Raw genomic sequence first — 60948 nt, 5'->3', positions numbered from 1 at the left:
GTGGCTGAAAACATGGATTCTTGGAAAAATGACCAGTGGCAACTGGCAAAGCTTCTAGAGCATGCCTTTTCCATGGCGTAGCTCCTGGCCATTCAGTGTGCCAGGCACGCAGCTCCGTGCTGCTGAAGAGGCCATTCTCGAACTCCTGCGTGTCTGCACGCCTGCACATGCAGGAAATATTTCAACCAAATAAAGCACCCAAGACTTGTAACTGCTCTTGGTCACAATCTCTTCTTTGTCTGATCCTTTCATAATGTAACAAGATTTGTATGAAAGGACTGAATGCTTCATAAATACTTGAAAATCTTAATGTCATTATGGTGAGAGGAAAAACTTAAGAAAAACCAAGAAATACTTTCAGCCATCTTCTATGAACCTTTAAAAATGAAGAAACTGACTGAGGAGATCTGTGAACTCAGTCGCTTTAAGTGAATGTCTTAGCCAACAAGGTGAAGACATTTTGCGTTACATTAAATGTCATCACGGAGACTATGCACCATGACGTAGGCTTGTATGTAGCTGTATGTGGGCATAAATTTGTGCTCCTAACCATGAACATAGTGGAAAAATAACTAATAAAATTAACTCTTAATATAGTACTATGTACTAGGTGCTATTCAGATAATAAGTAATTCAGTCACTTAAGTGACCCTATGAGGTCGGAACCATGATTATCCCCATTTTACAAGTGAGGAAAAGTGCAGCTGAGGCTTACCTGCCCGAGGTCACTGCTAATAAGTGGCAAAGCCAGAATTTGGACCCAGGTGATCGGGCTCTAGATGACAGTGCTGCATTATATTGCCACATTATAATGGGCAGATTAGCCATTATTAACCACGTTCATTATTCAAGTCATAATATTTTAGGAGGTTCTGTTCGTAGTAGGCAAATGTTTGCAGTCAGAAATGCGTTAGGGAAAGAATACTCAAAGTGCCTAATCCTGATTTGGAAAAATTGTGCCTTTTAAATGTTTGTTATCTACCATCCCAAAGCCTTAAACTAACTTTCAAGAGTGACTCAGTTTGTGCTTAATCAAAATATTGCTAATGATGAAACAGCAAAACCTCAGAAGTTTTAATTACCAATCACCTAATGGAAGGCACACCCTGCTAATTAAATCTCTTAACGTGGAGCTAGGAGTGTAGGCTATGGCACATTACTTTGCAGGGCATAGAGATTCAAGGTGGTGTGAGCTCCATGCTCTTCTGGACCCAGAATTTAAATGTTGAATGGTATCACTTCGAAGAAACTTGCTTAATACTTTCTAGTGAGGGGACTTTATCAGTATAAACCTTCAAGAAGAGTTGATGTGATTTTTAAAATCAACTTAGATGCTTGCACTTTGGATTGCTTCACTCTTACTCTTCGGCACAGCAACAGGTAAGACTCATGATTTATTAGTTCCTTAAAAATAGGGGGTATAGTCACATCCAAAATGTGATTGACATGGGCTTTGAAATACTGTCACTGTTTGTACTTTGATTTACTTGTCATAAAAGTATCTAAGGAAAATGCATCAACTTAATAATACTAAATCCGATGAGTATATAAGCATCTATTTCTAATAATATAAAAGTTGCTGGATGGTCTTGTCCTGGGCTCCCAGCTCTGTACTTCTTAGCCTTATGGACTTGGTCAAGTAATTTATCTGTTACAGTCTTAATTTCTTTATTTCTAAGATAGGTATGTGGCAGTAAATGAAAAAATACATTCATATTTCTGATTTCAGTACCTGATTCACTGTAGATGCTGAATGAATGAATGAATGGATGGATGAACGAATGAATGCATAATTCATGCTGATTGGAACTTCCAAGTTGATTTTTTCTATTTGGATCATGATTTGGGGAAGGGATTTTGGTCTGTGAACATTTCTTACACACTAACTCAAAACTCATTGAATTGTGCTCTTCACATCCTTATACTCCTCCAAAGTAGTAGTTGGTTTTCTCTGTTTTTGCCTCCTTTTTTTTTTTAGTTTTTTGTTTTGTTTTTACCTCCTAAAGCACAACAAAAGTTAGTTGATATGTTTTAACCAAAACAGAATCAAAGAATTTCAGTGTTTTTAGTCCCTGCCCTTCAGCTTTTTACTATGGGATAAAAGTGGATGGAGCTATTGTTTGCTGTAGTATATTCCAGGAAGGGGCACAAAACAGGCCTGATGTGAATGCTGGAAGCTGTTAGACTGATGAGCTCCAAAGCGGAATTGAGTGAAAGAAGTCCACCCTGGTCTCTTCTCCTTTATCTGCCACCTTCTTTTCTCAGGTGGTCTCTCCTCCTTCCAGAGTTCAGTGCCTCTTTGCCATTTCTATGCACAGCCCACCCCTCAAAATTCCAAAAAAGGATGCTAATCTGTCTTATTTCCATCAACAAATACAATCACCTACTATGTTCCGGACATTGTGTTAAGCGCCCGAGACACAGTTGTGATTGGCCAGGCTTCCCTACGGCCATCGGAAATGTTTGCTTTTTGGTAGGGAGTGATTTCTGTTTGGAGGCTTATCGAATTAAACAGAAATTGTGAAATGGCAGCTACAAGAGAACTGAACCCAAATGGGCCTTGTTACAAATTTAATAGATGCCAGTATAGGTAGTAATACAAATATGATGGAGACTCAAATTTTTAATTATAGCAGCTCTGTAATGAATGTATGTGTGCCATAGAAATATAGATACATGTATATGTGTTACATATAAATAATCTAAATTTCATATTGCTACCTATTTTTTTTAATTTATTTGGCAGCTAACTCTCTTCTCAGTTCCCTCCTTATGTAGTTTAAATCCCATGGTCCATCATACTCACACCTTAGCTTACAAATTGGACTTCTTTCTGCCTGCTCTTACTTCACTTGGCTTAACCACAACCCTGGTTAAATCCAACACTTCATCTCCTTTATGCAGCTGAATGGGCAGTGAATGTGCCTGGAGAAAACCACATACCATGCTGATTGTCCCACTGCGAATTCATGGTTACCAAGCTGAAGCAGACCCCAAAGCTGCCGAGCCCTCTTACTCCTCTTCCCTCATCCATTCCTGGGTTGTTTCATTCTTCTCCCCTCCACTCAAACCTCCAACCCCTCCCTGCTCATGCCCACTTGGCTGATGGCCTGGATTCCTATTTCAGTAAGAAAACGGAAACAAAGAGAAGAAGCCTTCCCAGAGTTCCCAGTACCACATCTGTCCAGCTATGTGCATGCACCTGCCCATACATTCTGCCTTCTCTCTCTCCCACAAGAGATAAGCTGTTCTTGCCCCAACAAAGGCCAGCCCTTCCCCCATGTATGTATATGACACTCTATCTCCTCTCACCTGCTCAAGGATTCGACTCAACAATGCTTTCTTCTATTTCTCCTGCCTCACCAGTTTTCTTCCTCTCTTCTGGGACATTCCCAGCAGCACACAAACGTGTTATTTCACCCATCTTTAAGACTCCCACTTCTGAGTTGTGTACATGGGGTTTCTTATTTCTCCCCCCCTTCTTTCTTGAACTCACTCCGATCAGGCTTTCACCCCAGAAACTACACTTGTTACGGTCAGCAGTCACTCCCATGGTGACAAGCCCATGGTCAATTCTCCATCCTCATCCGTTTAGACTTAGCAGTATTTAGTACTTTTGATAGCCCCCTCCCCTGGCAGCAGGTCCTTCTAAGTTGGCTTCTAGGATGCCATGCTCTTCTGAATTTCTTCCTACTTCTTCGACGACTTCTTGGCAGTCTTATTTGCTCATCCCCATTCATCTTCCTGATGTTTTAATGATGGACTGTCCTAGGACTCCATCCTTAGGTCATCCCTCTTCTTTAACTGTCATCACCCTTGGTGATCCTATCCGTATTCATGACGTCAAACACCAACTTTATGTTTAAGATTTCTGAGTTCCTATCTCCAGCTGAACTTCTCCCTGGAAGTCCAATCTCATTATCATGCTGTTTCTGTGGCATCTCCACCATGTGTCTTATTTGTATAAAAGCTACATATCGAGAGCTGAGCTCTTGATCCTACTCCCAAATCTGTCCCTTCTAGAGTTTCTCCAGCCCAATCAATGGCAACTCCAGTCTTCCAGGAACTTCATCTAAAAACCTCAACGTCGTCCTTGACTTTTCTATCACACCTCCCTGCCAGTAAATCAATAAATTCTTTTGGATCCTCCTTCTCAATTTATCCAGAACTTGACCACTTCTCACCACCCACCCTGCTATCATCTTTACCTTTTGGACACTGTTGTCTCTTGTCCTGTTGACCACAGTAGCCTCGCAACTGGTCTCTCTGTCTCTTCCCTTCTCCTGCTTCAATCTATTCTCAAAATAAAAGCCAACCTAAGTCAGTCTGCATCACTGTTCTGTTCAAGGCCCTCCAATGGCTCTCTCCCTCACCGCAGAGGAAATGCCGAAGTCCTTCCAGTGATCTGCCAAGTGCTGCAAGCTTTAGTCCTCTGTAACCTCTCTAAACACCATCCCCTGCTAGTTGTCTACCATCACTTATTCAACCCCCATGGGGCCACATGTATTCCAGAATTCCTATTTTATTTTATTTTATTTTATTTTATTTTATTTTATTTTATTTTATTTTATTTTATTTTATTTTATTTTAGAAAGGGACTATGTTAAGTACACTGTAAAATAACAAAACCCCAAGAGGAATTCTGGTTCAGCACCCTGTACACAACCACACGGATATTTTGTAATAAAATCTATGAATACTCCTATTAAGTGGGATAACGATGTGTGTGTGTGTGTGTGTGTGTGTGTGTGTGTAGCCTTAGGTCAGTTTTTGCTGCCAAATGAGTCTGCTGCAAATTGAAAAACAGATGAATGAAAAAGTTGACACCCCACTTCCTTTCCCCAAAGATTTTTAGATTTTGAAACTGCAGAATCAGTTGTTGTGGACCTGTCTCTCCCCACTGTTCCCTCAGCTCTGGTCAGGGTGGCCTCCTCGTAATTCCTCTGTCGCACTAAGCACGCTCCTTCGCCCAGAGGCTGGTACATTCCCTTCCCTCTCCCTAGAATGCTGCCCTCCACCAGAAATCCCCACGGTTTGCTCCCCACCCCCTTTAGCTGTGGATTCAAATGCCTCTTATTTTAGGCGTGTGTGGGTGGCTCAGTTGTTAAGTGTCTGACTCTTGATCTCAGCTCAGGTCTTGATCTCAAGGTCATGAGTTCAAGCCCCATGCTGAGCTCCATACTGGGTGTGGAGCCTACTTAAGAAACAAAAAAAAAAAAAAATGCTTTCTACTTCAGTGAGATTTTCCCTGGCCACCCTATTTGAATAGTAAACCCCTCCTCGCCTAAACACATGTGCACCTTCATTTTATTTACTTATTCATTGTCCCTGCAACCCCACTAGACCACTCCCTGAGGGCTAGGATTAGTTCTCCCACTGTTGAATCCCCAGTGCTGAGAACAATATCTGGCCCCTAATAGGTGCTCAAATACATATTTCTTGAATAAATTAATGAATCTATTTTCAAGATTTTTTTTGTCTTTGGAAAAGGCTGCTCACAGTAAGATAGAGAAACAACTCATTAAGAAAGTGGAAATTAAGAAAATATGAACTGGTATGTCAACTTATATGATTTCTTAACCAATTAAACCTAGTTTCATGTAATGTGCTATATTTCAAATGCTCTTTTAAAGAACTTTTAGGTCAAAGAGGAAATAAAACACTTCAATTGCAGAATATATCAAAATATAATGACTCAAGAACTGAAGAAATTAGAAAAAGAACAAGTAACATTGAAGGAAGAATTTCATTAATAAAAATAAGCGTAGAGGTTAACACATTAGAAAAACAGGAGAAAGGCAATATAATTGATAAATATGTGTGGTGGTTGCTTAATAAAACTTAAAAAATAGAAAACCATGCTGACAGATTTAAATAAACCAGGGGAAATAACCAAAGGTATGGAAGAAATTAAAATGATTATACTTTGTATAAATTCAGGCCAAGAGAATTGAAATTCTAGATGAAAATCTTACTCTTCACTCCAAAATAAATCTCAGAAAGATGAACTTAAATTTAAAGTAAAAGAGTGAAACAAGAAAAGTGTAAAAGAAAACAGAGTGAAATTGTTAATTATCTTGAAGTAAGGAAGGCTTTTCTAAATAAGATGAAATTCCAAAACTATAAAGGAAAAGATTGATCATTTTATTGAATAAAATGTTAAGCTTCTATAAAACAAAAATATAAACAGCAAACTAAAATATCTTTTCTCAATATCTGAGTGGAAAGGGGCAAAACTCCACTATTCGAAGAGTTTTTACAAAGAAAAAAGCAAAAAGCAAACTTTAGAGAAATGTGCATAGGGCACAAAGATCTCACCCACAGATGTGCAAAGGGCCAGAAATGCACAGATATTCAAGTGTGTGGGTAATTCAAGAAATGCAAATTTAAATGACGAAAGGTTTTCCTTCTGGTGGCACCTATAAAAATGTCAACCCATGTCCCTTTCCATGGCAGACTTTATTAGTGTCCCCCACTATTTACTCCCAGTTCCCGGAAGAGGACTCTACAGCCCTACCTTTGGCCACAGGAAGTGCAGAGAGCAGTCCAAGTCTGAATGCCTGTGTGAAGAGCCTTTGCAGGGTTCAGCCATCACCCCCTTTCCCTCTGCCCCAAGAGCAACATGATCTGAACAAGGGTCTCTTTTAGCTTAGATCCTGGAATGAAGAGGACCGGATAATCAGAGCCACAATGAACCTAAAACTATTGTAGCCAAAATATAACATGAATGAGAAGTAAACCTTAATTTTGGTAAGCCAAGGAGATTTGGAGTCTCTTGGTTACCACAGCATAACCTAGCAAAAGCTAATTAATTAATGTACCTCCAATTCTACTTAGTGATAGAATGAGCTGCCTGATGGTTCATTTTTTTTCCCCACTACCACTTGATAACAATGACACGTTGGGCAAGAGTGATCTCTTTTCTTAAGTCTCCACGTCCTCACATATGTGACATTTAGGGCTCAGTCTGTTTTTGCTGTTTTAATTATTATTAATTAGACAAAGAAGCCACACTGGACATGATTTGGAGAAGAAGTACTCTTTTTTTTTTCTGTTGTAACTTTTTTTATTATAAAAGTAATCGTTATTTATCATTGAAAATTTAAGACCATAGATAAGGGGAAAGAAAATAAAAACCATGCATTGTCACCATTGTTAATATTTTGATGCACTTCCTTAAAATTTTATTTTTCCCCATGCATTTTGAATAAAACCATACATAGTTCTGCTACCTGCCTTTTCCCCTAACACTGTTATCATTCTCACTTCCATTACAAATTGCATTACAAATCTCTGTAAACACTTTCAATGGCTGCATATTATCTTCAAGGCTACCATTTTAAAACTATATTCTTTGTTATATTGGTCATTTAAGTTATTGGCCCAATATCAACTTACTGATTTTATAGCAAACATGTTATTTTCAGAGAACTATTAATCTTTCAATTTTTTTTCTAAATGGCTTTATTACCTTATGATGTTGATCAGTCTCCTTCATCACATGTAGTTTCTTCTAACTTTGTGCTCTTTCAATGGATATTTCCTTATGAAAAAGGGCATAGTGACCAATAACCCTGGTAACTTACAAACATAGAGAATAGACACTATTTACAACAATCTTCATTTCAAAATCCAAACTACTTCCATAGACTGAATGATGTAGTTAAGAATTTGTGTGTGTGGGGGGGGGGGGTAAGCCATGCAGTGCAGCTGGACATTCTAGAAAAAAACAGAAGGTTGTATTAGAAAGGCATGATCCAGGGGCATCTGGGTGGCTCAGTCAGTTAAGCATCCAACTCTTGATTTCGGCTCAGGTCGTGATCTCAGGGTCGTGAGATGGAGCCCGGCATGGAGCCCCACATGGAGCCCTGTGTCAGGCTCATGCTCAGCGTGGAGTCTGCTTGAGATTCTCTCTATCCGTCTCTCTCTACCTCTCCCCACCCTGTCCTTTCTCCGTCTCAAACAAATACATCTTAAAAAAAAAGGCACAATCCAAATGTAAACTCATTGGCTCAAATCAGAACTGGATATATGTGTGCTTCAACAGAAAACACAGAATAGATTCCAGGCAGGAGAAATATTGATTGAGGAGCTGCACTATACTAGAGATATATTGAAGAGGGCACATGTTTACTCTTGCAACAAGAGAAAACAAAGGCAACCAGAGAATCCAGGAAAATGAAAATGGCACAAGAAAAGGATAATCCAAATATGGAAGAAACAAAAATGACACTGATCTTGAGCAATTCATGTCTATGAAAAGATAATTCATTTGAATATTCTCCTTTGAAGGGAATGGGTAACCGAATAATGACATGCAGATAAGGAAATATAATTATAGCACGGTAGCTGGCTCTGAAAGGAAAAATATTCATCTAGTCACAATAATATGTTTCTGTTTATTGACATTCAATTTTTCGGAGCCAGCCTACAGACAAAACATGAAAGACTTAATTAGGATTATAGAACAAAGTCTGAATGTTATCAACTTTGACGGTATGAAAGTCAAAGTGCGGCTAGCAGGCCTTGGAAGATGGAAGGGAAGAAGACAGGCAACATGGCTCAAAACTTGTCTTGCAAAGGTAGGGAGTCAAGTTATGAGGAGTAGGAGGTATGGATCAAAAAATAAAAGATTACTGGGGCGCCTGGTGTGACTCACTCGGTTAAGCATCCCACTCTTGATTTCAGCTCAGGTCATGATCTCAGGGTCATGAGATCCAGCCCCGTGTTGGGCTTCCTGCTGGGCACTGGAGCCTGCTTAAGTTTCTCTCTCTCCCTCTCCCTCTGCCCTTCTCACTCCCATGCTCTCGCTCTCTTTCTCTCAAAAAAAAAAAAATTAAAGATTATTATTTAAGTTTACAATGGAAGCCGATAAAGGAGCTTAAAACAGTGTTATTGCCTGTAGAGGAAGAGGACTTGAGAAAATCTGGAAAGTGGGACCTGTAGGAACTGTTGTCCCCCTGCTTCAGGTCAGCCCGTGCCTGGCCAGTGCGGGGATACTCAACCATGGTTCACCCTGTTCAGCCACTCCCAGAGAAGTACTGTCAGTAGGGACACTAGAGGGACGTTGAGGCTCCAAGAGGGAAATGGGAGGTGTTCCTTCCTGCTGGCTCCTGGTTCTTGTCAGTGTTTTTCCAGCAACGGCTTTTCACCCGTGCATGAACAATCATCCAGTAGCAGCAGGTGGCTCCGGCTTGCAGTTGTTCTAAAACTCCCAGAACCAGGCGCATGGTGCCCACTCAACGACGCCAGCACTAGCCAGCTAGCACCCCTCTTCAGGGACCGAACCCCAGCTCTCTCCAGCACCCCTCCCCGGGTCTAGCAGCCCTTCCTCCAAGTTTCCTCATTTGGATAACTGAACCTCTTCTGCCTTCCACCAGGCCCCTGCTGGCAGCTGCTCCCCGCAGTTGTCACCTGGGAGCTACTACATGGTCCCCTTCTTGCCTTCAGTTCTCCAACATCTGACTGATGACAATTCATTGTATTAAACGCTCACAGTTAAAATAATCAGTGTGATTTGTTTCTTGCACTGATCCTGGCTGATCCCAAGAATAGGTGGGCTAAATCCTCACTCATTATTGCAACAAGTTAATAGATCATGTGTGACTATAGTTAATAAATCAAAACTTGGCAGTGTAAGCTCGTTATAGATAGATATGGGGATAACCACCAGAAAACCTGTCGCCTCTGGGGAGAGGGCTGGGTTTGGGGGTGACCAGGGGATGTTGCTCATCGGCACAGTTTCTTTTTAATGTATAAACATTGATTTAAAAAATTAATTCCCTGTCCTCTTATTTTATATTTATTGTGGAACCTCATTGTTAGGGAATGGAGAAAATGCAAAATCTCCTAAAATTTTGAAGTAAAATCTGGTGGACTTGAAAGTCAAAGATTTATTCAGCATTTTTTGATAAGTGATAAAAGAAAACCCTCAAATTCACATCTTCAAACAGCTCCAGTCAATACTAACGAATAATCCCAAAATGAGTAAATGAAAACCAATTTAAGAAATACTAATAAATTGAGTACATAATTCAATAAAATTGAATAAATAATTATAATTGAATAAGTTAAATTATTCCTCCATAAAACAGCAAGAATTTTTCCATTATTAAATGAAAAAGAAAGGCCGTAGTTGAAAAGATAAATTAGAGTGGATGTCAGAAACATTAAGACTCAGTTTCCCCAAAGCTTCTCATTGTAGAGATGAGTGAGGTGCGTTCCAGAAAGACAAGACTTGGTTACAACTGAATGAAATTTTGCTGTCATCTATACTTTCAGGAGACCTATGTTGGACTCCTACTGCATGTCAGGCATAGTGCTAGCTGCTAGGGACTCCAAGGTCCCTTTCATTAAAAACTTCAAGTCTCATAAGGAAAGGCAGGAATTCAGGGAACACACGGTATCCTTCTTATGTCCAGGCCCATTCACAAGGGCTGTCCTGTGTAATAGTTCATTTAGTCTTCCTATCAAGGCTGTAAGGTAAGTGGGATTAATTCCACTTGGCAAAGGAGGAAACAGAGACTCATAAAAGGTAAAAGAATTGCCGAAAGCCAGATATGTCTGATTCCAAAGCCCCTATGCTCTCCTCTGCAACAATATGATCGACAAAGTCATGGTCATAAATAATATGAGGAGGTTGGTGGAGAAAGGGGAGAGGAGAGCATTTTTTAAAGAGAGTCTCCCTGAGCCAGACATGCTCAACTTAAAGACCTATTTCAGTGAACCCTCATGGTGGGAAACACAACTTCTCTCTGGTCCTGGTTCCTACAATACTGACACTCCATCTTTTTGCTGCAGGAAAAGAAGTTTGCTATGAAAGGGTGGGGTGCTTTAAAGACGGTTTACCATGGACCGGGACTTTGTCAAGACAGTTGGCAGGTTTGCCCTGGTCTCCAGAGGAGATAAACACTCGCTTTCTGCTCTACACACGACATAATCCCACAGCCTATCAGGTAAGCTAACTTGCTGCCTTCACACATAGGTGATTCAGAAATAGAAGATGTAGCTATAGATACAGAAGACCTAAGTTCAGTAACTTATTCTGGCATAAACTACTGACTTAAAGGCCAATATTTCTTTTTAGTATTGTGAGCCAGATTTTCTTGTCTTATTATTTGTCCTAGTACTTAAATATAAAGACTGCTCTGAATCTGTTTTTTCATCTGAGGTTAATTTGATACTTCATTTGATTAATATATTAATTGAGAGCCTTCCACATGTAAGACTGTGAACAAGCAACAGTACCTATTATGTATTAAATTGAATAAACAAGACAGTATCCTTAGTTTATTATATTAGGGAAAACGGGGTATGTAAACAATTAACCTCTGTGGCAGCACAAATTAGATCTGTTACGTAAGACACAAACCAAAGAATGTGGGAGCATGGTAAGAAAGGGCTTACCTTCCCCTTGGGGGTGGGACGGGAGCCAGGAAAGGCTTTGAGGAAGACACCTGTTTGAGGTGTGTCCCGCAGGTGGGCAGGGTTTGCGTAAGCAGAGACACACGGGGAAGTGACAAATGAAGTGGCGTGGACAAATACACACAGGAGGGAGCCTGCAGAGTACATCTGATGATTACAACATGTGAGTTAGACTGGGACAGAGAGGAAGTACTCAAATGCAGAGTCAACTGAGGGACAAATTCTATAACTCCTTCCTGGGGACTTTGGACTTGATCCTGTGAGCCATGAGGCCCCATGGGAGTTTTTAAAGAGGCTTTAGGATATTTACCTTGGATGCAGTGACCGGAGCCTGGAGAGCCGGCGGGTGATTGCCAGACCGTTTAGTATGAGGCTGCCCAACACACTAACCATGAGCTACCTGGCCATTAAAACTAAATAAAACTTAAAATTCAGTGTTTGAACTGCACCAACCACATATCAAGTGCTCAGTAGCCCCATGTGGCTAGTGGCTACCATTTTGAACAGTGCAGATATAGGATATTTCCACCATCACAGAAAGTTCTATTTGAGAGTGCTAGAAAACCATAGTGCAGTTGGGATCAGACTCCAGGAACTAGCCTGAGCATGAGCATGAGTGTGATAATAGAAAATTGACATGGTAAACATCACAAACTGTCCTGAGATCTTATACGCAAGTCACAGGAAGAATAATGACCCTCTCGTCAAGAAAACTTGATTGGGGATGCTGGAGAATGAGTTACATTTTGGACCAGTGAAGTTCGGGCAGGCTATGGGAGATTTGCTTCTTGTAGCTCAGTGGGCAGTCTAGAGCTAGAGGAAGAGATTCTAAAGTCTTTTACCCCGAGGTTAGAGTTGAAACGCAAAGAGTGATGTGATCCCAGGGACAGAGCAAAAAAGCATGATACTAGACCTAAGTGGAACAAGGGCCAGAGAAAAAGCAACCCCCCAGTGCAAGATCATTTCTGGTCTCTACCTGCAACTCTATAACCCGGAGACTCTTTCCGTCAGACCCAGCCAAGACAGCCTCTGCTCTGCCCTTGCACCACACAAACAGAATCTGATTTGTAGCTGTCTACTTACCAGACGCACACACACACGTATGGGCACACGGCTCTTCGCTGAAATATGCCATTTGCTCCATGGATGACAGCTCTAGCTAAAACAAAGAAGAAAAACCCTTATTTGGGGTACAGAGAAACTTACAAAGCAAGTGTACTCAAAAGTGTGATTTCCATCACTATCAAAAAGCAAAGAGAGGAATATTGCTCAGCTTTAAAAAGAAATGACATTGTAGTAGATGCCACAACATGAGTGAACCTTGAAAACATTTTGCAAAGTTAAATAAGCTAGACACGAAAGGACAAGCATTGTATAATTCCTGTTATATGAAACACCTAGAATAGTCACATTCATAGAGATGAAAAAGTAGATAATAGTTACCTGGGGCTGGGGGAGGGGACAATGAAGAGTTACGATTTAAGGGTACAGGATTTCAGTTTGGGATGACAAAAATCCCTCGAGAAGGATTGTGCTGATGGTTGCACAACGATGCCAGTGATGTAATGTTACTAAATTGTATACTTAAAAATGGTTAAGGTGGTAATTTTTATGTTATATGTATTTTGCCACAATTTTTTTCATGTAAAGAGAATTTGTTGAACACAAATGTTTCAGAGCACCTTCACTCTCTGGTTAGGACTTTTAGGGTACATGTGTGTGTGCATTCAGGACTAACTGCATCCCCTGGTCTTGACCCTCTGTCCTCATAGGACTCGTTGGTCCTTTATCCTTCTGCATAGTGGCCATGCACTTGAACTTTCGTAGAGCACAGGTACTAAAACAGGTGATGACTGTCAGTCTTTAGGAGAGTCTGGACCGTAAAGGCAATGAAGAGAATGTCAGACACCGAGCACTGTCCTAAGAAAGGGACCATAAAGGCAATATTCCTCATGTCTTTTCCACTCCCTTCCATTTGGAAAAAACCACGTGACAAACCAGGTCTGTACTTGAGTTTTGCAATGGATGGAAGCCAGAGGGTTTGGTGTTAACATGTTTTATACCAGCAGTGAGGATACAGGACGAGTCAAGGTACAATATTAAAAATCTTGATTGCCCCAGGCTTGACCCATATGCTACACTGTGCAAATCCGACTTTGTGTATGAGAAAGCAGAAGTTAACTATGCGATGGTTTAACGTGCTCTTTCCTCAGAGGGAGGAATTGTTAAAGCTAAACATGGCGCAATAAACTTGACTCTTCTGAGAGTCACAGGTCTTCACAGCTGCATTTCTGCAAGAATAAATCCAACCTGCCATCCCCTAGAGAGGCTCACACGGTTAGTCACTAGCGGTGATGCACATTTTGCATAATTATGGTAGTTTCTGGGCCTGCAGCTTTTCTCAAGGCTGGAACATGCCTAACTGCTGACTACTTTTGGCTTACTACAAATGAGATCACCGCCAGAGTAGTCATGCTTTGTGGAAAGCGTTGATCTCATACCAGTTAGGTTCTACGATTCCTCAAAGATAAGAAAGTTGAAAGTAAAGGCCTGAGCGCCCTAAACATTGAGACTTCACCTGGGCCTTCCTTGGGATAACCTATTCTGTCCTGACCCCCTTGTATGGCCTTGTCCTTTGGGCAGCAGAAGCTGAGTGTCTTCTTTGAGTTGATTCCATGATGTTGTTTCGAGTTTCCTGTTTTCTAGGTTAGTATGCCATTTCACAGGGGTGTACCAGATTGACTATGAAGTGAACGGAAGTGTTTTGTTTTGTTTTGTTTTTTTACCTTTCCTACGTTATTAAATTCTCCAAGGCTTTCGTGACAATGCAGGACGCTCGGATCCCACAGTACTGGTCACATTGACACTTGGAAGCTTTCACAAGGCCCCACATTCAGCTCCTCTCACGAGGGGGAAAGATTAAACAAACTTTTCCTACCAAATCCCTTTTCCCAAATAGGTTCGCTTTTCTTTCTTTCTTTCTTTCTTTTTTTTTTTTTGACATAGAAATATAGTTGGGGTTTAAGGGGCTCCAGCTGGAGTTGGAATTAACATCTGGATTCTTTTAAATATATAGACTGACAAATGTTTTTGCACTTAGATTCCATTATTCAGCAGAGCAGCTCTTCCAGGAAAGCCCAGATACATTTGATTATATTATCTGCCTCAACAAATCCCACATCTGCTCTGGGCCCTATCAGTAAAGAACAGTATGATCAGATTCCAACTGGAGAGCTCAGGGGTGGAACCCATGACTTCAGAGAAAGACCATGTGGGTTTCTGCCCCGCACTCCAGGACTCGTTAGCTGGAGTGCTTTATGGACAAGTGAGTTGACTTCTCATTGTGCCCTTTCCCAATCTGTAAAGTTAGTGCCTACCTCGCAGTGTCGTGGAGGGTAAATGCGCTACACTGTAAAGTGCTTAGAACAATTCCTGGCATGTACGCAGATACGAGTGTAGCTATATTATAATTACTGTGTAAGCCAACTTCGGATTCTCATAATTGTTTGCTGACCATCTTGGAGATAGTTTAGCCAGCAAGTTGTATGATTAATTTGCATGTGACTATTAAACACAGGTAGCTACTAAGAGGGTCTTTGTTTGAAGGCTCTTTGTTACAGGATTCACCATTGTCAGACTTGCAATTTGCTGATTAGAGTGTTCATTTTTTTTTTCTCAAAATAGAATTTTGAGCATTTGTTATATTGTGCCTTTTCATTTTTTCTCTTCATAAAGAAATCACTTAAATTCATAGTATCACTTAAATTGAGTTTCATTGGTTATAAAAACAATCCAACAAAATACTAGAAATACAAAAGAACATTTAAGGTAAATTACATAAAATGATCTTTAATATGCTATTGTACTGCATGTGGTGAGATCCTAACCTTTATTCCTCCCTCATAAAGTGGGGTGAGCGATCTGTTTTGCCACCTTTGCAGCATGCTTCTAAGTCCCAAATCACACACTGCTCATGAATTCCATTGGCTCCAGAGAAGTAAGTGCTTTACGAAAGTACGGCTGACAGAAGTCCTGATTGAAACTGACCCAGCATCATCTTACAAACCTTGCCTTAAAACGAAACACTTCTCTTTCCTTTCCTTGTAATTACATTTATATATTGTATTTGATAATGCATGAATAATTTCTTGATATTTTGCAGTGTGTAGCAGTAACTATTTCTTTGGTAAAAATATATTAAAGACAGTTGTTAAAAATCAAATGTAGTGGAAGACTTTTGAACAGACTAAGAATAATTCTACTAAATGTCAAATAATTTTGAATTATTATTTTACCTTCATCTCTTTTCACTTGAAACAGGAGATCAGTGCAGTTAATTATCTAACTATCCAGGGCTCACACTTTGGAACAGACAAGATGACCCGTATCAACATACCTGGATGGAAATCAGATGGAAAATGGCAGCAAGACATGTGCAATGTATGATGTGAATAAACTCTTCTTTATACTAGTATAAAAGCTATATGTTTAATGGGAATGTACTTTGCATATATTAATGCATATTCATGGAAATTCCTCCACCCAGTTACTTACATTGTCCCTGTCCCAAGGCCCCAAATGAATTATCCATTTCCTATTTATACTCACTTATTATGAATTGCATAGATTATAATGGGAGCATATTTCTTTGTAATTATTCTTTGATAAATTCTCACTTTTGACAAAAGATTGAATGATATGATAAATTTCTCACTTAAGGGAAAAAATTCTCCAGGTTCACTCCAAGAAATTAATTTTCCTCTCTTATACTCAAGATTAATAGACTGCTAACATAGTAAGCAATTATTTATGGGGCCATATAGTATAATAGAGTCAGGCTGCCTGAATTCATACCATGGTTCTATGTACTATGATTGTGGGCAAGTTTAATTAACCTGTCTGTGCTTTGGATTCCTTATCTGTAAAGGGGATTAAATAAGATAATATATGTAAAAGGGTTAGGACAGGACCTAGCGTGTAGTAGGTTCTCAATACCCAGTAGTGTTATTTCTTATTATGGAATCCATTACTCTGGCACTTTGGCTTTCCTTAATTCTTTTTTCTAACATCCTTATAATAAATCTTTGTACCAGGTGTTACTAAAAGTGGAAGACGTGAACTGTATTAACATAGACTGGATTAATGGTTCGCTGGAGTACATCCATGCCGTAAACAATCTCCGCGTTGTTGGGGCTGAGGTGGCGTATTTTATTGATGTTCTCACGGTAAGAAAAGCTGGTTTTTAAAAAATTGCGTTTAATTGGCTTTGCATCATAACACCAAGAATTTGCATTGATTTTACGGCTTTTTCATTAGTTCACACGAGTTCTGAACGTGTGAGATACTGAGCATTCCTTTCTGTATGGTGACCAGGAAAGGGCAGTTACTTCCTGGGAAAGAAGTGCCTGTGGTTCTACAAAGCGCCACTTGGTGGCAGTGTCCCTTCACAGGCTCCTCACCAAATGCTTCCCCACCCCTAACCCCACCCCCAAGTTGCTTCTGGGGTCAGCTTGTAGGACCCTATCCTGCCAGTTAGTTTTCGTCCCATTGTAAACCTATCCTTAATGATTATAAACTGTTCCCATCTTATGAATGCTATTTGTTTAGAAGGTGAAATACATTTTCCCACAGTAATTGGGTTCTGTGGCAGTGAATTAGTTAGGTCTATAGTCCAGTCCAGGCACAATAACCTATACATTTTCTAAAAGAACAAAATAGACTTTGCTATTTATGAGGGTTATACCCTGAGACATTTATAAATCTCCAAATGCCCTACCATTATAGAAAGTAATTTCCCACCATTAAATGCAGTGAAGTAAAATCTAAAGATTTATGACCCTTTCAGACTCTTAAGGAGGGTTCACTCATTCATTCAACAAATAGTTTTCTCTGCACTGGCTGTGGGCTAGACGCTGTTCTAGTCCCTGAAGATACAGGGCGAGGGAGACAGTGTTTCTGCTCTGACGAAGTGTGGGGACGGTACTATGAGGAAGTCCAAGGCAGGGGGATGGAGAGGGACCGGAGCAGCAGCTCACCCCCATGGGCAGCCCAGGGAGGTGATACTCCAACCCTGAGGACGATGAGGAGGCGGCTGGAGAAGACTCGGGGAGCCAAGTCCTCACCTCTGCCCCCACACTGCTTGTCTGCTCTTCCTGCTGTCTAGGGAGATCAGGGCACAAGGAGGTACTTAGAATGGGTCCTTGATCCAAAGGGTGAAATCCGATTCATCACCTCTTCAGAGAAGAACCTGTCCTAAGCTTCTGTGAATTTCTTTGTGGATCCTGGGGCCTGCGCTGTGGGCTCTTCTGGCTCCAGGAAATGAATAGTAGTGGCTTGTAGGAAAGGAAATGTTCGCTGAGCTGAGGGGAAAGCGTTCACTGAGGTACGTGTTCAATGAATTGATGGGGACAGAGGAGGGGAGGGCTGAGGGGAAAGAGGGCTGACCTCAGATACCAGGCTGTGGAGGAAGACAAAAAGCAGAAATTTGAACGGGGCAGTGGTAGAGGAAGGAGCCCCCTAAGGACAGGAGACATCCTGGGAATGGCCATTCACATGTAAATGAGAGAGAAAATACTCTTTATAAAGCAGCATATAATACTGTCATTACTGGTGGGAAAAAGAGTGGATCATTTGATCAATGATAAATTTATCCACGTGAAGGCAATTGCTTGATTTTCACCGTTACCATGAAGAGAACTGGAAGCTTAGATGAAACTAAAAATGCTTGCCCCTTTGTTCCCTGTTGAGTGTGAGTGTGTGTGTGAACTCTAGGCACATAGTCATTTTGTGAATATTCTTAAAAACTCCTCTTGAAGACCAAACTCAGCCCAGACATTTGCTAGAGTTGCCTTCAATTGGAGGAGACAGACACAGGTAGGGTGGGTGACAGCCCAGATATGGCTGCATTGACCTGTGTCGGGAGTGTGCTGGAAGGGTTGGGTCTTAGGAAGAGTGGGCATGGGCTGGAAGCCATAGATGTGGTTGCTGGGCTGTTCTTTTCCTGACGACCACAAGGCCCCTTAGCACAGGCAGAAGAACCTGACAGAAGGCATTCCTCCAGTCCTGCCCGGTGCTTTCTCCTTCAGCCAGACAAGGAGGTGGGTGGATGTGGGGGTCACTTTGTCTATTGACTAGTCCCCATCCTGTGAGAGGCACAGATAAATCAAGCATATGTCAAGCACATTTAAGCCATTCCACCTGGTCTTTTAAAAATATTTGTTCTGTTTTCCTTTAAAAATCCTATCAGAAAAAATTTGGATATTCTCCTTCTAAAGTTCACTTGATTGGCCACAGCGTGGGAGCACATCTGGCTGGGGAAGCTGGGTCAAGGGTGCCTGGCCTTGGAAGAATAACAGGTAAGCCTGCCCTGGAGTTGGGCCTGGAATTTGCTTACACGTTTGTTCACACACAAAATCAAGTATTTGAAACACCAACTAAGTAGAGGAAACAAATGTAAGATGGAGAAAATGGGACTCAACTACCCATAAAAGTGTTTTCCAAGCATGCGGGTGTAGATCCACGTTCAAGAATGTTCTCTGTAGCGTTATCTGTGGTGGCAAAGTAATGGGAACTGACCACCCAGCCGTAGAGGATGGCTGATGAATATGACACATGGTGTGCAACTCCACACCGCTAACACAGAAGATGAGTTAGAGCCCCACTGATGGTTCTGGAAGGATGTCCGGGACACATCAGGATCGCAGCTCACAGTGCACACTGGCTGTGTGGAACTGGTTTAAGGCCTGTGCCCATGCTGTTCCAGTTCTAGAATGTTGAATATTACCTCTGAATATACTGTCAAGTCTAAAAATAAGTTGCAGAGTCAGGTATATATACTATGAATTAACATGAATTAGTATATACTGTGAACTAGATTTTTGAGGATGATAATTAATCATCTCCCTTCCCTGTATTCCAACTTCCAAACCAATTGAGTCAGATGGATGGAGATCGAAATATCAGCTCCAGTATCAACAAGCTGGCCTGGCCTCTCTCTCCTCTATACCCCCAAACAACATTCAGTCAGCAGGTGCCAGGTTTCCTCCTCTGCTTTGCACCTGTCTGTGTCCTGGCCACTGTCCCAGCTCAGGCCCTCTTCATCGTTCACCTGGATTTGGCCACCTGTGGCTGGTCCCCCACCCCAATCCCCCATGAGTGCTGCCAAGTCATTGTGTTTCCAAATACAGGCTGCATCACTCACTGTTAGAACTTTCCATTGCCCAAAGCCTCTTAGCTTGTCACATAAATAGTTTCATGTTCTTCGTGGCTTTTCATATTTCTGTGCCTTGGCACAAGCTATTGCCCCTTGCCCTAAATGGCTACTGTTCATCTTTCAAGATTCATTTCAAATGCACCTTCCTCAGGCAGAGTTAATTCTCTCTACTTCCCATATCTTTTGAAATATGCCTCTATTATACCCGAAAATGCAACTCTTGTATGGTTATATGTAATTATTCATTCACCTGTTTATTTTGTTAGACTCTGAACTACTAAGAAAGTCTCCCTTACCCCCACCCCTCCCCAGGCCTGGCACGTAGTATGTGTTCCTTTCCTGTTGGTTAAGACAACACACTGTTGTTCTGTGTGTATATATATACAAACACATACTTATGCTTTAAATTCAAATTTGAACTTTACGTATCCTTTTCTAAAAATAGTTACGAACTCCAGATTGCATGTACAGTGTCTTGTCTGTGCAGCCTCTCAGTACAGCAGACTTTTCCTGCTGCAAACTTCTTCCAGCTCCCAAATCCCAATCCCAATGCCAGCCCACAGCCGCCTTTCTTATTTGGAATAATAAAATTGTATTTTTTTTAAGATTTTATTTATTTATTTGACAGAGAGACAGTCAGCGAGAGAGGGAACACAAGCAGGGGGAGTGGGAGAGGAAGAAGCAGGCTCCCAGCAGGGAGCCTGATGTGGGGCTCGAGCCCAGGGTCCTGGGATCACGCCCTGAGCCGAAGGCAGATGCCCAATGACTGAGCCACCCAGGCGCCCCTAAAATTGTATTTTTATTCTGAAGTCGTTGGGTAGCAAAAATGCCCCTTTGCTCTAAGTTTTCAGGCCCGGGGGAATGAAGAGACGGCCGTTTGTGAAGATGGACCGTCATGGGGCCTGCACAGCCTGTGGGCGTTTCAGCCATAAACGAGAGGGAGGAACATTGCTGTTCACGTATTACAAATCACACTGGGTTACCATAAATTTGTGAAGACTTTGTTTTTCTCAATTTTGATTTCAAAAATCAGATACTATGTAACTTCCAATTTTTCCTGCCCAGTGAATTATCCCGTTGAGTAAATAGAAAACAATACTTTTTTTAAAGGCTCTCTGAAAATCCAAAGATTGCTGTAATTTGAACGTTGCAATCTATATTCCTTGCAAGCAGTTAGTTTTTGAACAATCATGTTCCTTGAGTAACAAAAGAACCAAAACTTCAAGAAAGATACTAGCTTTATCATAAAACCAGTTCAAAGCAAAATTAAATGATAGATTTTAAGACCTGCATAAGTGGAACCTTCTGCTGCTTTTCCTCCTGAGACCTCAGGAGCCACGAACGCGGGTGCCCCGCTTCCCTCTGTCTGCCTCTTCTCTGATCAATGGAGTCAGAGGCGGGTCTTCTATATGTGGATGCATCTCTGCAGAGCTCTTGACTTCATCAGAAGTTTGCAGCGAATTGGTGACTGCACACTACACAATCGAACAAACTTCCTAGCGTTGAAGAGCGCCCCTGAGACTGTTGTGTCTTGTAAGCGTGGGGCACAAACGTTCACTTCTCACTCCTGCCGCATCTCCAAAGGGGTCGGCTTCTCCTCCGCTCCAAGTCCTCTCCACTCTGGGATCCAGTTTCCACTTTACAGCAAAGAGATATTTGCTAAAATGTAAATCTCCCCTTTTGGAAACTTGTAAGAGCTTCCCATTGCCAACCAGATGATGTACAAACCCTTTTGCGTGGTTCAGATTACATCCGGCTCCTGCTTACAATGCTAGCTTTGTCTTTCATCCAGTTTTAAAACTCTGTACACCAGCCCTCAAAAACCGGTTACAGTTCCCCAAATGTGCTTAACTGTTTCACCCGCAGGCCATGAAGAGTCTCTTTCTTACCCCTGGGGTGCTGCTGACCCCTCTTGACTCTGGCCAACTCTTCTGGTTCCTCAGATCTCTGCTCATATTTCCCATCTCCAGCAGAAGCATGTCCCAATTTCCCAAGACTGGTTTATGTGTGGCTTCCCTGTGCTTGCAAATCCCTAGGCTCACCTCTGTCTCTGCACTGAGTGTGCTGGATCAAGGTGCCTTTCCCATCAAACACAAAGCTCTGTGAGGACAAAGCTAGGCCTTATTCCTTGTATCCAAGTGCTGAACCTAGTTCCTGGCATGTAGTACGTGCTTGATAAATAAATGTCAGATGTATACATGAGTGGACATGTGAGTGGTCATAACATCTTAGAGACCTCTAGATCTCTTACCTTTTTCTTTATTAGATATTTGAACAGGAGACAGTGGGCTGAGGGTCTAGACACTTGGGCTCCTAGTCCATTTTGCCTCCAATATATGGCGGCCTTGTCAAATCACTTCACTTCACGGGATGTCAGGCTCTTCATTTGTAGTATGATGAAGTGGAACTAAATGAGCCACAGCTGAAAACTAAGCTTAAGTGTGTTGCTTCATAGATTCGTGTTTACATATTGAAGAGCTCTTAACCTTTATTCTATTTTATATTTTTTAAAGATTTTATTTATTTATTTAACAGAGAGAAGGACAGCCAGTGAGAGAGGGAACACAGGCGGGGGAGTGGGAGAGGAAGAAGCAGGCTCCCAGCAGAGGAGCCTGATGTGGGGCTTGATCCTAGGACTCTGAGATCACGCCCTGAGCCGAAGGCAGACGCTTAATGACTTAGCCACCCAGGTGCCCCTTATCTTTTATTTTTATCTATATTTTTGCATACAGATGTTGCTTTTGAAATCGTCTGCAATCCATAACCTTAATTATGTAGATGGTAATCCCTATACATACCCTGGAATTTGATTCTTCTGACTTTGTTAGTTATTTTGCATTGTCTGGACACAGCCTTACTTGTGTATAGGAATCTGACATTATAATGTATAGAGACCTGCATGTATCCACTCAATTTATGTATCTACACTTTGTCTTGGGTGGTGTTTGACCTGTATAAATCATAAAGGAAAGAATACCTTGCCCTCACCATCTATCCTTCCAAAATAACAACACTAAGAATGTACTCTTGGATAGAACATGTCTTGGTTTAATGGACATTCATGCTTTTTCCCAGGGTTGGACCCAGCCGGGCCATATTTCCACAATACTCCAAATGAAGTTAGGTTGGACCCCTCGGATGCCGACTTTGTCGATGTCATTCATACAAATGCAGTTCGCTTGCTCTTTGAGTTTGGTAAGTTTTCGATACAAACAAACTACACTGAAGCATGGAAAAGAATTTTAGAAGCATTTATCCTGCTTTTATCTATTTCAGGTGCTGGAACTATTAACGCTTGTGGTCACCTTGACTTTTACCCAAATGGAGGGAAGCACATGCCAGGATGTGAAGACTTAATAACACCTTTATTTAACTTTGATTTCAATGCTTACAAAGAAGGTAAATACTTTCTAAAATATGAAGGAGGATATTATACATTCACTCAGCTCCCTCCTTGGATAGGATCCATACCATTTTGCACATAATATAATATAAAAATATACTTTAGCCCAAAACACAATCACATGTATAAAGCTCCCACCAGTTGTGAGAGCTGCGAGATTAGGGTCCATGTCTTAGTTATGTTCGTATCCCCCGGGGCCTATCAGAATATCTAGCATATTGTAGTCACTCAGTGTAAACAGGGAGGATATGCTTATTCATTCAGCAGGATGTATTGAGTGCCTACTATGTGCCAGGCATTATTCTAGGGACAGCAGATGTAGGGATGAATACAAAAGACAAAAACCCCTCCATGATGGAACTAATATTCTAGTGTGCTAGAAAAACAATAGAGTAAGGAAACAAAATAAAGCATGGAATGAAATGTAAGGTGTTGGTGATAGTGGGGGTCGAGTGGGAAAAGGAGATTTTTGATAGGGTGGCCAGGGAGTCCTTACTGAAAAGATGACCTAAAGGAGTTAGCCATGTGGATACCTGGGAGAAAGGCATTCCAGGCCAGTGGGTGGGGGACAGCCAGTGTAAAGGGCCTGGGGCAGGAGCCTGCCTGGGAAGTTCATGGCAGTGAGGATCCTACTGTGGCTGGAGTGAATTGAAAGAGGAGAGTAATAGACATGAGGTTAGAGGGCAGAGGGGGAAGATACAGGGCTTTATGGACCATTGTAAAGATTTCAGCTTTACTCAAGTGAGATGGGAGACATGGGAGGATTTGGAGCAAAAAAGAGGTACAGTTTGATTTACTTTTTAACAGAATCACTATGGATCATATATTAAATTAATCACAAATTAAACAAATAGTATTTAACCCTTTATAATAGTTTCCAGTAACAACTGTGTCTATAGAGTGCCTGGTAATAAGGCACCAAAAGTTATTATTTGGGAATTCATTATTCTCTGGATCTACATATCATCATCATGTAATGTAAATAATGAAATGTGTCATACATAATATATAAAATACATAATAATATAATGTATGATGATATGATAATTAATGGATGACTCTAAATATCTCACCATCTGATTCCACATGGTCAGAGTCTCTCGATGATGTAATTATTTGATCTTCCAATTGGCTGGTATAGTGGGAAGATACACAGATCATGACATTGAGAGTAGTTGGAATGTCCTCTTCTCTAGAGACAAATTGCAAAGTTTCAATATCTGTTCTGAAGAGTAAATGTGATTAGAAGTATCTGTTTGCCATGCCCACTGAAGAAAAGAAACAATATAACTGGTGAATTACAGACACTCAAAATGAGAAAGCCAATTCCAGCTAGAAGAGATAAGCAAAATTCATTCCAATAAGACCTATTATAAAACTTCTCTTCTTATTTTCCATATTATGACTTAAAATCCTTTCTATTAGTATAAAATATAGATCATAATATTTCTTTTTTAACTTGTATACATACACAGAACATTTGAAATTCTGTAAAGAATTAATTGAAGTAAAATACATTTATCACAAGCTATCATTTTAAGACGTTATAAAATTTCCTACAACTTTATTTAAAGTATGTGTATCATTCATGTTATGATTTAGATGAGTTTGAAGACATTAAGATATTCGAATTTACATTATATTTATTACTAAGAAATCACTTACTTCTAAAAGTTATATTTCCCAGATGCTAACGAACCATCTTGTCTACATTACAATTAATTGTGAATATAAATCTGAATAAAAAAACCTGATGTAAGAGATGGCCTTGTTTAAAAAAAGATGATGCCAATTATTGATCTCTGCTTTCTGAAGTTACCCTGTCTCAGTTATCTACTGCATGACAAGCCAGAATGGCTTAAAAGAACAATGGTTTTATTGCCCATTGTTCTCAGGGTCAAGATTCAGGCAGAGTTCTGCAGAGACTTTGCTCTGCAATGTGAGTCCTGTGATTGCATCCAGTTGGGGTCTACACTGGGTTAAGCTAGGTGGGAAGATTCAACATGGTCTTCCGCGTCTGGGTTCTTGGTACTGGTTCTTCTCTTTAAGTGGTCTGTTCTCCTTCAGGACCTTTCTTCCCAGGCAGTTAACCGGGATTTCTTAACAGAAAAGCTGGGTTATAAGAAAGCAAGAGTGTATGCTAGAAGGTCTTTTAAGACTGAGGACCTGAAATTGCACAGGGTCAATTCTTCCATGTTCTGTTGGTCAAAGCAAGTCACAGGACTAGCTTGCAATGTGGGGTGGGGTGGGGGGAATGAAAAAAAAAAAAAGACTCCTTGCTCTTGAAGGGAGGAATGGTAATCTGTTTTGTTATTGCAAAGGGGTGAGGACCTAAAAAAGAGTGACTCACTGGAGGTCACTATTACAGTATAATGATCTACCACATATACTAAAACAAAATCTAGTTTCTCAAAGATCAACCAAGTTGTGTAGGTCATTGGAAGAATAGTCCATGGCAGACACTAGAGACGTTGCTATAGAAGATAAAGAGCATAAATGACTAGAATGCTATGATAACTTCAGAATGCACGAATGTATTTAGATCTATCTTATTTATTATTGTAAAAATCCAAACTATTAGTGCCCATAATATCATGCCTAACAATGACAAAACTAACTTGTCTGTAGCATTCTTAATAATACTTCGCACTTGTCACACCTCAAAGCTCATTGAGGGTGTTGCTGGCTGTGTTGTGATTGAACAGGAGGCAGATCAGCTTTCCTGCAGAAACAGGGAGACAGTGAACGAATGGGTCTACGGAGAAGATGCTGTGCGCACAAGGATACAGAAAGCTCTAAGTGCTTTCAAGCTCTAGGTCAAAGACCCGGGGAAGTGCTGAAGATAATAGTAGCAGAACACAGAGTCATTTACAGTTGCATTTGTTTATTTATCCTGCTTGAATGTCGCTTGAGGGTCACACAAAGAATTCTTTGGTACAAAGAAAATGATACGTGCTATTGATAAATGTTGTGCAGTATCCAAGCCTACACACAAAGTCTGGCTGTCTAGACCTCCCAAGTCAAGAATCTGTTGTTTTAAGTTACTTTTCTAAGAAATGGTTCGTACTGTTAGTTATCAGTTAATCCGTTTATTGCTCTCAATTAACTGGAAACTGTCTTCACAGAAGTGACTTCCTTCTTTGAATGCAACCATGCCCGAAGTCATCGCTTCTATACTGAAAGCGTTCTCAATCCTGAAGCATTTATTGCTTATCCTTGTAGATCCTACAAATCTTTCAAAGCCGTAAGTAAAGTGTTTTGCAGTGGAATTTCATTAGCAAGTCATTTTTTGAACCATGATCAGCCAACTAAAAATTAGTGCTTTGAGTATGTGGCAAAAAAATGCATCTGCCATTTTGGGAAATAATAGATTCTTTCTCTATGCGGAGTACTGAACAGTAGCTGGATTGCTGAAGGGCTTAAATAACTAAACCAACTATTTGTATTCTGGTTGTTTCAGCTCTTTTGAAGATTATATCCAATGTTGCGTTTGGGGCCATTTGTTATGCAGTAATTAGATGCTACTGTGTAACAGGCACAAGTCCAGGGCAGAATTTTTCTGTGTATATATTTTAAATGTCATCTTCAAAGATGCCCCGAAAAGGCTGAACCAATCAATAGCTACAACCAAACATATTACTATTTACTTGGAACGTGAAAATTATTTTATTAGAATTTAATTATTTATACAGGGCCGAACTAAGGCACAGATAGCTCACAGGAGTTCCACACAGATCAATAAGGGACAAAATACCAAATCTGATTTTGCTTGAGTCATAAAACGCACGGTCCCAGATCTGAGCTAAATGTATTTTTCATTTGGTTATCACTATGAAAAGGAGAAAGAAAATCTATTTTGTAGTGGGAAGTGGAAAGATTTTCCTTCTTATGCTTCAGAGACCTAATTCCCTGTTTCATCAGGGTAGAAAATGTGAGGTTTCCAGCTGGAATTTATTGTTAAGTAACAGCACTTGGTGCGTAAGTGCAGTGCTGGGACAGGAATAAGCCGCTTCCGTCCTCTTAAACAGAGCAAGGTGACTGGATGCCCTCTGGCCACCTTCTCCGTCTCCCGAGCCAGTTGTTCTTACTCACGGCACGCCCTGGTGAACTGCTGTGCTCGGGAAGCTTGCCAGCCAAACCCTGGCCTTTCCCCAATAACCAATGCTGCCTCCTCCTTCTTCCAGCCCCAGATGCTGCTCTGAGTGGCTAAAGGGATCTTGGCACTGACTATACTGAAGGCAGGTGGAAGAGGCCCTCAGAGTCACAGTATAGTCAGAGATAATGGGCTACAGTCTGCGAGATGGGCGAAGCGAGGCTCCTGTGCCACATGGATGCTAATTATGGCTACAAACTAGAGAACATCGTGTCAATTTCCTTGACATGTTTTATTGTGTTTCTCCCCAAACAGTCATAAAAAGGAAGTGAAATGAAATAAATAGAACAGAACAGAATGGAATAAAATAAAATAAAACAAAATAAAATAAAATAAAATAAAATAAAATAAAATAAAATAAAATAAAAAGTAAATAAAATAAAATGAAGGAGGAATTGTAGTACCAGGCTGTCTGGTTCACATCCTTGCTCCCTCACTTACTCAACACGCATCATTGGACAAATTCTTTAACTGCTCTGCCCTTTGGTTTCCTCATCTGTTAGCTAGGGAGGCTAAAAGCACTGTAATAATAAAAAGGCCTGTGAGGATTAATTAGTTAAATGCAGATAAAGTGCTTAAAAAGTGCCTGGCATGTGGTAAGCCCTTAATAAATATGAGCCCTTTTATTATTGTTACAAGTTTGCTTCATTAAACATAGTTTTACATGGAATGTTTTACTATAATCCTAGCCTAAATGTCCATGGTTTATAAATCTGAAATTTCAAAACCTAAAATAACAAATATTCAAATACTGCTACCCAGATTTTTTTTTAAGTTAACACTTTATTAGTTTTGCTTTAGATTTTAAAATGTAAAAGATATGGGGTGCCTGGGTGGCTCAGTCAGTGAAGCGTCTGCCTTCGGCTCAGGTCATGATCCCGGGGTCCTGGGATCGAACCCCACTTCAGGCTCCCTGCTCAGTGGGGAGCCTGCTTCTCCCTCTCCTTCTGCCTGCCGCTCTGCCTACTTGTGCTCTCTCTAGCTCTCTGTCAAATAAATAAATAAAATCTTTAAAAAATAAAAATTTAAAAAAAGAATAAAATGTACAGATAAAATTTGATTCCCTTTTATTCCCTTAACACCCTCCCCTGAGGCAGGGCTTGTAGTGAATCCTGCATGTATCAGATAAATAGTATTACACTGTATCTTTCTGGATTTGCTTTTTTTCTTGTTAAATTTTATAAATTTGAGAGCTACATTGATATATGTAGATCTAATGTGTTTATTTTATAGGAATCGGTCACAATTTATTTCTTCATTCCCTTACTAACAGCATTTTGGTTGTTTCCAGCGTTTGTTATTAAAAGCAGTTCTGCGGTAAACACTCCTGTGTGTCTGCTAGTGTGCTTGTGGGGAAGCTTCATTATAGGGCGTAGTACAAGTGAAATTGTCAAAGCCTAAGTGCATTTCTGTCTTTTTTTAAAAGATTGTTTTTCTTTATTTGAGAGAGAGAGTGAAAGCAGGAGCGGAGGGAGAAGGACAAGCAGAGCCCCACGCGGGGCTTGATCCCACCCCGAGATCATGACCTGAGCTGAAATCAGGAGTCGGACGCTTAACGGACTGAGCCACCCAGGGCCCCACATTTCTGTCTCTGTTAGACGTTACCAGATTGCTGTCTGCAACATCCCTCAATTTACATTCCCGTCAGGAGCAAATGAGAATCCCACACTTGTCTTCACCACTACTTGATGTTGCAACTTGTTTTAATTTTTGCAAATCTGTTAAGTATGAAATTGTGTGTTGCTTTCATTAGCACATTCCTGACAACTAGTGAGATTGAGCAGCTTTTTACATAGTTACCAACTATCTGATTTTCCTCTTCCGGGGATTATCTATTCATAGCATTTACTCATTTTTCTAATAGACCATTTTTTCCCCCTCAGTTGTTTTTGTTTTATTTTGTTTGTTTTTGAAGACAGGGTGGCCTATTAGGCAACTTAGCCATTTTTAAATGCATACGCTTTATTTAAATTTCAAAGATTTATTATAGTTTAATAATGTATCAAGAGTTTGTTGAGGGGCGCCTGGGTGGCACAGTCCTTAAGCATCTGCCTTTGGCTCAGGGCGTGATCCCGGCGTTCTGGGATCGAGCCCCACATCAGGCTCCTCCGCTAGGAGCCTGCTTCTTCCTCTCCCACTCCCCCTGCTCGTGTTCCCTCTCTCACTGGCTGTCTCTCTCTGTCAAATAAATAAATAAAATCTTAAAAAAAAAAAAAGTTTGTTGAAAGTCAACATTTCTAATTATATTTCTAACCTACCTCTTATTTTCTGTCACCAGGGAAATTGCTTCCGTTGTCCCAAAGAAGGTTGCCCAACAATGGGTCATTTTGCTGATAGATTTCACTTCAAAAATATGCAGCCTAATAGATCATATTATTTTTTAAACACAGGGTCTCTTTCCCCATTTGCCCGTAAGTATTGTAGCTCAGTTTTATTGTAATGCTTTAAGGTACTTATCTTTAAAAATTCAACAGTTTTTACTGAGTGTCTACTAGATAACTGGGCACTGGGCCAGACTCTGAGGATATAGTGAGGAGCAATACAGGGAGTTTAGACTAGTGGGGAGTTTCAATCCTGGGTAATAAATGTTGTGCTAAGAGACGTGCAAAGGAAGGTCTTCTAGAACCAAGTCAGTGGAGCTTTCTGAGGGAAGGTCATTTCTGAGCAGACTCCTGGAAGATGAGTCAGAGGGAGAAGGAATGGGAGCATTCCAAGTAGAAGGAACAGCGTGGGTCGGTGCCTGGAGGTGAGAGAGATTGAGAGAAAGAAGAACCCCCTGCCGGGACTGTGGAGACCAGGAGGAGAGAAATATGAGATGAGGCAGGAGAAGTAAATTAAGGCAAATAATGAAATCGTGAGCCACGTGGTGAGTTCGGACTTTATGAGCTCCTGGAAAGCCACCAAAAGGTGTTAAGATTATCAGACTGGTTTCTTAAAAAGTCGTTCTTGTTGCTGCATGGATTAGAGGGAGACAAGATGGAGGCAGAATGACCTGTTAGGACAAGTGTTGCCTCACCACAGGGAAGGTGAGGGATGTTAATTAACCTTATAATGCTAATTATTTCACAATATATCGTTATATGTATGTCAAGGTGTACGCGTCCACAGTGTTTATGTCTCAGTAAAGCTGGACAGAAAGGTGGGAGATGGGGAGAGAGTACGGAGATGGGTGGGAGGTAGAAGCAAAATGGAACCTGGTGAATGGATGTGAGGGATGCCAAAAGTGGAGAAGTCAAGGATGATTGTGGCTCACTGGACGTTGTTCCATTCACTGACCTTGATGACACAGGAAGAAAGGCTGGCTTGGAGGAAATTGATGGGTTCAGTTTCTAACTTACCAGGTTTTTCAAAGCCTTGGGACGTGGGGGGGTGTGCACCCACAAGGCCGTCAGAGATACGGGCTACCGATGTGATGTACAGTTAACGATTTAGAGATAAACCTGCATGTAGACAGCCGTCAGGGCTGTGGAGGCGGATGACGGAATTAGCCAAGAAAAGTGTGTCAGATGAGAAGAAAGAGAGCAGAGAAAGAGAACCTGCAAAGGAGACCGAGGAAGGTCTCAGTCTCTTTCAGAGAGAGAAGGTAAACCAGCGTGGAGGGCGGTAAGAGGAGCCAGTGAAAGACAGTGAGGAAGGGAGGACGGAGCCACTGCAGCAAATATGCTGACAGGTCAGATGAAACAGTCCCCAGGGCTCATGGGATAGAGCGCTGGTGCCGTCACTGGGAGCCCGGGGAGAGGGGCTTCCGTGCAGAGGTGGCAGTGGGTGGGCTGAGGAGGGAGGAACTCTGGCAACAATTAACTCAGGAATTGGAAATTCTCTCTGGAGATTTTTTTCCCCTTCCAGACGTTTTTCAAACAATTGTAGGAAGAACTGCATTTTTTTTTCAATGTGTTATTAAACATACAGCAATTTCAGAATTCACAATGAAAGATCTGTTTCGTTCCAGATTTTTTAAAAGTGACACTTGGCCACTTGCAAGGGATTTGCCCTGTTGGCAGGCTCTGTGCTGCCCCAGACCTGGGCTAACTGGGCTTTCTGAGTGCAGAGCCCCACGGGAGAGGAAGGGACAACTCAGTTCACCTCCCATTCTAAAAGACACAGACCCTCTTGCCTGCTAGGCTTTCTAGATTTATTCTGGGTTAGTTGCCAAACCATGGCCAATAAAAACCTGGCCGTGCAAAGTATACATGCTGCAGAATACAAATGTAATAGTCGGAGGAAAACACACACTTCCACTTTGAAAAGTCATAAAAATGCCTGGAAAATTAAAGAATTTTCTTTAAAGAATATCATGACACTATTTACTTTCACAAAATGAACTCATGTACATGTATATGTATTTTTAAATGTGGTTTTTTACCAGATTCACTCAAGCTATATAAAGTTGCTTTTTCGTGAACACAAGCAGCCTCGTTCAAGGCTGAAAGTTGTGTTCACGTCAAAGTGCCCAGGAGGTCATGCTTTTCTTGTGTTTTCACCTCTTCATTTTCGTTCTTTTTTTTTTTTTTTTTTAATTTCCAGGTTGGAGTCACAAATTATCTGTCAAACTTGATGGAAACAATGTCACTCAAGGGACCCTGTTTCTCCGTGTAAGTGGAACAACTGGGGACACGGAGGAGTTTGTGATGGCCAGGTAGGCAAGGGCCAAGGACGAGGAAGCGGCAGGTGGCACAGTGCTGGGCACTTACTCAGACTGGCTCAGTCAGCAGCTCGGGCTTTTCCGACAGCGGAATGCTTCAGGCTGTCATGACATATTTGATGTTTCTTTTCACTTCCGGCTTTCCAGATATAAAATAGAAATCATAGGATCTATTGTCTCTGCAGTTCCACCTACAAACAGAAAAGGTCAGAAAGTGATAGCATAAAATTATAGCTGTAGATCGTTAAGGCAAGTGGATAATAAACGAGAGTTATTGTTAATCTGGCCCATTAACATTATACGAATTCACATGTGTTTCGGTTTGTATAGATTCAAATTACTTATGGAATAAGACATATATGTAAATGGCCAGATTTCTAATAAGCTGTGTGAGTAGCACACACAGATATAGGACACGTGTTGAAATAGTCAAAGGTGGGAATGATTCAGCAGAGACGTTCACTGTGTACCTTTGGCTAAAGTCCCTTTTATCTTGAGTTTCCTTTAACCTTTTCTTCGGTCAGCCTTAGCATTTTCGTATTAGAGATTTCACTTACGTTGTTTAATTCTGTAATCCATTTCTGAATTAAGGTTATGCACACTAATTGGATGCTACCATTTTGCAAACCAATGAATGGATTAGATTTTTGCCTCTTTGCTTTCCATCATCTTCAAAGAGTGGGCAGAGGCATGAAAAACAAGAGATTTCTGTGGTTATTTTGTCAGTCGAAGAATGCATCAGATTAATCCTTCTGGCCGTGTGTGCACATCATCCTGCCTCAGTGCACCTGCCTGCAACTATGGGTTTGGTCTGTGATCCGCTGGACCCCAGTGAATGCACAGGCCCAGCCCACCTTTCCAGCCCCATCTCCCACCATCTGGTGTGTTCATCTTTAGCGCAGCCAGATTACCGTGATTACACTACCCTGCATTGACTAGATCCCACCTTTTCCTCTCTTCCCAACTTCACTCATGCTGTTCCTCTGTTCCAAATACCCTTCCCTGTCTTAACATACATCATTTGCACGTGTTCTTTGTGTCTCCATTAAGCTCGTTCTCTGAGAGCAGTTCCCTAAGATCGATTGTGTGCTGGAGGCTCTGAGGCTCACTATTGCCTAAGGCTGGGCAGTTAGAGCCCTGCAGGAAGGCCTCTGACCTGGGGCAGGTGGGAACAAATAAAAATTCGTAAGAATATTTGGGGGCGCCTGGGTGGCTCAGTTGGTTGAGCGTCTGGCTCTCGGTTTTGGCTCCGGTCATGATCTCAGGGTCTTGAGGTGGAGCCCCACGTGGGGCTCTGTGCTCAGCAGGGAGTCTGTTTGAGATTCTTTTCCCTCTGCCCCTCGCCCTCACTCACCCTAGAGCCCGCATGCATGCGCACTCTCTCAAATAAATAAATAAGATCTTTTAAAAATGGTAAAATATTTTGACATGTCTGCATTTCTTTTCCAAATATCTAAGGAAGCCGTTCGTCATCTTGTCTCATAGCCACCAATCCTGTTAAGAATGATTCAGGATCTCTAGTTCACAGCAGATGTCCCATCTTGAAATGAAGTCAGATAAATGCATCTGCACGCTCTCTATTCCTATTTTTCAGTCAAGCATCAAGAGTCTGGTCCCTCCCTGTGGATTATATCTCAGTCACGTGGGCTTCTAATGACACCGTTATGAAGGTCTACACAGTAGATTTACTGAGTGAAGGCGGATCAGGGAGCAGTAGGGAGATTCTCCCTAAGAAAGCTGGAAGAAAAGTTGCCTTCTGGTAATGAAAGCAGTTAATTCTATATGGAATAGAGTAAGACAGGCCCTAGGAATAGCAACATTCATTCATTCACTCAGCAGACAGGTAAATGCCCACGGTGTGCCAGGGATTGCTCGGATTGCTAAGAATCCAGCCACCGGTCCTGTCCTTGTGGAGCTTTTCTTCCAGGGAGAGGAGACAGACAATACATGAACGATGGAAGAAGGAAACAGCAGGAAGAGGGAAATCACATCTGGTCTAATTTGGGCTTGGAAAGGGTGTGCCTTGTGCCCCAAGATAATCCACTTCCCTCTGCTCTGGTGGCATGCTCACCAAAACATCTTTTGATGACTAGTTTGGTCACATGGTTCTTTTCATGCAGATAAAGAAGTGACCAGGGAGAGAGTTGGAGGACATTTTGGTTAATAAAAAGAAAGCATTTCCCCCTTGGGAATAGAGAGATCAGTTTTCTGTGAATTTAGCTCCTCATTGAAAGTTTGTTCATTTCCTGGTGTCATAAAATCTGGTTTCTGAGACTAGGAAGCCAAGACCAGACCTTCCGTTATGGAGATCTGGTCAAGATAACGCCTCTCTAGGCATTCCCCAACATCGACTAGTCAAGCTTCCCATTTACCTCACCCTTCCTCTCAAGCTTCAGAACGCGGCTATTCCAAGATGCTGATTGACGGAAACGAAAAGAATACATCTGTAAGCAAATGTCGGCGGATGCAACTCTCTCTTTCATGGTACCCACGCGTGGCTTCAGTGCAGCATCGAGAAGACCCAGTGTGAGCTTATGAGTCTTATTTTTCTGTTTACAGTGGAACACTTAAGCCAGGAATGACTTACACAAAATTAATTGATGCAGACGTTAATGTTGGAAATGTAACAAATATGGAGTTCATGTGGAAGGAACATTTGTTTGGGCCTTCTCAGAATAAGCTGGGAGCAGAAGTGGTGACAGATATATCTGGAAAATATGGGTACGAGTAAGTATTACTTTTTCCCTTGTATTTTCAAACAGAATTTCAATGTTTAATGGTATTTGAAACCTACATGTAACTTGAAATTTGCAACTTGTATAAAAATTTGTACATCTTGAAATTTTATTATTAAAGAAATGGAAACTTATTTAAGAAATGAACATTGTATTTGCAAAACTGTTTATAAAATAATAATTACTCATTAAATTAGATCTACCATGTCTCTTTTTCCCCCTAAAATCATTTTAATATCCTTTTTTTTCCCCCTTAAAATTTTTCAGATCTACCTTCTGTAGCCAGGACATTATGGGACCCAATATTGCCCAGATCCTGAAACCATGCTAATTTCAGATACAGTCTTGATGGATTTATTTATTGGGAGCAGTGAAAGAAAGAATCTCCTTCTGGTTGGTATCTGAACCAAACCTGGCCTTCGTGAGTGAGATAGAAAAGTACCGTTGTTGCTATTTTCTATATAGAATGTTTTTCTCCTTGATAAACTTTGTAGGTGCCTTAAAAACAGACGGAGTCCTAGGACAGAGTATAGTACGGTAATCTGTAGGAATCTGGGTATCACTGCCAGAATAAAGCTGTGTTGGAATTCCCCTGAATGAGAGGAAGTGATGCCGAAGTGTCGTGGTATAAATTCACTACGCAGAAGTGACACTCTGTCTGGTTGAATATTTGAAGTACATTTTGAGTATGTCCAGGTAGAATAAGCATTGTTCTAGAATGATTTAAAGAATATTTATTACATTGTTAAATCTTGGTAAGACAAATTATGGCTATAATTCATGATATGTAGATGATAATCCCATGGGTTGGTATGTCTATGTATTAATAATGGAAACTGATGAGAGTACATTAGTATTTCCAAGGTGTTCCATGGTCTTCAGGTGTGTGTGAAGTAAAAGATTCAGGGGCTTGTCTGTGATACGTCCAACAGTTAGCAATAGGCCCTGAGGATCAGCCCCTTCTCTAGAAGCCCCATTGCAAATTTGCAATTAGCCTAAAGGGAGCATTTCATTTGTAAAGCACTTGACTACCCTTTGTGTTTGCAATAATGATCCTGTAATATTTAAGTATGTCAATTTTTTAAAACTTTGCTTCAATTTTTTGTAATTCAGTTGTCCTTACCCAGTGCAAATCAAAGATGACTGTTTTTATCTGCTCTGTTTTCTAATGGGTTTAGTGTTTAGCCCACAGCACTGGACTATAAGTGTTGTTGAAAAGAAATGATGACAGCTCCTCTGCAGAAGTTTTCTTGATTCTCCTTGGTGCCTTGCTGCCAAGTGAACCTCAGGAAGAGACCTCTGGGTATACTTACACTTGTGCTGGGGCAGATAGCAGAGAACCAAGTAGCGTGTCTCTTTCCCATTGTGCAAGTGGGAGATACAAGACTGACTGGAGCATGAGACTCAACAGAAGGAGGAAAGGAGATGAGGACACATTTGGCACCATCTGGCTGATTGTCTACTCTCTGGTGGGCATGTCAACCCAAGGCCTAGGCCAACCCGGAACAGGGTGGCCATGAGCAGCAACTTGGGACGGTCTGAGTCTCTGAGTCCTACTAACAGTGTGGCAGCCCAGCACTGCTCAGCAGTCTGGCGGTGGAGTCGGCCGCATGCCTCTGGGGGCAGGACACCTTCCCTTGCCAGCAGCTGTCCTGACCCTGCACTGTTCTCTGCTCAGCCTTTCTTTCTTTCTTTTCTTTTCTTTTTTTTTTTTTAAAGGGCTTGGCCATCAGCAGGAAGTATTATGGATCAAGTAGCAGCATTAGGCTCTGCGAGTGTGGCCTGCCTCTTTGCCCAAGAGGCCTCTTGGCTGGCTCTTTCTAAGCTTGAAAAGACAAATGGGAGTCAATTAACTTCTGGCAACCTATTTTAATAAAACACCAACTTTCTGTTCCATAGATCTTACTATTGTCCTTTTTTTCCCTTGCATTATGAGAATGTTGTGAGGATGAAAGTGTGCATGGTCTATCTAGGCAAAGCGACTCTGAAAGTTTAGAATGACATTGTTTTCCATGTGTATGACATTGTTTTCCAAGTCTATTGTTTCCTCGGAAAGCACTAAAAAATGACCCCCTTTCTCTCTGAGTGCCCTGCATTATGGTTACTTAGTATTTTGAACCAGCAGATACTGGGGCAAGGACTGATAGGAAGTTCTGCTCCTTGAATGGACTGCCATTAATGCTGCAGAGTGACTGCCAGTCTAGTGAGCCATCCCTCACTGCCATTAGTTCACCCATACCTTGTCATCATATCACCCCAAATGCTCACCTCCAAACCTGTTTGGTTTTACTGTACTTCTTCCCATTTACACTTCAAATTGTTAAACATAACTACAATATCCATTTTATAAAGATTAACAATAATCTTTTTTTTTTTAAGTAGGCTTCATGCCCAGCATGGAGCCCAACGCAGGGCCTGAACTCACGACCCTGAGATCAAGACCTGAGCTGAGATCAACACTCAGACGCTTAACTGAGCCACCAAGTCACCCCAACAATAATCTTTTTTAAATAAACTTCTGGTTAACTGAAAAAATTAACAGGAATTCCTCAATATCATCTTACATTGAGGTGGTTTTGAAATTTCCAAGATTGCCTGAAAAATGTCTTTTGGCAGTGAGTTTGTTTAAACTGGGAGCCAAGCAGAATCCATACGCCGCCTCTGATCGACTTGTCCCTCAGTCTCTGTTCACCTGTAACAGCTCCTCCTTCCCCTTCTTGCACACCAGTTATTAAATAGACCAGGTCACGCATCCTGGAAATTTTCTCTCCTTCAACTGCTGGAGCCCACTTGGTATCATTTCACACATTTGTCCGTCCCGTGCATTTCCTGTAAACCAGTTCTGAGGCTGGGAGACGTGAGGAGGCTCAGGTTCCTCTGTGCCGGGTAGTGAGGAATGAGCCCCTGGCAGCTCTCTCGTGCTTGCTCGTGCTTTCTCTCTTTCTTTTAAATAACAGTGTATAGTATTAGCACCTTCTAAAGTGGAAAGGGCTATACCAATGAGAGTTGTGGGTAGAAGAGAGTAATAATGGATGGCTTGGACTCTGGATACTAACACACCAGGCTAAGAGGAGAAAGTGCCCGAAGAGGAGTTTGCTCGCAAGAGTTTGTGCTCTGGGAAGAGTGGAGGAGGGGCAAATGGCCGTGTGAAGATCCGGTTATGGGAGAGGCATTGAACTCTGTGCTCCGTCTGGGGCAGAAGGAGGTAGACAATAAGGGTCCTACAAAGCTAAGGAAGATTAGCTACCCGGCTGAGTTGTGTGACTCTCTCCCCAGGCTCCTCGGATCTGAGCGATCAGAGCGGATAATAGGAATTACCCTGCTTACTAGAGCCCTCGGGGTTTGTTGACTCTGCAAATGTCCAGAACAAGCCCTGGGGCCTCAGGAACAGAACCGTATGCCAAGTTACTGTTTCCCAGCCTCTTAAAACCTCAGCTCATGTTAGATAAACATAAAAATCTCATGTAAAAATACTTGCTCATGTCTCTTTACTCCTCCACTTGGGAAAAATCAATCTTTTTTCATATACTTTCTGACTAAAAAGATTTTGTAAACCTTTGCTTTCTGTAGATCGTGTAATAAAAGTGATAGGTGTGTTTTGTTTGTGTTATGCTTTTTTCCCCCCAAATACATACTTATAACACCAGATGGGCTTCTTTATTTTACACGTACGTCTCTAAAAGTTCTGCTGTAAATGATTTAAGTGTTAGGAGAATGGAGTTTCTACGAGATTTCATTCCAGTAGGAGAGGCTGAATGTCTGTGTCGACTGAGCCAAAGATTTGGGGCCAACGTTTTCTTCCTTGGGCAGCCTATTTTCTATATTTGCGTCTTGCAAATATTTCCCTTGCCCTAGTCACGTACTTTTCCTTTCTTTTCATAGGCTTTTCTTTCCTTCATTCTTTGAGCAAACATTTCCTGGGTTATCCTCCTCTTTTCCTCCTGAGCCAGGCATTGTGTGAAGTAATGAGGTTTTATGTAAAACACGAGATAGCCCCTGCTCCTGCGCTCTGCCCAGCACCCAGGAGGACATGGGAAAGGAGATCCTTGCTTAGAACCCATCATGGCAAGCACTGGGATCGAAGCAGGCACAGAGAGAGAGAAGCAAATACTTCCTTTCTCATCTTCTTCACCCTCTGCTCATTGATCTCGTGTGGAAGTGATAACAGTAGACAGAAATCAGTCAGCTTTCATTTCTGAAATCTGTGGTCACCACATACGTTGTTACAAGTGATTCCATTCTGGAATTCGGTGTAATTTATGTTCACACTAGCTAAGATCCCGGAGAAATTGAACTGGAATTTCGCCCATCCACACACACACACATCTATCCGTCAAGGATCTGTTGAGTGAGCGCTGTGGCCAGAGGGGCAATCATTTCCTTGAGGGTCCCAGGCAGAGGGAGCAGAGGCCATGCCCAGTAGAGTTAGGATGACACCACCCAGAGGGTGACTAACACACTCACATCGGGCTCATCTCTGACCCACGTTCGTGGCCCGGAGTCAATGACAGAACGATTCCCGTTGATCATGAAAACAGATGGAATTACCAAGCTTCAGTCCATCGTTTCTCAACAACCACAGGAAACCTCACACTTAAAAGAGTTTAAGATTCGAGATGTGTGCGTGTGTGGCGGAAGAGAATGCCACTTGTACACTCATCGCTCAAAGCAGTAGGCTCCACTTCTGCACAGGGTTCGTTGAGGTCAGACTCTCAAGCTCTTTGTTTAAGCAAGAGCTCCATCCAAATCATTATTGCACGTGCAAGTGTAAGAAAAGGGAAGTTTAGGGACTCCCTTCTGGCTTAAAAATGAAAAGGCATGCATATTTATAGCTTCTGGAGAACAGAAACGAATTTCAATTTTACGAAGTCTACCAACGAGAATTGGACTTTTCCAGGACGAGAATTGCTTTCCCAGGATACAGCATCATTACCTAATTACAGGTGTCACTACGTTGTTATTACGCGCAGTGCCATTTGCTTTTTCTCGGAAGCTGAAGGGAAGATGCAGCACTACCATATGACAGACGTTTCTCACACCAGCACCGACAAAGGCCCTTGGATTTCCAATACCAGAAACTGGTCATCCCAGAGAGAAGGAGACCAGCCCAAGGAGTCCAAAACACACAGCATGGAAAAGCAAAATGCAGAAGACAAATGGAATATGGGACACACTATTTCATACCAACAGTGCAAGATGATGTTTTCTGAAATCTCAGAAACAGAAGTTTATTCCTTTTTGAACTTTCAGAATATTTTAAAATTTAACATAGACAATAGAGCATGGAATTGTGAATTTGAGGATCTCAGGTCTCATCCTGGTCACAGAATCAATTAATGACATGGACTAGGGTAAGTGACTTCCCCTCTTCAGGCCTCAGTGTGTCCACCTGTAAAACAAAGACAACATTTATGATTTCTGAGATTGCTTTCTCGTTCTGATACCCTTTTGTCTACTAGGTGATGGTTTGTATACATAAATGAGTGAATAGATGGGTGAATCAATAAAAAAAAATAAAATGTGTATTTTCTTGTGTGGTCATAACTCTCCCCAACCATATAAACCCCTAATTAGGTATTTATACATTTTTATGATGTACACTGATTGTACACAATACATTCATGTGTTTCTGAAGTTTGATTTGTCTTTTTATTGTGGAAAGCCTTGCTTGCTTGGTCTAATATGTTTATTAGAGTGCCCTCTAGTGGAAGAGCGAGCATATTGTGTCATCCAGAGCCGGCTTAAGGATCAACAAACCACAGCATCATGTACATTTTTAGGGACTCAGACCTTTGCCTGTGTGCAGTGAAACTTTCAGCTCTCAAGATCTTAATATTTTACTCGGCTAAAATTTTGGTTTGGAGCCAATCTTGAAATTTAAGAATAACAGCATGTGAAAAGGTAGCATAGTATTAAAAGCGAAACAAACAAAAACCCGATTGTTGTTCTTGGAGTACTAACAGTGTGTATCGCACTCTACAAACACGGAGCCCATTTTACCGTCTTCACCAGATGCATGACTTGCAATCAGGAAAGACAGAGAAGCTTGAGGACCCGTACTCTGCCGGAGTACTGGGAATCGTCCCTAACACATGTTCTGGGTGGGACAGGGACTATCCCTGTGGAACGGGGCACGTGAGCACTAAGTGTGATGGAGACACTCGGACTTCACAGAATGTCTAGGGTGTGGGAGCAGAAAGGGCACACGTGGGTATTCTTCAGCGTCTGTCATAAGGTTACAGAAGAACTTAAAGGTCTTACCCACTAGCCTGTGTTTCGATGTAATTGCTGTGTAGTAATCAATAAAGATATTTCTCTCCAGAGACTGAACTTTCCCCTTGATTGAACAGCAACCATCCGAGTGTGAGGAGAGCATTTAAGCTTTGTCGACAAACCAATTTAACACAATTAACTGGTAGGTTTTGTTTTTTAAAAAAATGACAAGAGTGTTTTAGTCAAGCAACCCAGTTGATTTTTTAACAGAATTTCACCAGCTATTGATTTCAATTTAATCCTGTATCGATACAGCAATTTATCCAAAATATCACATTGCTCATGTGTATAAACAGTGTTATGGTGTAAACAAAAAGCCAGAAAAAGGTAAGGCAACTTGAATGTCATGGGGATAAATAAATTAGTATTTTATCAGTCAACATAAGTTTCTATAACTATTCTTCATATTAAGTTTAGGTCACCCCTCATAGCAAAAAGACCATCGGTCTCTCTGTGGCAGCTGATGTAAAGTTAGGTGCATTTCCATTTTCATGTGATGACGGAAAAATTCTTTGACTAATGGATCTTCAGGGTGCTGATGCTTTTGCCTTGAATGGGGCAAAACCCTGCCATTTCTTTGTAGCTCTTGTCATCTGAGTAACTCTGTTTGCAGAGCTATATCCTTAATTCTGACACATGCCCTCCTCTTCGGTTGTTCACTCCACGGACAACAGGCTGGGCTCCCCCACTGTGGGGAGGTTTAGAAGGAGGATAAATGGGGCCAGTGGGTGAATTCCAGGTTGCTAAAGAGGGCGAACGCTAGAAATTGATGTTAAATGTGCAGGATATAACCCAGGGGCCAGATAGAAAGGGAGCTTCTAGGATGCCACATTTTGCTTTCATTTAAACTTTTTATTGAAGTATAACAATGTATCCAAGAAAGCCCATAAATCATAAAAGTACAGCTCAATGTATTTTTTCAAAGTAAACACCCACATAAATTCTTTCAAAAATAATGCTAATGGCATCATAGAAGTCTCCTTTCTACCTCTCCCAATCATGACTCACCCAAAGTAACCACTATTCCGATGTCTATTACCATAGGTTGGTTTTGTTTGTTGTCTAAATTGGACACATATACAGTATTTATTCATTCTGGGCTTGTCCAACATTGTGGCTATAGAACTGTTGTGAATAATACTAGTTTGATCTTTTTCAGCGCTGTATAGAACACTTGCGGGACTATTTATTTATCTATTTTATAGTTGATAGACACTTAAGTTGTTTCTGGTGTGAGGCTCTTACAAATAATGCTTCTATGAATATTTTTGTATGTACAAATATTTTTGAACATATATTTTGCATGCATTTATTTTGAGTATAAACCTAGGATTGGAATTGCAGATCGATAGAGTAAGCACAACTTTACTGGATGCTGATTTCCAAGGTACTGATTTCATTTCCTTTGGGTATCTATCCAGAAGAGGGGTTGCTCGATTATATGGTCATTCTATTTTTAGATTTTTGAGGACCCTCCATACTATTTTCCAGAGTGGCTGTCCCAATTTGCATCCCCACTAACAGTGCACATGGCTTTTCTTTCCTCCACATCCTCACTAGCACTTGGTATCTCTTCTCTCTTTGATAATAACGATGCTGACAGGTGTGAGGGATCTCATTATGGTTTTGTTTTTGTATTTCCATGAAGATTAATTATGTTGAGCACCATTGTCATATACCTATTGGCTATTTGTTAGGGATTTTTGGAAAATGTCTATTTGGGTCCTTTGCCCATCTTTTAATCACACTGTTTGAGGTTTTTTTGGGGGGGCTGGAGCAGGTTGTTTTGGTTTGGTTTGGTTTTGCTTTTGGGTTGTATGAGTTCCTTACATATTTTGTCTATTAACCCCTATTCAGAAATATGATTTGCAAATGTCTTCTTCCAATCCGTAGGTTGCCTTTTCATTTTGTTGATGGCTTCCTTTGCCGTGCAAAAGCTCTTTAGTTTGATGTAGTCCCATTTGTTCATTTCTGCTTTTCTTGCCTAAGCTTTTTGTGTCATATCCAAAAACTCATCACCAAGACCGAAGCCAAGGAACTTACTGCCTATGCTTTCTTGTAGGAGTTTTACAGTTTCAGGTCTGTAAGTCTTTAGTCTATTTTGAGTTCGTTTTTGCATATAGTATAAGAGTCCAACTTCATTCTTTTGCATGTTGATACCAAGTTTTCCCAGCACCATTTATTGAAAAGACTGTCCTTGCTCCATTCTATATTCTTGGCACCCTTGTCAAAATTAGTTGATCATTTATGCTTGGGCTTATTTCTGGGCTCTTTCTTCTGTTCCATTGGTCTGTATGTCTGTTTTTATGCCAGTGCCATGTTGTTTTGATTACTATGTTTTATAATATAATTTGAGATCAGGAAGTGTGATGTCTCTAACTCTGTTCTTTTTCTTAAGATTGCTTTGGCTATTTAGGGTCTTTTGTGGTTTTATCAGTTTTGAAAGAGTCTCAGCCCATACCTTTTCTAACATTGCTTTTACCTCATTCTTTCTTTCCTCTACTCTGGGAAATCACACACACACATGAATTAGATTTTGTCTTTGTGTACTCTGTTGTTTATGGCCTTTTCTATATTTACCAGGTTTTTTTTTCTCTGTGTTTTAATCTGGGTACTTCTTACTGCCCTTTCTTCCACTATACTAATTTTCTCTTCTATTGTTTCTGATATGCTAGCAAACCCATCCATTGTACTCAATTTTAGTTATTTCATTTTTTGTTCTACATGTCTCTGCTTGATTCCTCATAAATTCCAGTTGTCTGGTGAAACTGGGGCACCTGGGTGGCTCAGCCGGTTAAGCATCTGCCTTTGGCTCAGGTCATGATCCCAGGGTCCTGGGATCGAGTCCCATGTTGGGCTTCCTGCTCAGCGGGGAGTCTGCTTGAGATTCTCTCTCTCCTTCTCCCTCTGCCCTTCCCCTCCCCACTCTCTCTTTCTCTCTCTACCTCTCAATAAAAAATAAGTAAATCTTTTTAAAAAACATGTAAACTATTTTTGGTGTTCTTCTGTTATGGATAATGGTGATGTTGTCATTTTGAGGCAGGTGTGTGAGTATTGTGGGATAAAAGGAAGGAAAAATTCAGTTGGGGTCATTGAGAACCAGGAGTTTGGGCATGGGAAAATATATATATATATATATATATATATATATATATATATATATATATATATATATATATATACACATACACACACACACACACACACACACACACACACACACACACACAGATGCAAGATTAATGAGATTGAGTAAAATCCTAAAATACTGAATTTAAATTGAAAGTTCCAAGGTGAACTCATAATCTATTTTATCTTTTTAAAAAAGATTTTTTCAAGTCAGTTTTCAGAAGATCAAGAAACAATGACCAAACCAGTAGTGATGAGAACCCCTACTCCCAGACTGGCCTCACGATGGCATTTGTGACCAAAAACAAACAAGGCTCCTTGGAGCAATGGTTGAGTCTAGGTAAAATACGAAGCTAGAACCTCTTGCCAGACCTAAAAGCAAAGAAACTGCCAAGGTTACTAGAATCATGTCAAAAAGATTAAGGAGCCATCGACTTAAAGATGTTCCCACTGGTTGCAGAGCATCAGTAAACGGTAGTTATATGCCAATGCACTGACATACTTTACATATGATTTTAGCCATGAGCCCAAAATGATACTAAAAAACAAGGCAAAAATTTCATTGATCACGTTTGAAGGATGCTAAACTCATTACATTGAAAACTGACATATACATGGAAAAATCAATCATTTATCTTGCCTTTCCTATAAGAACTGTAACTCGGGGTAATTACATAGTTACTAAGAGACAAGTGATAGAAACAGAGAAGTAAAGATCTCTTTACAGAAATAGCCGAGCTGAAATATGAAAAAGGAATGATATAATTAGAATACCATTATTTTCAAACCCTAATGAATTAAAGGATCTACGCAGTGATTTTCAATGCCTGCCAACATTCCCAAAAGAGAGACAACTGGATATCTAGACATCAAAGGTTAGAAACATACTACCTTGCCTCGCATTGCTGTGTAAAAGCCTCCAGCAGCAGCTTTGACAAACAGCTTCCTAGGCATCCTGCTGGGAAGGAGTCAGATTTCAGTTCCCCCCCAGCAGATTCTTATCACTGTTTCCCAAACTTCCATGCATCTGAGTCATCAGAGGATATTTTTTTAAAATACTGAACCCTGAGAATATGATCTCATAGTTCCCAGTTGAGGAATTGATTTCTGTAAAGTTTCATGGCTATTTCAGCTGTTCAGACAAGTATGAGAACCATTGATTTGTGTCACTGTCCCCAAAACCTCACCTACTATCCTGCATGGAGCAGGTTGTAGGCAGGTGAAACCTTGGGATTTTTGGAGAATCCATCAAAATACTAACATCCTTCATCCCTCCTTTAGCTCATTGCTGGCACCTTAAATTCTACCATCAGCACCTAAAGCGTTTAGTTTTCCACTGTCAAAATAATGAAGTAAAGATGGGAATGGAAATACATGGCCGATGTGGTGTCATTTTTCACTCCCAGCCCACTACCGCACGACTCATTGATCACCAGCCCCTTTCCCACTGAAATCAGATGTGACCTCAAATCCTTCTCACCCCAGTGCTCCAGGCAGTCACTACCAGTTAATTATTGTTGACACACAAATCAAGAACAGTTTGTCATCCTCAGTTCCAGGTGCATTGTTAGCCCTCGAGCACTTTAAGTAGATGGAAAAACAGAATTAGTTGGCATCTACTCCTTACATGCGTGCGGGTCTAAGAGTAGAGAGGATGAAGTGGGAGAAGTTGTGAACACTAACTGTGGCTGGGGTGGGGAGTGGTGGATGCTCTCACTTCTTCAATGAGTATCTACAGAACGGACCGTGCCCAGGTCCCAGGCTGGCCAGCAGGGTTTGAAACGGGGAAATCCGGACATGGTCCTCTCTGTGTGGAGCTTCCTGTCCCACATTTCTCAGAGGGCGTTCTGGCGAGGGTGAGCATGTAGTTTGTCAGTTGCAGAGGAATAGAGTTGAAACGGTTTTGCTCACATAATCTGACAAATAGGCAATGGAACGTTGGCTGTGCTCTGTGAGGATAGAAGCTGTCCCTCCCTGGGCCTCAGCAAGCATAGCGCTTGCAAGAACACTCTTCAACCGAACTTACTGATTTGCATGATGTATTGTTCCTTCTCTATTTGTTATGACACCAATTTCACTAAAAAGGATCAATGGCTCAAAAGTTGTTCATTCAGATGGAAAATCAGAGATGACAACAATAGCAAATACCATAGGACAGAATAATACAATAAACTGAAAACCAGCTCCGGGTCAAATGACTCTGAAAGGAGCAAATGGAACAAATTGAACAGCAAAACGTTTTCCATTTTCCTTCGGGGGCCTCATATACAAATATTTCTGCACAAGTGGCATAGACTTTTGACATTCTCGTGACTTTTTTTTAGCAAAATATAGTGACTTCTTTCTTAAGAGTATTCTTAAAACAAGCAGAAAATACTACTTTCCAGAATGCGGTTTGTTAATAGGGGTTGAGCTCAAGAGCGCAAAGGCGGCATTCGATGCTGCGTTCCTTGGAGCAAACACAGGAGCAAGTTACAGCTTCACAGAGGAGCTTACAGAACCAGTCTCCAAGACGGTGACAAATATTTTTGAGAAAACACAGAATAAGCTATTGGTGAAATTCCTTTATCGGATGGAATTGTTGTATGTGCGCGTAGTACAGTAAAGGAGAAAAAATATCTTTGACCCTTCCCCTTTAAGTTCTCAACAGGGACCCTTGTAATGAAAGCCAGACTAACAAGAGAAATGTGTACAGATTTATTTAATTTAGGTTCCTGTGACGCCGGAGTCTTTGTAAGGAAATGAAGACCTGAAGAAACAGTTAAACCCGAGTGTTTTGCGCGAGGCTGGATGAAGAGCTGGAAGCTGTGGAAAGGTACGTAAGGGCAGAGTGGGAACTAACTAGTAAACTGGGGAAATTTAGCAAGGCTATCCATTCGGATTCCCCTCTGTGTCCCTTTGTCTTCAGGGATAAAGATGCCCCTTCCTTCCAGAACTCTCACATGACGTTCTTCTTACCTCTTTTGGGGACGATCAGAAAGTCCTTCCTGCACCTGCCAGTTTCCAAATTCCTCGAGCTTAAAATGTTCAATGTGCCACGAGTTGCCACATTTTGGGGGTAGCGTGTCCTGAGCCCCACCCGTGGAATTTGCTGTCACTCATGCTGGCCGCAGGCTGCCAGCAGTGCAAAATCATCGCTATGGAAGCGAGTGATGACCTCCCATCCTGCGTGGCTGAAGGCCTGTGCTGCAGGAGGCACGGCTTCCATCCAGCTGGATGACTGGTTCGTGAGCCGTCAGCTAAACTGGAAAAGGTGCACGAGGACCATGACAGACAGCACCAGCTGTGTTCGCAGCGGAGAGGCTGGCATGGCACACCTGACCACCATGGCCCCGGGATGCCAGCTAATGCCTGGCCAGCTTTGCAAAGAACAGTTGGTCAGCTTTCAAGTGCCGTCTGCTCCTGACACGGTGCTGGAAAAGTGGTGGCATTTTGACTGTGACAGCCTCGAGGCCGTGGGATATCCACTGAGCACGCGGTGTGAACTGAGCTTGAGTTTGGAGGGAAGTGTGTTCACGTGAAGGGAACAGAAGCCTCTTCCATACCCTTGATGTCATCTAGTTCATGGCTTCAAGGGCCATACCTTAGCAATATAGTCATTTTCCGCAAGAGCCTGAACCTCTCGCTTCCTGGATAAAATACAGATTTTAATGCTGACAATAAAATTTTAAAATTTTTGAGAAGAGCCAACTGTTCTTCTCAACTGAAAAACTGCTTGCTCTTCAAGATTTTATTCTTTCCCGTCACTTGCCAATCCCTCCTCCCCCTTCCCCTGCCCCGTGCCCCTACTCCTGCCATCAAACAGACACATTTGTAAGAATAAAGAAGAACCTTCTTTAACAGCCTCTACTCAACAATATTAAGATTTGCTGGATTCCCAGATAGTCTTCATTCTCTCTGTAAAACATACCAAGGGACGTCCACAGCAGAGTGACCCAATCTGTCCCTGTGGTGATGTGTGATCCCAAAGGTATCTGCCGATTGTATTTGTTAAATAGAGGTAAGCGATTTAATGAAGCCTCATGCCAAAATCATTATAACCTATCATTTTAACTGCTGACATAAGTATCTCAGTGGGGAGCTTTAAAAATCCCAACATCCAAGCCAACCTCCAGCCGAATTATACTGGCATCACTGGGGTGGGTTCCAGACATCAGTACTTTCTTTAAGGATCCCCAAGTGATTCCAGCGTGCACCCAAGGTTGGGGAACAAAGATTGATCACGAAGCTATCTTAGGGAGAGAACAAAAGAAATAGTTTGGCACAAATTATTACCTAGTTTAGATTTCTTTTTCCTCTTTTTCCTCCTCCTCCTCCTCTTCTACCCCTTCCTCCTCCTCCTCCTCCTCCTCCTCCTTCCTCTTCTTCATGGCTCCCAACAACCCAGTTACCGTCGCTGGACCTGAGGAACTTTCCCTCTTTCCTTTGTCATCCTTTTTACTACCTACTGGCATTTGGAAGCCTTGTGATCCCCATTTTCGGGTCTAGGATGCACCCAGTTTCTTCTAACTGCGGCTGATGTTTGAGATCTGCCTGCCCCCCACCCCAGCTCTAGGGAGTCCTCAGTGTGCCGGGCTGTTAGACACCTCAAGAGCCAGCTAAACAGTCAGAAGGTACTTTAAGAAGGTCTGAGTGGAAAAATAGCATGGGTGGGGGTGGGGTGAGGGTGCTGGGCTGGAGGCACATCCAAGGTAAGATTTTGTGCCCAGAATAATTACTGTACAGAAGCCTGTCGACTGCCAATGTCACCTTGTGAGGCGCTGGCACCAGTGGCTTCCAGGTGCTGCCAGGCCAACAGGAGATGGGACAGGATGCTTCTGCTGGAACAACGTGGAGGTGACTGGAGAGCCGAGAGGTAGCCAGCCCCGTGTGTCCGCAGGGCCCTGGGGAATTCCACTGCTCCTCTCAGCACATTGTGGGAATGTCCTCACCCCCCTCCCTGCTGGCCAGAGGGAAGACATGGGACCCATTGTTGGTTTTTCTGCAAGACCTTGTTTGTCAGACTTTTAAACTCGTGCTCATTTATTCATTCAACAAATATTTGCTTGAGGCAGGGCCCTTCATGACCTCTTTGAAGGACAGCAAAGGGTCCGGTGTGATCAGAGCCAGAGCGGAAGCAGAAAGTGAGAGGAAACATCAGGGAGCAAAGAGACCTGCCTATAAGACACAGTAAGGACCTGGGAATTCATTCCAAGGACATTGAGAAACCAGTGGAAGATTCTGAGCATCTCCTGTAAGTTCGTCTCCTAACAGAATAACTTTACCCTTCCCATTTGCAGAGCTGTTGGCTAAAGATATCCCAGTCTTTGTGACTAGGCTTGCCATTAACTGATGAGAGCTTTGTGACCTTGTGTGGGGTTTTTTTCCCTTTAAATTCCTGTTGGGTGTTTTATTTATTCTTCTGAAGAATGACTTCGTGTAACTTCTCTCCTTTCCTAAATGCTCTGTTTCGGAGTCATTCTTTCCCTCACAACCCACAGGCCTTAGCAGGATCCTTGTGCTCAGAAAGAGGGAGCTGCCTTCCCCCTGTCAGCAGCTGTGACTGGCAGGGACCTGAGCTGGGCAAGGGTGACCATGGTCGGGCTACCCGAGACGTGATGTGCCCCTAGAGGATAGGTTTTGGTGGCAAGACCAAGCAGCCCGCCTGTGGTGTGTGGGTGCCTCTGTGTACTGGCCATTGGGCAGCTTTGGTTCCACAGAAATGGTTTCTAGGGGTGCAAGCAGCACAGGGTAAGTCTACCCTGGGATTTGGGGTTTCTCTTGACCTCAGGCTGCCTGGGACTCACAATTGCCTTGGGCATGATAAGTAACAATGGTCATGTTTGAGTGCCGTACCAACTCATGAACTTCAGGTAAGTTAGGGACAGCAAATGGAAAGGAATTTTTTTTTTCTAATATGGAATAGAGCCTTTCAAGATACTAGGGTTATGTACAAATATTATTTCTTCAGAAATACTCGTAACGATTGCCTGAAACATTAAGGATGTTTGTAGCCCAGCAGGAATTTTTTTTTTTTACTTGCACTTTTAATGGACTTTAAGGGGAAATCAGTGAATAATGAAATACTGAAATACTCTAAACTACTTTTCTACTGGGAAATAAATGGCACTCTAGAGGCCTGAATAAATCATTAGAGCTAATAAAATTTCCTGATATTGCCTCTAGTGGATTTGCACCAGGAATATTGAATTTGTACAGATTTATACAGTCAAATAAGGTCAGTCCATATAAAAGAATGCTGTTTAGCCAGCATTTGGGCAACATAAATTTAGACTATTCATTATGTAACCACATCTGCGGTGAGTGCCCTTTGTCGCTTCCCGATGAGATGGAGAATAGAAAGCTTATATTGCTAGTAATGCTTGTTACTGCCAGTAAGGAAAGGATTCATTCCCAGGCGACGGGACTCCAGACTCTGCCTTCAGTCACTGAGGGCTTTCGTATTTTTTCTTGTCACAATGATTATCTCATTTGAATTTGCGTTTTTCATTACTATATTTTATTACTAAATTTTACATATCTTGCATTTTGTAGACAATTTTCATAGCCATTATATTTTATATATGCTTTTAATTCTGAATATCCTCTCTGCGTGCTTTGCCTATTTTATCTGTATGGTTTGTCTTTTCCTTATTGATTTGTAAAAACTCTTTGTATAGCAGAAGTATTAATGTTTTTGTCTTACATATACAGTGCAGATATTTTCTCCAGGTTGTGGTTTGTATTTTGTCTTTTTTTATGTGGATGTTTTTAATTTTTATGCATTCTCAGATTTGGTATAAAGAATAAGGATAGAACTACCTTACCTTTTTTTTTCTCGAATTGTTCATTAATTATTTAAAATTCATCATTTTCCATTGCTTTAATGACACCTTTATATTAGATTATATTTCAATAGATACCTAGATCTAATGCTACGTTTTCTACTCTGTTCTATTCATTCATCTATTGTAGTTTCTCAGACTTGGCACTTTGACATTTTGGGGGCCAGATTATTCTTTATTGGGGCCAGATTATTGTGGGGGGTGGGAGAAAGAGGGCGAACCCTTAGTAGAGTCCTACGGCTTTCTTTGTAAAGGTAGAACCTTGCCCAATGGTTAATATCCTGATTCTGCTGTGTTCTGTGATTAACCTTGGGAAGCTACTGAACCTTTCCGAAGCTCTTTTTTTTTTTTTTCAATTACAAGATGGTTATAAAAATAACAAGCCCTACTTGTATTTTGCTTTGAGGATTAAGTGATCATGTAAAAAGTCCCCCATCCTCAGCTGGTATTTGTTCTTAGATATATTGGGATTCCTAGATATGTTGTGTCTTACTGATTTTGTGAGCGGAATCTCTTCTTCCATGATATTGTTTCCATTAAATAGAATCTGTTGTTTTTGCACATAAATTCTAGGACTGACCTAGACCTGACCACCTTACAGAATTCTCTTACTGTTTTCAATGACTTTTCACAAATTTAGTGATAGCATCTGAAAATAAGGGAATATTGCCCCTCGCCTTCCCAGCTGGTATACTGCCTCTTATTAGATTTTTGCATTATTTAGCACTTACAGAACAATATAAGTTATAATAAATAATGAACATGCTTGTCTTATCTAGTATAAATGAGAATATTTGTAGCCCTTTACCACTGAGCACTCCTTTCTGAGAAGTATCCCTGGTACATTAAGGAAGTAGCTTTCTATTCTTACTTCCTAACGTGTTTTTAATTGGGTGTCATTAATGAAAAGGTATAAAGTTTTGATTATGCAAAATGAGTGGGTTCTGGAGATCTGCTCTATATCTTTGTGCCTGTAGATGAGCATCTGATTTGTACGCTTAGATCTCATGTAGAGTGTTCTTGCCACAATAAAATAAAAGTGAAGTTAATAGAACAAATACGTGGGGGCGGGGGCGCCTGGGTGGCTGAGTTGGTTAAGCTGCCTTCAGCTCAGGTCATGATCTCAGGGTCCTGGAATCAAGCTCCACATGGGGCTGCCTGCTCAGCAAGGGAGTCTGCTTCTCCCTCTGCCTCTGCCCCTCCCCCTGCTCATGCTTTCTCTCTCTCTCTTTTAAAAAGAGAGAGAGAGAACAAATATTGAATGAAATGATAGACAAAGAAACCAATGGAACAGAAGACACAGACCCATACCAGCAGGAAAACTGCAGATGCCGACCAGTGGGAACAGATTGGATTTTTCAACAAGGAGGACATTGGTAACATACATGAAGTTAGCATCATACTATACTTTTAAAAAAATCAATTCTAGGTGAACTAAACACTCAAATGTAAAATGAAGAACTATAAAACAATTAGAAGACAGTGTCAAATATCTTTATAGCTTCTGAATTTAAAAGGGTTTCTCTGAAAAAATATAAAAATAAGTATGTCATAGAGGAAAAAATATATATATATATTCAATTACACTAAAATAGAAAGAATTTCCTGTTCATGAAAAGAAAACATAAGAGAAAATAAAAAGCCCACAATCTCACGACTGGGAGAGTATATTGCAACACATATAACTGACAAGTTATTTATATCCAGAGTATGTAAGGGAAGCTTACAAATAAAACAGAGAAATATAACCCAATAAAAAACATTCAAAGAGACACTTTACAGAGGAAGAAACTCAAATACAAAAAAAAAAAAAAAAAAAGGAAGCTCAATGTCATTGATAATCGAGAAAATGCGCATTGAAACCACCAGGCTGTTTTACTGCCAACAGATTGGCGAAAATGTAAAAGTCTGATAACCTTGAATTATGGAAGGATGTGGAGCAACCAGAACGGTTATATAGTGCTGGAGGAAATGTACATTGGAGCAATCTCTTTGGAAATAATTGACACTATCCAATAAAGACTAAGAACAAAAGACCTTACAACCTATCACGTCCACTCTTAGATAGGTAATCTAAAAAAACTTACGTAATTGCACAGGTCTGCGTATGTTCATAGCAGCAATTTTCGTAATAACAAAGCTAGATACAATCCAGATATCAATAAAGAGCAAGATGGATAAATTAATTGTTGTGAAATCATGTGAGAGAATATCATATGGGGCATCTGGGTGTCTCAGTCGTTAAGCGTCTGCCTTCGCCTCAGGTCATGATCCCAGGATCCTGGGACGGGAGGAGTCCCGTGTAGGGCACCGTGCTCAGCGGGGAGCATGATTCTCCCTCTGCCCCTCCCCCACCCACTCCCCCAACCCCGCGCACGCTCTCTCTCTCACTCCCTCTCTCTCTCACAAAAATGGATGAATGGAATCTTTAAAAAAAAATCATATGATGGTGAAAATTGCATCAAAAGTACACAAAACATGGACAACTTTTGAAACATGATGTTGGGTGAAAAAAACCACATGGCTGAAGGATGCATATAGTATGATTTCACTTGTAGAAAGTCAAAGCTATGCAACACTAAACAGTATATCTTTGGGATATAAACACATACTGTGTTTCAAACACACGAAGCTTAAAGCAAGGCAGGGGAGGGATAAGTTTAGACGTGTGGCCACCTCTGATGGGGGAGGGAAAAGGACGGAATAGAGGGGATTTGTCCTATGCCTTCAATTGCATGGTAGATACAAGGGTGTTTACTCAAGACACGCACTCAACAAATATTTCCCTGGAGGCCTCTGTGTATCGCAGAGATGGCAGCAAACAAAACAGACATTTTGTCCTTTGGAGCTGACTTCTGGTGCTTGGAGATAGGCAATGGATATAATTAATAAATAATATATGTTACATAGTGATAAGTGCTAAGGGATTTTTAAATTGAAGCACCGAAGTGTTGACTGGGGTAGGTGTGGAAATTGTAGGCAGGCGGGCCAAGCACGGGTTCCCTGTGCACATGGCATTCGGCTGAAGCCCTGAAGGAAATGGGCCGAGCCCTGTGGCCATGTAGGGGGTGAGTGGCAGGCAGAGGAGGGACAGAGGTCTGAGATGGAGCTGTCCGCAAGAAGTTGAGGTGGCTGGAGCCCAGCTGGCGGGGAGTAGGAGGCCAGGTCAGACGGGAGGATCGTGGTCAGCCCTTTGGTTTTCCTGTGAGGAACATGCGACACTAATGGGAGTTTTTGAATGAAGGATGAACAGACACTTGATCATGACTCTTTATACTATACACACATCCTGGAAGCATTCTTCTGTGACGATTCAATATTAATTTTTCAAAAAGTGATTTAAGGCCTAAAGTGAGTCTCTCTCTCTCTTTCTGTTTTATAGAAAAGGAAATAGGTGAATATATCATTTAAATGTTTCAATTAGTAAATATGCTTGGGAACGCAATTATAAATAGAAAAGGCTGCTGTGTGTTTTCTAAAGGGCAGCCAAGAGATGCTGGGCAGACTCACCTTCGTGACAAGCCTGGACTTTGTCTCTGGCTGTGACTGAGAGGTTGGCTGGAGGCTCACATGACCGAATGCCTTGCAGAATTAAGACTTTGATTCTTAGAAATTTCTGTTCTCTGATGTTCTAACCCAGTTTTGAGAGAACAAGAGCTCATTAAAATCCCAGTGTACGATTTTTGCAGGCAGCTGGTGCGACCGGTCCCACTGCACCAGATAACTGACTCCCTCCATCCATAAAATCGGATGTTATCAGAACTAGTCCTCTCCTCCACATTGTCAGTCCCCGCGGTCACTCACCAAGCCTCTGGATCGCTCACTACACACAAAGTGCTCTGCCCTTCTATTCATCTCGCTTTCTTATTCCCACACCTCATGCCTCATCTGGGCACTGAATCATCTTTTCTAGTGACACGGAATCAGGACTTGGTGGCACGACTCTGTAATGTACAGCAAGTCCCCGCTCCTGGCCGCAGGGAGCTTAGGAGCCGGTAGACACCCAACGCATCATCTCAGATTCCCCTCCAGAGATCTTTCCTGACTCTTTCTCCCTCTAGGTTGAATTTTCCAAATGGAATCTCAGCTTTCTCCCTCCTCATTTCTCCAGGTAAGCCTGTAACTTACTCTTCCCTTTGGCTTTAACCACAACGCCTTCGGTTAGCTCACTTTTCCCTCTGCGTTACTGTTGAGAAGTCTATCGGCCAGGCTTGCTTATTCTAACACCCCTCTTTCTAGAATAACGGAATTATCTTGCTGGGTGCAGAGGTGTCTTTATTTTCCGTTTCTGAATCTGCGGTGGGTTAGACAAGCTGTTCACAGAAAAAATACGTGGGCAGGTAATTTTTAGTGTTTGTTCTGTAGACTCCCCTAACGGGCACTATGGTAACAAAGCTTGCTCAACCATAAGCACATACATACTCAGGATTGTGGAATAAACACACACACACACACACATTAAAAGACTGACTTATTTAAGCATTGATTACCCAGATTTCGAGATAAATTTTATGTGTACTTTTATGAACTTGCTCAAGTGTTATTGATATAAGCTTTTAAAATGGTTAAAATTTTTGGCATTCAGCCCTTCTCTCTTATTTTTTTTCTGTGAAACTCTAGGCAAAAGGAAACACTTACCTATTAAATGGCATTTATAGTCTAGCATGACATGTAGAATTTCCTAGAACTGCTTGGTGAGTTTGGAAAATGTGCCCTGTTTAATGAGCTATTACAAATGGTTTTTTAAACATATAAAATTTATTTCTTACCTATCTATCTATATTTAAATCAAATTTAAATATATCATGGCTCTGAGTTTTCTTTTTTTTTTTTTTTTTTTTTAAAGATTTTATTTATTTATGTGACAGAGAGACAGCCAGCGAGAGAGGGAACACAGCAGGGGGAGTGGGAGAGGAAGAAGCAGGCTCATAGCAGAGGAGCCCGATGTGGGACTCGATCCCAGTACGCCGGGATCATGCCCTGAGCCGAAGGCAGACGCTTTAACGACTGCGCTACCCAGGCGCCCCTTGGCTCTGAGTTTTCTGAGTCATATTTACTTTGAAATATCACTGTTAGACATCTTTGAGGATTTTTAGGTATAATTTGTATATAGTAAAATGTATACATCTTAAATGTTTGGTTTGATGCATTTTTACGTGTACTATGTAACCTTTACGCAGATCAAGATGTAAAATGTTTCCATCACTCCAGAGAGTTCCTTCCCGGCCGTTTCACTCAGCCTTCCCCCGCATAGAGGCAATCACTTCTCTGGCTTTATCACCTTCACATAGTGTTCCCTGTTCTTGACCTTCCTATAATAGGAGTCATACAATAATACTACAAGTGTTTTTAAATTTTTAAAAATTGAATTATTAAGTAGAATTACCATATGATCCAGCAATTCCACTTCTATATACCCAAAGAAATTGAAAGAAGGAGCTTGCATGAAGATTTGTAAACCCACATTCATAGCAGCTCTATTCACGGTAGTTAAAAGGTAGAACACAAGCGCTCACTGATGGATGACTGGGTAAGCAAAAGCAGATACACAGATTATTACTCAGCTTTAAAAATGGAGGAAATTCTAGCACATGCTCTGACATGGATGAAACTTGACGTCCTGCTAAGTAAAATCAGCCAGTTACCAAAGAACAAATACTGTATGACTCCCTTTATACGAGGTACCGAAGTAGTCAAACTCATAGAGATAAGAAGTAGAATGGTGGTTGCCAGAGACTGTGGGAGGGAAAAGTGTGGAATTATTAAACAGGCACAAAGTTTCAGTTTAGCAACATGAAAAAAGTTCTGTGGATGGATGGGAGTGATGGTTGCACAACAATGTGTCACTTAATGTCACTTCGTGTCACTGAACCGTATATTTGACAATGGTTAAGATGGTAAATTTTACGTGATGTGTTATTAACTTGAATTATTTCAGTTATTTTTCCATTCTTTTAAAGCTAGATTCAACTTTTTTTTCTTTTTTCTTTTTTTTTTTTTTTTTTGGTCTTTTTGTAGATGTTGCTTTTGGGTGTAATGACAGATAAATACAAATCCTGTGTTAAAAGAGATGTCATACGAAAGCTTTTGTAAAGTGATAAAATCACATGCTTTGAAATTACACAATAGGTAAAATTTTGGGTATGCCACATATTTTTCCTTTGAGACCTGTATTCACAGAATAGTTTTAGAATCTTGAAATTCACACATTGTCTTGTTCCAGAGTGCCCTCGCATCCAGGATACCCCCAGCTCCAGCCATCAGGGAAAAGCTCAGCTATGCATAAAGCGAAAGACTCCTGGTCATGATGGGAAGCTTAAGTTCTCAGTCTAGAGTCTAAACCAAGAGAAACTGCAAACCAGTATGACTCCTCCCTCTGAATTTAATGGTCATGGCCACCTGCCTTGAGTAGGAAAAAAAAGTCTGAAAATATGACCTGAGAAATAGCAGGGATAAGATACATTTTGGCTTCGAAAAGACCATTGTTGTCATTGATATTGAAGTTAATTGTTGACACATTTGTTTGGCTGTTTGGATGTGAATTGTTGGGAGAGAAAAGAAATGCCTGCTACGGACTTTTAAAAAATTGTTTTATTTCATCGTAGTAAGAACACTTCACATAAGAGCTCTCTTAACAGATTTTTAACTCCACACAACAGCTGACTCTGGGTACAACATTATACAGCAGATCTCTAGAGCCCATTCATCTTGCTTTACTGGAACTGTATGCCCCTTGATTAGTAACCCCCCATTTCCCTCCGCTGGGTGCTGGCAACCACCCTTCTACTCTCTGTCTCTACGAATTTGACTATTTCAGACACCTCTATTCCTGCATTATTTGTCCTTCTGCAACGGGCTTATTTCACTTAGCTGAACGTCCTCAAGGCTCACCCCCGTTGCCACATATTACAGAATGTCCTTGTTTTCAAAGGCTGAATAGGTGTATGTCACACTTTCTTTATTCATTCATCTGACAATAGGATATTCAACTCCATAGCATAAAAACGAACAACCAGATTTTTAAATGGGTTAAGGACGTGAATAGACAGTTCCCCATAGAAGACATACAAATGACTAACAGGTACATTAAACAGGCACATTAAGGATTTACATAGTTTCAGACAGTGAAATTTGCATGTTTGGCCATCTTTAGAATCAGGAAGCCCAAATATAATGTATAAATTTAATTTTAATTGGTATGTTACATCGGTGTTATTCTTGTTCCCCCATGTAATAAATGTATTCTATTATTAATTGCTTTTTTCTACGAAATGGGGATTTTAGTAGCATTTGCCTCATAGGGCTATTTTAAAAATCAACTTTGTTGTAAGACTTATTATTTAAAATACTTCACCCACTTAAAGCATACAGTTTGATGAGTTCTGATAATTATATAAGATGATGAAACCACCACCATAATTAAGGTATACCCCAAAAGTTTCCTCTTGCCCCCTTGCAGTCCATTCTTCCCCCCACCCTGGCTCCAGGCAACCCCTAATTTTCTTTTTGTGCAAAAAGATTCATTTATGTTTTCTAGAATTTTAGATAAATAAGACCGTATATATCCTTTTGTGTCTGGCTTCTTTCACTCAGCACGATTTTGAGATTCATCCATATATTGCTGCATGCGTCGGTTGACCATTCCTTTATATTGTCCGGTATTATTCCATCGTACGGATATGCCCCATTTTGTTTATCTATTTTTCTGTTGGACATCTAGGTTTTTTCAAGTTTGGCTATAGGGAAGAAAAATGCTATGAACACTCATGTACAGGTTTTTATATGAACACGTGTTTTCATTTTTCTTGGGTAAATACCTAGGAATAGAATGACTATGTCAGGGAGGCATATGTTTAACTTCAAGAAACTGATAAATATTTTCCCGGAGTGGTGATATCTTATTACATTCCTACTGGCAGTGTATTTTCCAGTTTCTCCATATTCTTGTTAACACTTAGTATTGTCAGTCTTTTCAATTTTAGCCAATCTGAAGGATGTAGTGGTATCTTATTATCTTAATTTTTGCATTATGCTAATATATTTAAACGTATAAAGAAAATTACATCATAAGGAACAAATGTAGAGGAAATCTCAACATGGAAATAAAAACTATAAAAAGGAATAAATTGGAAATTCCAACATGAAAACATAAAATATGTGAGATTAAAAATTCTGCAGATGGGCTTAATAGAAGATTGATGATAACAAAAGAATGCAAAGATACATCAACAGAAGTTATCCAGTAGAAAGAACGGAGAAAAAGATTGAAAAATAATCAAGAACAAAGCTTCAGGGATCTGTGGAACAACAGCAAAAGTCTAACATACTTATTATAATTGGAGTTTTAAAAGAAAAGGAGAGACAGATGACACAGAACAAATATTTTTTTTAAAGATTTTATTTATTTATTCGACAGAGATAGAGACAGCCAGTGAGAGAGGGAACACAAGCAGGGGAAGTGGGAGAGGAAGAAGCAGGCTCATAGTGGAAGAGCCTGATGTGGGGCTCGATCCCATAACGCCGGGATCACGCCCTGAGCCAAAGGCAGGCGCTTAACTGCTGTGCCACCCAGGCGCCCCAGAACAAATATTTTAAGACATAATGACTGCAAAATTCCCAGAATTTGGTAAAAGACATAAATTTACAGAATCAACATGCTCAGCAAACTCCAGGGAAGATAAATACAAAAACCCCACACCTGGGCACCATATACTCAAACTGCTAAAAAACAGAGATAAAGAGAACTCTTGAAAGCAGCCAGAGAAAGACAACATATTACATGTGATTTAAACGGCTGCTCACTTCTCAGCAGAAACCATAAGAGCCAGAAAAAAATAAAATGTCTTTAAAGTGGTAAGAGAAAAAAGCCATCAAACCAGATATCTATCTCCAGTAAAATGTCCTTCAAGAAAGAAGTGAAATAAAGCCATTTTCAGATCAAAAACAAACAAACAAACAAAGAGAATGTGGGCCCACTCCCCGTACTACAGGATAATTCATCAGGCTGTGGGAAAAGGATCCCAAAGGGAACTGGGAATGAAGCACATTGGAAATGGTAAATATGTGGGCAAATAAAAAAGATGACCTTTCTACTCTTCATTTTTTAAAACTTTGTGACTTGATTTTGATAGTCTTGTGAGATATGTAATGTTAAATAGATGTAATAGATAGGATGACTACAGTGTAAAGAATATTGCATCTAGATATAGCATTTATATAAATGTATAGTGATGTATGTCTATGTATATACATTGTCTATGTATATATATATATATATATTTCCCTAGAACAACCACTAAAAATATAACATGCAGAAGTATAGTTAAAAAACAGTAGAGAAATTAGGGGCGCCTGGGAGGCTCATTCGGTTAAGCGTCTGACTCTAGATTTTGGCTCAGGTCACGATCTCAGGGATCCTGGGATTGAGCCCCAGGTCAGTCTCCGCGCTCAGCGTACAGTCTGCTTGAGATTCTCCCTCTCCCTCTGTCCCCCTCTCACACGCATTCTCTCTTTCTCTCTCAAATAAATAAATCTTAAAAAAAAAAAAAACAGTAGAGAAATTAAAATGAAATAGTAGTAATTACAATCAGTACATTTACATAATCAGAAATAGACACAGCAAAACCTGGTGGCAAGCCTGGAATGTCATTTAAGGCCAGAAGCATGTGGCCATAGGAGCACGATGCCATCAGCAGTGACCAAAACCACAGTATTACCTGATGCTCAGCCTGAAAGTCATGGAATGGGGGGACTTTTCCCACAACTTGAGAACCAGAAGGACGGTTATTTATTCCAGGCAGTTACAGCTACAGGTAGATTGAATAGAGAATATCATTTACTGGAAAGAATGGGAAAAGCCTGGACCTGGGCCCAGGAGGCCGGCATCCCGTCCAGACTGCACTCTGGCCCTTGATTTCTCCAATTTCAGTAAAATGGAGAATGTTAAAGATTATTTCAAGGATTGTTTCCTTTAAAAAAACAACAACAATATTTGTAATGAAGTTAGAGTATTTTAAAGTAATTATTTTGTTAGGTTTTTAAAAGTTGCCATCCAGCACTAACATTGTAAGATTCTGTTTTTTATTGTACTTACGACATTCTTCTCTGACCACAGACTCCTTTCATTGAATATCTGTATGTTTTCATGTAAAAT

The 60948-nt window shown here is 41.0% G+C and overlaps 1 protein-coding gene across 1 annotated transcript; it reads left to right on the top strand.

The window, feature by feature from the left end:
- Positions 1-1331: 1331 nt before the first annotated feature.
- Positions 1332-34900, top strand: PNLIPRP3 (pancreatic lipase related protein 3). Its single transcript, XM_045802836.2, has 12 exons — positions 1332-1380; positions 10801-10955; positions 15745-15864; positions 16518-16649; positions 18671-18779; positions 22712-22831; positions 22913-23035; positions 26165-26283; positions 29471-29603; positions 31717-31828; positions 34394-34561; positions 34837-34900. Exons 1-12 carry the CDS (start codon positions 1332-1334, stop codon positions 34898-34900), a joined length of 1404 nt encoding a protein of 467 aa, XP_045658792.2.
- Positions 34901-60948: the final 26048 nt, after the last annotated feature.

The sequence above is a fragment of the Ursus americanus genome, chromosome 6, assembly GCF_024610735.1.
Source record: "Ursus americanus isolate L20-20 chromosome 6, mUrsAme1.1.p, whole genome shotgun sequence".
NCBI lineage: Eukaryota > Metazoa > Chordata > Mammalia > Carnivora > Ursidae > Ursus > Ursus americanus.
Note: the sequence above shows the minus strand (reverse complement) of the source record. Positions and strands in the feature narration are given on the sequence as shown.

Coding starts and splice junctions, on each gene's coding strand:
- PNLIPRP3 (XM_045802836.2), top strand. CDS start 1,332: ATGCTTGCACTTTGGATTGCTTCACTCTTACTCTTCGGCACAGCAACA. Junction 16,650..18,670: donor ATTTTATTGATGTTCTCACG/GTAAGAAAAGCT, acceptor AAATCCTATCAG/AAAAAATTTGGATATTCTCC. Junction 31,829..34,393: donor GAGGAGTTTGTGATGGCCAG/GTAGGCAAGGGC, acceptor TTCTGTTTACAG/TGGAACACTTAAGCCAGGAA.